Here is a 69,312-nt window from a genome sequence, read left to right as displayed (position 1 = left end):
AGGTTACTAAACAAGCCTTTTATTTGCTTTTCTCGCACTCTACTTTGTAAAACTCTCAAAATGCAGACAAGTTCTCAATCTAGTTCTTGTGATAACAATTAATAATATATGAAAATTAATCTATTCTTGCTCTATTAGTCATTGAAGTGAGATAAGATATGTTTATTCGACTTGGAAGAAATGATTTTTGACATTTTGGTATGTTTTAAATAATTCATTGAAATGGAATTTTGAATTAAAATCATCATTTAGTGAAAACTTTATAACATTTATAAATGTGGCTTATCTAGCATGTGTGCATATGGACTTGACTAGGTTAAAAGGTTAGATCAAGTCAAATCTACCTATTAATATGTTTTCACTTAAGCCTGGCCCAATCCCAAGTAGGGTTAACAATTCTCAACCCATACCAAGTCCAAGGGCAATTCAAGTTCCTATTGGTATTCACATACTATTAAGCCCAAATGGAAGCTCCTTATAAATAAAATACTTACTTCAAAACTATAAAATATAAATCATATTGCAAAATAAGAGGTCAAAAATAAACATGAATGCATGAAAACTGTAAACTCATATTTCAACATTTAAAAATACTTTAACAATTAAATAAAAATTATAAATTATTAATAAAATTCTTTCACTATCTTTTATATATATATATTTTCATATTTTAAATAAAATGATAAATAAAAAATGAGTAGATTTGGGTTCCATTCCTTGCCTACACCTTGAGTTGGTATTGATCTTAACAGCTTTGGTTGGTATTTTTCTAACCTACTCTACCTTTAACCCTTTCAAAACCTTATGCACAACAACTTGAACGCTAAGTTGGTGCATTAGATTCACCCAAGTTACAATTCTATGTGTCCATGGGACCGGTGGGCTTAAATCAGATAATATTCCCCTTTAATTAATTATGTGAAGCTTGGCTACTTATGATTCATGAACCACATAGGAGGACTCATCCGGTATGTGCAAGACAAAGTAGTATTTTAAGCATTATAACATCAAAAGATCAAGATTTTATAATGACCTACTTCTAACCATGTAGATATTCTCATCTCTAAGTTCAATTGGCTCTCATAATTTTAAAATATATTTATATATTAAGAAGAGTTTATACATATATAACGTTAGAAATTGTTTTCTTTATTTAATGTGGAATATCACAATCATTTCTATCTAGGCATAATGTTCTTGTTGTGTCTCATATAATTGTGAGGCCAAACAAATAGATATCTTTTATAAAATCAAACAAAGTCTCACATTGACATTAAGAGTCGACTCTGATACCATTTATACCAATTCATTCCTAACCATTACTACTTAATTTTTTTTAATAAGATCCCATAGAAGAGGTAATTTTTTTCTTACCTAGAAATGAACTTTGATGGTTATTGTTCGTGATGCTAGTAAGATAGGTTACATGCCCATAGCTTGAAATATCAGACTTTATATGGTAATGACAACAACAGGGTTGTGGAATTGGTAACAACTTTCCGGGAAAAATACTTTTATCTCAAGCTAATTTCCTGTTGCCAAACATGGGCCAGAAAAATAGACTCTCAGTGTGTGCCAGCTAGGAATCACCAAGGAAACTGTCACCTCAATTTTCAAGGACATAGTTTCATCGAAATCTAGTCTCATGAATTCAACGTGGAAATGAAGGGAAACAGCTCCACATAAACCCTACTTTGAACCTCTCTCCGCTGCATATGCAGTATGGCGATCATCAAAGTGATTCAGCACCTCCTCTTCCTTGGTCTTCTTGCTCTTTACATCATTCTCATCTCTAAAACCATTTGTTTCGCAGGAAAATTTTCAGGTTTAATTCCCACTTGCAACCAATATTATGGGTTTGGATCATGGTTAATTAGGAGGATGACTAAGCCTTGTTAGATATTTTTGAAAAACCAATGAGCATGGTAACATGCACCTAGAGAGGAGTGAATACGTGTTTTCATTCTTAACCCCCAAAAGTTAAATATTTTCAATTATATAACCATCTCAATTCTTATTTAGAGAAATCCAAAGAAAAACAACACAAGGGATAAGAGAATTCCTTTTATGAGAAACACCTTTACACAAAATGTGAAGATAAAAAACCATGGGGTCAAAGACCTTGAATCAACATTCTAGCTCTTATATGAAAACATAGTACACAAATTACCTCCCAGAAGCTATCTTTAGACTTACTCTTTAGAACTTACACTATGATCCTCGTTCGCGATGTAGCACCTCATATGCTCCAATGGATCCTATCTCGGCTTATGAGGTGATGTAGATCTCTTTCAATAATCCGAAAAAAGCATGAAGTATTTTCTGAAAGATTTCGGAATGGGAAGGCAAACTAGGGTTTTTTTAATGTGAGCATCAAACCCAAAAACCTGTTTAGGTCGAGCATATATAGGCTAAGACCTAGAGGTTTGGACACGGGATAAATCCCAAAAATAAAATCATAAGTTTCTAAATGGCAAACTATCAAAATCTAGCAAAAACCACTTTGAGCGTTTAAGCACTTAAGGCCTTTTGTTTGGTAATTGTTTTTTAAAATAATTCTGAAAAGTAATTCTACTTGAGAATTGTTCTCTAATGTTATACAAAACAAAAATCTGTTTGAGAATCTGAAATGTTTTTAACATATTTTTAATGTTTTTAAAAACAATTTTTATATCTAATACTTTATTTTTAATCATCTCCCTACTTGTAAACTTATTTTTTAAAACAACCTCAGAAAACAAATGAAAACAACTAAAAGATGTTATCTCAAAACATCGTATTTCTATTTTTAAAAATAGAGAACAAAAAATAATTTTTCTAGTTGTAGAATATGTTTTTCAATTTTTTTTGTTCTAGATAATAAAAAACTATTCTCCAAAATAGTTGTCAAACAAAGCCTAAATGTGCTTGAGTGTTAGCTTTAACACTCAAGTGTTTTAGCCATCACTTAAGCGTTGTTGCAAATTTTAAAGCAATTTTAGAAGGCTTTTTGTACAATTTTAACTATTTGACCCACCTTACCTTTTTAATCCTAGTATGCCTTTTTCCAAACCTTTCTAGACTTACATATGATGTCTCGGTTGATCAAATAGCAATCTTGAGTTTTCAATGAGAATGTAAGTCACTATTTAGAAAGATCCTATGTCAGAATGAATGAAACAAAATTAAAAATCTTAAACTATATGGTTTAGTGTACTAAACATTTTATATAGTAGTAATGTAATTGATAAATTGTGGGATGGTGGGAAAACATAGAAGATGTATAAAGAATAAGGGCTTCAATGAATTGAATTTTTTCAGCCATCTATATCAAGATGAATTGACGTGATGAATTTGTGAAGTTTACAAAGAACTTGAAGCATACATGGAGTTTTAGATTGTGTGTTGGGAATCACCCAAGAACGTGTGAAAAGCTCGGACTTTCCACATAAGGAATTTAAAGACACTTCTCATGGTGGGAATTGCCAAGAAAGATGTTGTCAATTATGAAATAATTAAGGGTTTTGTGGACCCGCGTTTTTCACGTGCATTCCCACTCGACGACGTGACTCGCTTTTCATTTATTTATTTGGTGAAAATTCAATTTTTTGAAAAAAAAAAACTTGGAGCCACTACTTATTTTTGTTTTTTTTTAAAGGGAAAAAACAAAATAAGAAAAAAAAAAAAAAAAAAAAACACCCTAAGTGTGACTCCTAAAGGAAAAATAGGTCTGTGAAAAACTAAATCTAAGTCCGAGGGTCAGGTTACTTATTGGGAAGGTACGGTGGTGAGTCCTAGCGCCCTTTTAAGCCCGTATACGTACGACCTCTACTAAACGAATTAAGGGAATTGTGACAATTAATTAATTAATTATGGATACCAAGAAAAATAATCATGCAAATGAGTATGTACAAATCATGGTGAAAATCAATATACACAAAAATAATGATGAAATCTAATTACAAGAATACGTAAAATAAATTATGAGAATTATGCAAAATGATTTATTGAACTAAAAAAATATTTCAAAAGAATCAGTTTTCAAGAAATTTCAAAGAATTTTTTTAAAAACAATTTTCAATTAATGATTTCAATTTATTTATTTACAAAAAAAAAAGTTAATTTATTTTCTCAATTTCATTTGTATTCAATTTTTAAAAAAGTTATTTACACTTATTGTAGCAAAAGAATTTATTACTAAATTTCAATTTGGGCACAAAAATTATTTTTACAAAAAATAAATAAATTTTTACAATTTTATTAAAAAAAAAAGAATTTCGATTTATTTTCATTTGAGAAAAGTGACTTATACAAATTATTAAAAAAAATATATAACTTTATTTGCAAAAGAATTTTTAATTAAAAAATTAATTTTTGGGACAACTTTATTTACAAAACAATTTTTGAACAATTTTTATTAAACAAAGAAATTTTTGAACAATCATTATTAAAAACAAATTTTCAAATTATATTAAAAACAATTTTTTTGGATTTTTCTAAAAATATTTTTCTAAATTTTTATTATTAATAATAAAAAAAATTCTTTTATTAAGAAGAATATTTTAAAATTATTATTTCATTAAAACATATTTACTGAATTATTTATCTTATTTAAACCAAATTTCTGATTTGTTCGATATCCAATTCTGTACACAACAAATAAACATATACAAAAAAATATTTACAAAAACTAATAAAAATAAAATCAAATAAAACGTGTAACAAAATAAGCTTACAACAAGCTCAATGTCTTCCTACAGCTTTTTCAATCACTTTCTCCCACGAAATTCTATACTCCACATGTCATAAATTCGTACTCAGCCAACATAATTATAAAAGAGGGTCATGCAAAAACAAAAATAGTACAAATGTAAATATCTAAAAATGTATAAAATTTACAATAAATATTCAAGCCCAAATTCAAATTTCAAAATAGTCCAACAAATTTCATCAATTAAAAGTGGGTCCAAATTAGCAAATATAACCCTACAAAAATATCTCACATGTCATAGGCTCTAATCTAAAATTTCCAAATTAATAGTTAAATATAAACTAAATTAATCAAACCAAAAACATGATAAATTAAAATAAATCTCATTAGACTCAAATTTAATATTCCATAATTTAAGCTCAATTTAATATACAAACCTAAATCCACAACCAAAATCAACCCAATTTAATATACAAACCCACATCCAAAATATACCACAATATTATATCATATCCAAATTAAATAATTAAAATAAGCACAACCATATAAATTATCAATTAATTGAACCCAAATTAGCCAATTCTAAATTAATTCACCAACAATAAATTATCTCAAATTTCATATTAATTTACCAACAACAAATTAACCTAAATTCCATACTAATTAACAAAGCTCAAATATAAGACCCACAAACAAACATAAATGCACAAACCTAATTTCAACAACAATTAGTAGTAGTAGTAATAATAATAATAATAATAATAATAATAATAATAACAAGTGAACCATCAGGTCACACCTACTGGCAATCCTTATCAATTGCCTAAAGGGTGATGATTGCTCTATCACCAACTGTGTTGTCACCATGACTACAAAAGTTAAGAAGTCGTCTCAACACAAATGTGATACCGTTCTAGACACTATAAAAGCCCTCATCTAGCTTTAAATCAAGGTACACGTGCGCACACACGTAAGGAAGACTCCTTTTTAGCTTCTAAAATGGGGCAACCTCTCAAGTTGACTTTAATCATCTGACTTGAGTTTCGGAGGGTGTGCCCGGACAACCTATCCGAACATCTTTTGCAGGGAAGAAGAGAAAAGCATTACTCCCAGTTGACCTAGCTTCAACATTGGCGTCGTCTGTGGGAATTACAAAACGAAGGTGTCCACACCCTCAAGGAGTCGATCATCAGCCATGGGCAATGAAGGTTACTTTGACTAGCGTGAGAGTATGGAAAGACACTAGCGAGAAAGCGAGCGATAAGTACAGGCCCTGCTCCAAGAAACAAGGAGACTCAGGGAGGAGAACAATGTGTTAAGGATTCAAACATCTTCATCAAGCCCTCCCCGCGATCGGCAACCGAGGAGCCAACAAACAAACTCCAGGCAGAACCAGGAGACAACATACCCCAGAAACACAGAGCCCTTCTCTGACGTGCACGGTGTATGGCCTGATGAAAGAACCCTGCCAGCGTATCACGCACCACAAGATGAAAGCTCGGACTCCACTCGTGTCTCTTAAAAAAAGGTTATGCGATAGGAAGTCCCAATTATTGGATGCGATGCACGCAAGGTTAGGACCACAAACACCCGGTGTGGAGAAGTCATGTGCAACTATAGCCCAAGAGGCGTATCCTGGTCCCTCAATTGCACCCATCATACCGAATTGTCCTCCGCACCCTCCACTACAAAAAATCGGAGGGGATATGGCAAATAGAGGCCCTCCCGGCTCTATCAACAGGCAGTTGGATGACATGTTCTCCATGTCTTTCAGCTCTCGTATTATCAATTACGAGCCCCCAAAAGGGTTCATCGTGCCGAAATTCTTTGCGTACGATGGATCTAGAGATCCATTTGATCATATCATGCACTACAGACAACTCATGACCCTCGACATAAGGAATGACGCGCTGTTATGCAAAGTCTTTCCAGCCAGCCTCCAAGGTCAGGCTCTCTCATGGTTCCACCACCTCCCAATGAATTCCGTCGATAATTTTCGGGATCTATCAAAGGCCTTCGTGGGACAATATCTGTGCTCAACACGACATAAGTAAAATATCAGCACCCTGCAAAAAATAAAAATACAAGAGAATGAATCGTTGAGGGAATTCGTAAAACAATTTGGGCAAGCTGTACTCCAGGTAGAATCTTATAGCATGGACGTTATCCTCCAAATCTTTAAGCGGAGTATATGCCCGGGCACGCCATTCTTCGAGTCCCTCGCTAAAAAACCTCCCATGACTATGGATCATCTGTTTAGACGGGCGAACAAATATTCTATGCTTAAAGACGATGTCTGCGCAGCCACCTAGCAGATCTTGGTCACTGGCCAACCGGCCAAGAACTACGCGCTTAGGAATCCCAAAACCATGAGCCAACAAAGGTAATCAAGCAGGGGGCAAGGCGAACAGCACTAGCCAGACTAGTCCAATCTCACCCCCCTCAACGTTTCGTACAAGAAACTTCTCCCCCTGATATGCGAGCTGTCCGACTTCAGGTGGCTAGAGCCCCTAAAAACAAACCTAGCTAAGAGAGATCGCAATAGAAAATGTGTCTACCACAAAGAGCACAGGCACACCACAGAGCAATGTAGAAGTCTCCACTACTTGGTAGAAAAGCTTATAAAAGCTGGACACTTGAAATGGTACGTTCGCTTAGAAGGCAAAAGTGGGGAGACATCCCGGGGTTCAGCCACCACAGCCCCCACAACTTTTGTTGCTCCTAGAGCCATGATCAACTATATCCATAGTGGACCCCTCGATGAGGAATACAACTCCAAACAAAAGAGACAGAAGTTGCTTCAAGTCGCCTCTGTATGGGAGAAGGTTAGCTACATCCAACCTAAATTAACCAACGGGATCACTTGCTCAATAGACAGGGTAATCACTTTTCCCCCAATAGACCCCAACCGAATATTGCAACCACACCGAGATGCCCTTATCCTAACATTAGGAATCAGTGACTTCGATGTAAGATGAATCTTGGTCGATCCGGGTAACTCAGCAAACCTCTTACAGGTATCTGTGATCAAACAAATGGGATATACACCATTGAATCTGGAAAATCCTAGGCGGATATTGTCAGGATTCAATGGAGCTTCTACAACGTCTCTGGGCGACATCGTGTTACCAATCCAAGCCAGCCCTGTTACCCTTAACGTGCAGTTCTCAGTAGTAGATGACCTATTCTCATTCAATGCCATAATGGGACGCACCTAGTTGCATGACATGGAAGTCATCCCTTCTACATATGATCAGATGGTGAGTTATCTTACTGAAGGTGGACATATTAATCTTTATGGTAACCAATTGGCAGCCCGACAGTGCTACCAAGTGGCAAAGGAAGCCGAACCTAGTAGTGATCACGAACCTTCTCCCGAACGTGCAAGCGTGGCCGATCAATAGCAATTACAGTATCTGACGGATAAGGATTCCTTGGTAGTCGATCCCTTGCAGACCATCCAGATCTCAGAGGAAGATGGTCACTTTACTTACACCAGTTCCCTCTTAGAACCAAACGAGGCACGACACCTCAAAGGGACGCTTCAGTGAAACAAAGATGTTTTCACATGGACATACTCTGACTTGCCCGGGATTCACCCATCAACTTAACATACTACCATCGTCAAGATCTACTTGCCAGAAGGTCCGACGGTTTCACCTGGATAGGCAAAGAATCATTTAGGATGAGATAGACAAGTTACTGGCAACCAAATTTATTATGGAGGTTGAATATCCAGACTAGTTGGAAAACATGGTTGTAGTCCCCAAAAAGAGGGGAAATGGCGAGTCTGCGTCGATTACACTAACCTCAACAACGCTTGCCCTAAAGGCAGTCTTCCTCTACCATGGATAGACCAAATAGTGGATTCCACTGTCAAACATAGAATGCTCTCTTTCCTGGATGCCTTTTTTGGGTACCATCAAATTTCCATGTACCCACTAGATGAAGAAAAAACTGCCTTCATAACATCACATAAACTCTATTGTTGACATCGTGGTTAAAAGCAAAACCAGGAGTGAACATGATCAGCACTTAGAAGAAGTCTTTCACCTGTTGAGAAAGTACGACATGAAGTTCAATCAGTCCAAGTGTGCCTTTAGGGTAAGTGCAGGCAAGTTCTTGGGGTTTATGGTCACTCAAATGGGGATAGAAGTCAACCCGGATAAAATTAAAGTTGTCATGAAAACATTTGCCCCTAGCAACAAGAAGGAGTTGCAGCGCCTCACCGATAGACTCGTCGCACTAGGACGCTTCATAGCCCGGTTCACAGACAAACTAAGGTCCTTCCTCCTTGTGCTAAAGAGAGCCAACACGACAGGGTGAACAGAAGACTGTCAGTCTGTATTTGAGGAAATCAAGCATTATCTCACACAACCACCCATACTGAGCAGCCCTCAGCTAAGCGAGCAATTATACATGTACTTAGTAGTTTCCAACTAGGCGGTCAGCGTTGTTTTGTTTCATTACATACCAGACAAAGAGAAAATGTTCGTCTATTATATCAACAAAGCAATGGCCGACGCAGAAACTAAATACTCGAAGATGGAGCAAACAGCCTTAGCCTTGAGAAGCGCCGCTCAGAAGCTCCGCCCCTATTTCCAAGCCCATCCAATAGTCGTGTTCACCAACCAGCCCCTCAAAAGTATTTTGCACAAACTTGATCTCTCAGGAAGGATGTTGAAGTGGGCCATAGAATTGAGTGAGTACGGAATCGAATATCAGCCCAGGTTGTCCATAAAATGACAAGTCATGGTTGATTTCATAGCGGAGGTTCTCCAGCAACCCCCTTGACTTATAGAGTCAGGCAAAGAGGGATGGTGGACTCTACACGTCGATGAAGTCTCTTGGACCTCCGGATCCAGGGTGGGCCTCCTCTTACAATCGCCGATTGGGGAATAGTTGGAGTAGGCCATCCGACTTAGGTTTCTAGCATCTAACAATGAAGCAGAATACGAAGTCATCTTGTCTGGATTGAACCTCACACTTGCACTCTCAGCTTCCAAGCTCAAAATTTGTAGCGACTCTCAACTCATTGTTGGGCATATCCTAGGAGAATACGAATAAAGACGAATGCATGTCTCAATACTTAACTAAAGTACAAGATACCCTGAATCAATTAAACGAATAGGCTATCAAGAGGATTCCCCGAACAGAAAATGTACAAGTCGATGCCTTGGCTGGAGTAGCTGCTACACCTCTCGTGAAAAAGGCAATATTGATGTCCATCCACCTCCAACCCACTTCCTCAATTGCAATCACACCTATCTATAGCGTTAGAGAAGAAGACACGAAATGGACGCGTGAAATTGAAAACTACCTCTAAACAGGACACTTGCCCGAAAATAGCAAACATGCACATAAGGTCCGGATGCAGGTTGCCCGCTTCACATTGATCGGAAACTGCCTCTATAGGCGATCCTTTGGAGGGTCGTATCTCAGGTGCTTAGATAGTACGGAAGCTCAATATGTGTTGGCAAAGCTGCATGAAGGCATATGTAGCAATCACACAGGAGGACTATCCTTAGCACATAGTGCCCACTCACAAGGATATTATTGGCCCACCATGAAGCAAGACTCGAAAGCCTATGTCAAAAAATGTGACCGATGCCAAAGACATGCACTCATTCCATGCATGCCATCCGAAGTTCTCAACCCAATAACGAACCCTTGGCCATTGGCGCAGTGGGAGATGGACATAGTAGGGCCCCTACCTGTCGCAGCTGCTCAAAAGAAATTCCTGATTGTGGCCACCAACTACTTTAGCAAATGGGTAGAGGCGAAAGCTTATGCTAACATCAAAGATAAGGACATTTCTAAGTTTGTTTGGAAAAACATCATCGATCGGTTCGGAATTCCCCAAGCGATTATAGTTGACAATGGGCCGCAGTTTGATAGCATCACATTCAGAACTTTTTGTTCGGAGCTGAAAATAAAAAATTTATACTCCACGCCACGATACCCTCAAAGTAAGGGGCAAGTAGAAGCAACGAACAAAACCTTGCTATCTGCGTTGAAGAAAATAATGGAGAAAGCCAAAGAAAAATATGTGGAAGAGTTGCCCAACGTCCTGTGGGCCTACTAGACAACACCTAGACGACCAACGAGAAACACGTCATTTGCTCTTGCATACGGGATATACGTAGTCATCCCCACAAAAATAGGCATGCCCACAACCCGAACCGCCATACAGGTTCAAAGGGACGAAGGTTAAGAACTTGGAAGACACCTAGATTAGGCAGACGAAGTGAGAGAAAGTGTGTCCATTTGGATGGCCTCCTATCTACAAATGATAGCTGCCTACTACAATCGGAAAGTCCAACCCCGTGCCTTTAAGGTTGGGACACTGGTCCTAAAAAAAGTCTTTGAAAATACAACCAAAAAGAGAGTCGAGAAGCTCCAAGCAAACTGGAAAGGACCCTACATTGTCTCAAAGGTAAGTGAAACTGGGTCTTACCATTTTCAAAAGTTAGACGAAACGCCCTTACTCCACTCATGGAATGTATCTAATCTAAAACAGTACTATCAGTAAAGGAAAAATGAGTAAAGTACGCAAGAAGAACAATGGAATGTTGCATTTGTAATCATAAGTATAAAATTTTTCTTTACAAATCGTTGGCTAGATCAATCATGGCAGAAGATAAACTATCCAGTAATAAAGAAAAATATGTGTTGTGACTCGTTCAGAGGGTCGAACACGGTAAGAATGTCGTCTCATCGGGAAAAACCTTCAGGTACTTCATTCTCATCATCGAAAGGGAGAAAGTGAATGTCTTGGGTAATGCCATTCTTCTTCATGCAGCAGCGGTAGCCGAAGAAGTACATCTCATCCACTTGCTTTTAGTACTCCATCTACAACTCATTCCTCTAAGCGGCAAACCCAATTTGAAGCTCTTTCATCTCCTTCTTCTGAGCCACGAATCCAGCCCTGAGCTCCTCCATCTCCTTCTTCAGTTAAGCATTTTCCTGCTCAGCCTTTTTGAGTTTAGCCTCCGCGGTCCTGTCTTCCTCCCTCAACTTGTTCGCCTCGATACGGATCGTTTCCTTCTCCCTTTTAGCCAACTTCAAAGCTTCGGCTCTCTCCACAGCAGCCTTCTAAGCGGCAGCAAGATCGCTCTCCACTCGCTCCAATTTTGCATGCAACTTTTTACCGCTGCTCATACGGTGGGAGATGAAAGTCCACATAGCCTCAACAACCTCCAGCCGCTCAAAAAGTAGAGCACGCTGACGCACTATGTTGCGGACTCCGATTACCACCTGAAGGCAATAACGAAAGGAAAATTAGGACTGGATACTCGAGTTCATGTTATCACGAAAGGAGGAAAGCAAAAAAAAAAATACCACTTCCACAATCTCCTACACCGTGCAATCCTGTAGTTGTTGAATACGGGAGACGACGGACTCGGGCGTACCAAATAGGAGCTAGGCTGAAACGAAATCGGGAGGCTCACCACCCAAGTTCACCGAGATCGGCTTGGTGAGAGAGAAGAAATCCGACATTTTTTTGGAAGGCGGCTTAGTATCGATGAAACACGGTACCCGTCTCAGCATTTCCATCATCTCATCCCAACTAGGATGGGAAGTGGAAGCAGAGATGTCCTTCTAATCCAAAACCTCCTTGACGGGGACCGCACAACCAAGAGCCCCGTTCTGAGCCGGGCCAATCTCCTTCTCAGCAGTCAACACGCTGCTAGGCCCCACAGCATCCGATGGAAGCGTTGGCATCGGATGAATATCTCTTATGGGCTCTTCCTGAACCCCATTTGGATAGGCTATTTTTGTTGGAAGGGTAACCACTTCGATAGCCTCATGAAGGCGTTTTCGATGCCTCTCCTTGCAGCTGGCTCTCAAATCAGTCGTCATGTCGTCCTCCACATGCGGCTCGTTTATGACTCTGAGTGTTATAGGCTTGGGCTCGAGCTCGGAATGGCGAGTACCGAAATCACTTCATTCGAAATCTGGGAGGTCCAAGTTGCCCTTTGAAGTTGGAACGGAGCTATCCGTTGAAGTAGATGCGGAAAGAGTAGAAGCAAAAGGCGATACAGGAATCAGAGCTAAAGCCTTATCTGCTTTCGCACTAGGCTTCTTTTTCTTGACTGGAGGATAGGCCGCGGAAAACGAAGCCCGACTTTTTTCACCTGGAGCCCTTCTTAGCTTCCTCTCTTGTCTCTTCTCCTCCCTTTGGTCGAGGCGCTCCTGGCAAGCTGTAGCATCTGCCTTGTGCGCTTCTTCATAGAAGGGGAGATCCTTCAAGACGAAATGCTCCCCGGATACTACAACCTTAGGGAAACCACCTAGGAATTATGGGAAGAATGTACGATTGGGGCTCCCGAATAACTGCAAGCAGGTTTCGAGCAGAAAGAAGCATCTGATGGTTCTTTTTGTTTGTGGTGATCTCGAACAACTCGTTCAAACGGACGAACAAAGCTTTTTCCACCCACTCCACTAAACGACCCTTTCTATTCTTACCTGCACCAACCAAAACAAAAATTGTTAGCATTAAAACGACATCGGTTCAACAGAAAAAACAAGAGAATGAGCACTCAGGGCCATCCATACCAGGAATTTTTAGTGAAAAGTTAGGACCAAAATCCCTTTTTGGATGCTCTCTTAAGCCAACCCATGGTCCCTGAACCAGGATATGCCTTTTGGCTCCACCCTTATTCGAGTCAGGAAGACCAATCACCAATTGGAGGGATGAGATATGGGCAAACATGCTGAAGATATCATTTTTGCCCTTCTTAATAGTGTAGATGAAGAGAATCTCTAACAAAGAGAGGTCCAAATGGAAGAGCATGTTCAAGATGCTACATCTCATCAGCACCCGGACGATGTTAGGATGGATGTAGGCTGGAGGAAATTGGGTGTAGTGCAAGAATTACTTGAAGAGATACGGGAGAGGAAAGAAGAGCCCCACGTTGAATTGTTCATTCTAAAAAAGATGGCACCCTAAGGTTCCTTCTCGGTGGACGTCGGATCTTCATCCACTAACTAAACGAAGACACCATTCAGAATGAAGAAACGTTCGCGAAATTCCCGCTCATTAAGGAGCTCGATAGGCTTCCCCGAACTAGGGCATCCGAAACTTACACCTGCCCGACCATCCTTCCTGCCTTGCCCATTCGCGCTAGATGAGGCGATGTCCTTTTTCACAGGCATCTTGGAGCAATGGGCCGAGTTGGACCTACAAGGCACAATGCCGATAATTAGAAAGTAGCTACCTGACCCTACCGCCAGAAGGCAATGCCCCAAGACATCTAACGGGCTAACACGCTAGATTTAGGGCCTATCCTGTTTAAGGTACCCAACTTCGCTCATCAATCCCCAATCCTAGTCAAGGAATTTCCCACTATGACACCCCAAACAAACAAAGGAAGAATAAACGTCAGGCAGACTCAACAGAACCTTAAAGCATGAAAGCAACAAAACCTAACCCTAATAGAGGCTAACAAGGCGCGCCACTGACGAGACCTATTGCCCTAGAAAGTTATGCACCCGCTTCTACAGACCTCAAAATAGCCACTTGGTGGCCGACCAAAACTCTTAGACACCAAAATGGTTCCCAATCGCAAACCAACAACACAACCAAGGAAAAAAGAGAAATCGGGGGTATCAGAGAAGAATGAAGAATGTACCTGACAAAGTGATTTTAGCAAAAGACGAAGACGAACCACAAGTATCGAGATAAACCAATCGAAAAACCGTCGAAGAAAAAGTGTTGCAACACGAAGGCAATAATCGTTGCCTAGATGTGGGAAATGCAAAGCAAATAGAAGACGAAAAGCAAATTCGATGAAGAAACAACAAAGAGGTGTGCCTCCTAGGGATTATTTATAGAGGCAAATTCCCTAGAAACCCCAAATGACAAGGTGCCCAAAAACACACCACTCAAGGCGACATGCCGCCTAGCAACAACTTCAATAACAATGCTCCTCCATAAATGCCCCCCCAGACGCCACATGTTATGCAGTCACTGAAGAGGTTTGAAAAATGTTTTAACCCGTTTTTTCTGTGCAGCCGAAATGATCAGGTTAAAAAGAGGCATTGTAAAGGGCTTCCCCGTGTGACCACATGGCATCCTTCTATCTCTGTTCGGACGAGCGTAACCAGATCTGAATATCTAATCCAGATTAGAAGTATCAGTAGCCGGTCACATGGTGTTCCTCTAAAACTACGCAACGCATTTTGAATAGGTTTCCTAACCCACTCCCACGAGCAATCATTCTCCTTATGCCAGAAGCATACTCGATGGGACGTCACCCTGTCTTCGTAGGCAACCTGCTACACGCTGCACCATACCGCCTGCAGACTGAGGTGACAAGTGAACCACCAGGTCACCCCCATTAGCAATCACTGTCAGTCACCTAAAGGGTGATAATTGCTCTGTCACCAACTATGCTGTCATCACGACTACGAAAATCAAGAAGTCATCTCAGCACAGATGTGACACTGTTCCAGACACTATAAAAGCCCATCTCCAACTCAAAATCAAGGTACGTGCACACACGCACGTAAGGGAGACTCCTTTTTAGCTTCTAAAAGGGGGCAACCTCTCAAGTTGACTTTAATCATCTGACTTGAGCTTCGAAGGGTATGTCTAGACAACCTGTCCAACCATCTTTTGCAGGAAAGAAGGGAGAAGCATTGCTCCCAATTGACCTGGCTTCAACAACAACCATATAAATTATCAATTAATCGAACCCAAATTAGCCAATTCTAAATTAATTCACCAACAATAAATTATCTCAAATTTCATATTAATTTACCAACAACAAATTAACCTTAATTTCATATTAATTAACAAAGCCCAAACATAAGGCCCACAACAAATATAAATGCACAAACCTAATTGCAACAACAAAAACTATTAAAATTAAATCAAGAAAAATAAAGAAAAAAAGTAATAATAATAATAATAATGGAAAATGAGTGTAATGGTAAAGTGAGGGAATGAGAGAAAATGGGAGGTGGTCGCCGGTCGGGCAAGGGTTCGCCAGCAACAACTGGCCAGTGACCCTACCAGCTACAGTGAGAGATTGATGGCTTTTTGAAAAACAAAAAATAAGAAAATGGAGTTGAGTGGAAGGGCATTGGGAATGACATCGGCGTCATGCCACCAGCAATGACGATGGAGTTGAGTGGTAGTGTGTGGGAAGGGCTATAGAGAGAAGAAAAAATGGAAATGGAGAGCCTTTGGACATAGGGGTATGGGAGTAGGTGAGGGTAGTGGAAAGAAAAGAGAGAATAGAGAGAAAAGAAAGGGAAAATAATAAATAAATAAATATATATATATATATATATATATATAATAAAAATAAAAATAAAATAATTTATAAAATAATAAAAATTAAGAATTAAAGGATGAGTGGGCCAAAAAAACAAATGTAATCGAGTTTGAAATTTATTGATAAAATTGAGATCAAAATTAATGTAAAAATAAAATTATGACAAATTTTGGGGTCTACAAGTTTGTTTAGAAATTATTTCCTATTTTTTAGAACAAAAATCGGTTTTTTACTTTTTTTATCTTAAAAAACATCTTTGACAATTTTGATTGAAAACAATTTTTTAAAGATCTATTAGCAACTCGGGTTCCCATGGTTTTTATCACAAGTTATTAAATCAAAATTGAATCTCCTAGTAAAGCAAACATGAATACATGACTACTCTAAACTCATATTTCAACATTTAAAATTACTTTAATTATTAAATAAAAATGATAAATTATCGGTATATATAATACAATTTAAAAATGATAAGGTTGAAGTTCTTCTATTATTCTTTTTTATTTTTTCATATTTAAATAAAATAATAATAATATAATTAAAAATAATAAATAAATAATGAATACATTTGGGTTTCAACTAGTGCTTCCACCTTCAATCCACACCAATCCTAATATTGTGGTTAGTATTTTTTTTAAACAAACCCTATCTTAAAGTTATGTTTGATTCTCGAAAATTTGAGGGAAAATATAAGGGAAAGAAAATAAAAAATTAAAATTAAAATTAAAATTAATAAATCATTTTTACATACCACTTCAAACATATTTAACTTTGTTTAGCTCTTTAAATCAAAATTAAATAATTTAAAAATATAAGAATCTCTTAATAATTTTAATTGTATTTCATTTTTTTGGTATTTTCTATAATAAAATCAAATATAAGAAAATCATTTTCATTAATATTTTTTAATTTTCCCAGTACTTTCTGAGAACAAACGTAGCCTAACCTTTTCAAAACCTTGGTTAGAAATGAATTTTGATGGCTATTAATAATTATGGTAAGAAGATAGATTAAATTTCATTACTTGAAATATCAGACTTCATATCGTAATGACAACAGCAGTGCTGAGGAATTGATATGAACTTTCCAGGAAAAAGGACTTCACGCCAAGGTAAGTTCCTGCTTGGCAAACGGGGGGGCAGAAAAATGTATTCTTTAATATGTGATAGCGAGGAATCGCCGAGGAAACTGTCACCTCAATTTTCAAGGACAGCTAATTTCATGGAAATTTACTCCCATCCAACATGGAAATGAAGGAAAACAGCTCCATAAAAGCCCAAATTTGAAACTTTCTCCACATCATATGTAGTATGGCGATCATCAAAGTGAATCAACACCTCCTCCTCTTTGGTCTTCTTGCTCTTTACATCGTTCTCGTCACGAAAACGGTCGGTTTCACAGGCAAGTTTTCGGGTGTAACTCCCAGCTATAACTAAATATTCCATAGATTTAGATCACTTGACAATTTTAAAGTCGGGATCAAGAACTGTTTTTTTTTTTCACCTAGCTAAGAACAAAGTTATGTTCATGGACAGGCTTATATATGCACAAGTTGCAGGCCGGATCATCTCAGCGGCGAGAAGCCAGACCACCACCACCCCCACCAACAACGCAGGCATGGCGGAGCCCCTAATGGCCATGGTTAGGAGGATGATGAGTATGGCCAAGCTTTGTTATTAGATATTTTATATAGGAGCAGTCGTGCAATTGATGAATTGTGTTGGAGAGAAAATGTATAAGATGTGTAAAGAATGAGCCGGCTGCGGAATTGGCGACAACTTTCCCGGAAGAAGACTTTTATCCCAAACTAATTTCCTGCTTCCCAAACAGGGGCAGAAAAATACTCTTAGTGTGTGCCAGCTAGGAATCCCCAAGGAAACCGTCACCTCAATTTTCAAGGACATTGTTTCAGCGAGATCTAGTCTCATGAATTCAACGTGGAAATGAAGGAAAACAGCTCCATATAAACCCTACTTTGAATCTCCACTGCATATGCAGTGTGGCGATCATCAAAGTCAATCAGCACCTCCTCGATCCTCTTTGGTTTTCTTGCTCTTTACGTCATTCTTATCGGGTCTAATTCCCAGCTATAGCCAGTATTCCATGGATTTGGATCATGGTTAGGAGAATGATGAGGATGACCAAGCCTTGTTGTTAGATATTTTATGTATGAGCAGTCATGTCTATGTAATTGATGAATTGTGTTGGTGAGAAAACATTATAAAAAAAAAAATTATAAAGAATAAGGGCTTCAATGAATTGAATTTTTTCAGCGATCGACGAATTTGTGAAGTTTTACCAAGAACTTGAACCATTCATGGAGTTTTAGATTGTGTTGAGAATCATCCAAGAGCATGTCATAAGCTCAAATTTTCATCGGGAAGAATTTAAAGACAATTCTCTTGATGGAAATTGTCAAGAAATGACTAAAGGGTCTGTTTGGCAAAATTGACGATTATTTTCAAGAATAATTTTATGTTATCTAGAACAAAAAAGCAAGAAAAACATTTGGCAATTGTTTTTGGAACAGTTTCTATTCTCCAAAACAAAAAACAAAAAATAAAGAAAACATGTTTGACAATTAAAAATTATTTTCTATTTTATGTTTTTAAATAACATCTTATAATTGTTTTAAGTTATTTTCACTTATTTTTTTATGATTGTTTTAAAAAATAAGTATACAAATATGTAAAATGATTAAAAATAAAACACTAAACATAAAATTTATTTCTAAAAAACATATTTTAAAATATTCGAAACATGTTAAGAACATTTTAGGTTTTCAAACAAATTTTTGTTCTATAAAATATAAAAGAATAGTCTTTAAAAACTCAAAAATTGTTTTTAAGACCTATTTTAAAAAAAATTTCAAAACAAGACCTAGAAAACTATTTTCTATTTTCTTTTTTAAAGAATAGAAAACATCTTTTAGGTATTTTCATTTGTTTTCTAAATATTATTTTAAAAAATAATTACACAAATACGGAGGATAATTAAAAATAAAGCACTAAATATAAAAACCATTTTTAAAATATATTTAAAATATTAAAAATAGGTTAAAAACATTTCAAGTCCTCAACAGACTTCTATTCTATAAAACATCACATAACAGCTTTCAAAAATTATTTTCAAAAACAATTACTAAACAGTGTTTAAGCCTTTTTTTAGAAATTATTCTTAAAAATAATTTTCTATTTTTTGGAACAAAAATAATCAGGTATCTAACTCAAAAAGACATCTTTAACAATGTTCATTGATAACAATTTTTTAAGGATTTGTTTTGTCTAGAATAAATTTGAAGTATTTTAATTCTAGTGTTTTTTGTATAAAATAATTAAAAGTATAGAGAATGCTTTGAAAATATTTTGCATTATATATGAATGTACAATACCATTATAGAGAATAAATTAAGAAAATTATTTTTCATATTTAAGTTCTCAAACAAAATTTAATTTTTTTAGAATGAATGAAAACTATTTTAAGAATATTTTGAGTTAGGTTCTCCTCATCGTTTGGTGAGAAGTTTCTGACATTTAGAACCGTGGCTCATGTTTGTGTACATATGGACTTTAAATGGGTTAAAAGGTAAATTCATGCCAAACCCAATTATTAATATTTTTCTATAAATACTTACTTAAAAACTATAAATATAAATCATATTATAGTAAAGCAAACATGAATACATGAGAACTCTAAACTCATATTTCTACATTTAAAAATATTTTAATTATTAAATAAAAATGATAAATTATGAGCATATATATTACAATTTAAAAATGACATGGTTAAGGATCTTTCATTGTTCTTTTTTTCATATTTAAATAAAATAATAAATAATATAATTAGAAATAATAAATAAATAATGTATAAATTTTGGTTTCAACCAATTCTCCTACCTTCAATCCATATTGATACTAATATATGTGGTTGGTATTTTTTTAACCAAACTCTGCCTTAAGATTATGTTTGGTTTCAGAAAATATAAGAGAAAAAAATAAAAGAAAAAAGTAAAGGAAAAAAATATATTTAAATTTATAAATTATTTTTATATACTATTGTGGACCCGCTTTTTTAATGTGTGTTCCCACTCAATGGCGAGACTCGTTTTTTTTGTTTATTTGTGAAAAATCTGATTTTTAGAAAAAGACTTGAATTCGATACTTATTTTTGTTTTATTTTTTAAGGGAAATAAAATAAGAAAGAAAAATCCTAAGTGTGACTCCTGAAGGAAAAATAGGTTTGTGAAAAACCGAATCTGGGTTTGGGGTCAGGTTACCTATTGGGAAGGTATGGTGGTGAGCCGTAGCACTCCTCTAAGCCCGTATACATACGATCTCTACTAAACAAATTAAGGGAATTGTGATAATTAATTAATTAATTATAAAATACCAAGATTAAAGGAATGAAACAATATACACAAAGATGATGACAAAATAAAATTACAAGAATGTACAAAATAAATGACAATGGAATTATGTAAATTGATTTATTAAAAAAAATTGAAAAAAAATAGTTTTCTTAAAATTTCAAATTTATTAAAAACAATTTTGAATTAGTGATTTCAATTTATTTATTTACAAAAAAAAAGTTTTAATTTTTTTCAATTAATGATTTGATTAAATTTCATTTGTATTTAATTTTTAAAAAAAAGTCATTTACACTTATTATATCAAAAGAATTTATAACAAAATTTCAATTTGATAGCAAAAATTATTTTTACTTGCTTTTATCAGAAAATAATGAATTTTTATAATTTTATTTACAAAAGTATTTCAATTTGTTTTCATTTAAGAAAAGTGACTTATACAAATTATTAAAAAATTTAACTTTATTTTCAAAAGAATTTTTAATTAAAAATTAATTTTTGGGACAACTTTATTTACAAAACAATTTTTGGACAATTTTTATTAAACAAAGAAATTTTTGGACAATTATTTTTAAAAACAATTTTTCAAATTCTATTAAAAACAATTTTATTTTATTTTTATAAAAGCATTTTTCTAAATTTTTATTAAAAAAAACCTTCTTTTATTAAAAAGAATATTTTAAAATTATTATTTTATTAAAACATATTTACTGAATTATTCCTCTTATTTAAACAAAATTTCTTATTTGTTCGATATTCAATTCTGTACATAACAAATAAATATATACAAATAAATATTTATAAAAACCAAATAGTACTGAAAAATAAAATGTGTACTCAAACAAGTTTACAATAAGTTCAATATTTTCCTATGGCTTTTCGAGTCTCACTTTCTTCCATGAAATTTCACACTTCACGTGTTATAAATTCATACTCAGTTAACGAAATTGTGGAATAGGTCAATGCAAAAACAAAAATGACTCAAATATAAATATTCAAAAATATGTAGAGTCCAAAATAATTATTCAAACCCAAATTCAAGCTTCAAATTAGTCCAATAAATTTCATCAATTAAAAATGAGCCCAAATTAACAAAAATATCTCACATATCATAGATCACAGTATAAAGTTTCCAAATTAATAACCAAAATATAAACTCAATTAATCAAACCCAAAACATGATAAATTAAAATAAATCTCATTAAACCTAAATTTAATATCTCATAATCCAAACCCAATTTAATATGCAAACTTAAATCCACAATCAAAATCAACTCAATTTAATATGAAAACCCACATCCAAAATATACCATAATATTATATCATATCCAAATCAAATAATTCAAATGAGTACAACCATATAAATTATCAACTAATTTAGCCTAAATTAACTCAAATTTCATAAATTAAATCAAGAAAAATAAAGAAAATAATAATAATAATAATGGAAAATAATTGTGATGGGAAAGTGAGGGAATGAGAGAAAATGGGTCGGCAGTGGCTCACTGATGGTGACTAACTGGTGGTTTTGCAAGCGACGATGAAGGGAGATAGATGACTTTTTGAAAAACAAAACAAAAAAAAAAAGAATAAATAATAATAATAATAATAAAATAAAAAAAATAAAAAAATGAAGATAATAAGAAAATAAGGATGGAAGGGGCCAGAAGTGGCACCGGGGTAATGCAATTGGCAATGACAATGGAGTCGGGTGGGGATGTGGATGTTAGGATGTCCCTAGAAGTGGAGTGTAGAGGGAAGGGTTCTGGGGAGGAAAGGAAGACATAAATTTGGGGGGGGTGGGGGGGGGGGGGGGGGAGCATAAAAAAGGAAGACATTAATTGGGGGAGATTTTTCTCAATAGTACGGTAATTTAAGAAAATTATGCTTAAATTATTGTAGTAAAGAGGAGAGAGAGTGAACGGATAAATTTTTTTTAAAACCAAAATCATCTTTTCAAATTTCAAAAGACGAAATCGTCTCTTCAAGAGACGAGTTACATGAAAAAAAAAATATTTTTAAAAAAAAATTCCCCTTGAGAACTCGTCTCTTCAAGAGACGAGTTCCATGAAAATATATATATATATATATTTTTTTTTAAAAATCACAAATTATTAAAAAAAAATAAAAATTGAAGAGACGAGTTCCCATGAAAAAAAATTTCCCAAATAAAAAAAAAATCCTCAAGGAACTTTGTTATTAGGAGTGGTTAGATGGCAAAGAAAAGAAAATCACCTGGGACCACCATATATTTAAGAGATTTGAGAGCAAAACATGTGGTCCCCACATATTAAATAGGTTTGGGAGCAAAACATGTGGCTGCATGCACAAGAGAGAGGATGGAAGGATATTTGAGTGGGGGAAAAGTCAAGGAAAAATATGGGTATTACGCATGAGAGAGAATAAGAAGACGTTTGAGTGGTAAAAAAAAATTCCTCAAGGAACTTGTCTCTTCAAGAGACGAGTTCCCATGAAAAAAAAATATATTTTTTTAAATTCCCAAATTATAAATAATAAAAAAAAAATCCTCAAGGAACTTGTCTCTTGACAAAAAAAAAATTCCTCAAAAAAATATATATTTTTTTAAAAAAAAATTCCCAAATTATTATAAAAAAATTTAAAAAAAAAAAAACAATTCCTCAAGAGACGAGTTCCCATGAAAAAAAATATATATTTTTTAAAAAAAATTTCAAATTAAAAAAAAAAAAAAAAACAATTACTCAAGGGAACTCGTCTCTTCACGAGACGAGACGAGTTCCCTTGAGGAATTGTTGTTTTTTTTTTTTTATATAATTGGAGAATTTTTAAAATATATATATATATATATATATATATATATATATATATATATATATATATATATATATATATATATATATATATATTTCATGGGAACTCGTCTTTTCAAGAGACGAGTTCCCTTGAGGAATTTTTTTTTCTTTTTTAATAATTTGGGAATTTTTTAAAAAATATATATATTTTTTTCCTGGGAACTCGTCTCTTAAAGAGACGAGTTCCTCGATGAATTTTTTTTTTTAATTTGGGAATTTTTTTTAAAATATATATATATTTTTTTTCATGGGAACTCGTCTCTTGAAGAGACGATTTCCCTTTTGAAATTTTTTTTAAATCGTTCGTCTTTTGAAATTTGAAAAGATGATTTTGGTTTTAAAAAAAATTTATCCATTCACCCTCTCTCCTCTCTCCTATCTCCTCTCTCCTAAGTGGCAAAAACTACCATATATTTGTAATAACTTCTTTTACTATAATAATTTAAGCATAACTTTTTTAAATTACCGTATTATTGAGAAAAGTCCTTAATTGGGGGTGTGGGGGGGCGGGGCCGCATAAAAAAAGAAAAAAAACAAGAAAAAAGGAAGACATGAATTGTGGGGGCGGGGGGCGGGGGGCGGGGGGCGGGGGGCGGGAGAAGAGGAGGGGAGGTGGCAAGGAAAAAAATAAAATATAATAATAGTAATAATAATAAAAATAAAATAATATGTAAAATAATAAAAATTAAGAATTAAAAGTTAAGTTAGCAAAAAAATTCAAATATAATTGGGTTTGCAATTTATTGATAAAATTGAGCTTAAAATTAATATAAAAATAAAATTAAGATAAATTTAGAGGTCTAACTAATTCAAACTTTTTTTTATTTATTCAACTTTTTTTATAAAGATTAAATAATTTAAAAATATACGAATTTTTTAATAATTTTAATTATATTTAATTTTTCTTTGTATTTTATATAGTAAAATCAAATATAAAAAAAAATTATTATTTTTTTCTTTCCTAGTAGTTTATAGGAATCAAACATAGCCTTGGTTAGAAAATGAACTTTGATGGCTATTGATAATTATGCTAAGAAGATAGATTACATTTCATTACTTTTGAAATATAAGGTTTTATATTGTAATGACAACAGCAGTGCTGTGGAATTGATAACTTTTTTCCGGGAAAAAGGTCTTCATCTCAATGTAATTTCCTGCTTGGCAAACAGGGGGTACTCTGTAGTGTGTGCTAGCGAGAAGTCGGCAAGGAAACTGTCACCTCAATCTTCAGGGGCATAGTTAATTAATTTCATGGAAATTTACTCCACGCGACATGGAAATGAAGGAAAACTGCTCCATAAAAGCCCACGAAAATTTCTCCACATCATATGCAGTATGGCAATCATCAAAGTGAATCAACACCTCCTCCTCTATGGTCTTCTTGCTCTTTACATCGTTCTCGTCTTGAAAACGGTCGGTTTCACAGGCAAGTTTTCGGGTGTAACTCCCAGCTATAACAAGTATTCCATAGATTTAGATCATTATATTATACTAAATATTCCTTGTCAAGTTTAAAGTCGGGATCAAGAACTGTCTGTTTGTTTTTGCCTAGCTAAGAACAAAGTTATGTTCATGGACAGGTTTACATACCCACAAGTTGCAGACCGGATCATTTCAGCTGCGACAAGCCAGACCATCGCCGCCCCCACCAAAATCCCAGGTATCGCCGAGCCCCTAGTGGCCATGGTTAGGAGGAGGATGAGTGTGGCCAAGCCATGTTGTTAGATATTTTATGTAGGACCAGTTATGTAATTGATGAATTGTGTCGGTGAGAAAATATACAAGATGTACAAAGAATGAGGGCTTCAATTAATTAATTGAATTTTTTTATTCAAATTTATATGGGAATGAGTTTGTGAAGTTTCCAAGAAGTTGAAGCATGCATGGACTTTTTTAGGTTGTGTAAGCTTGGAATCATCCAAGAAGATGTCGTTATATAAGCTTTAAATTTTCCACACGGCAATGGAAGGATTTAAAGACAATTTTCTTGGTGGAAATTATTGGCAAAAAACAATAAAGGAAACCTTGCATAAATTACGAAATAATTAAGGATTTCACAATGTACACATATTTTTTAGAATTCTTTATAAAAACATGTTTTTTAAATAAAAAAATTCAAGCATTTTTAGGTGTTTTTGTTGGGTTATAACTCAAATGGGTGAGGATCTCATTCAACCAGATTTAATGTGAACGCAACTTTTCCTTAAACCCAAGATGTTCCACTCATCCTCATTTTTAATACCCGGGTTAAGTCCAAGTTACACTCGAATTGATCATGTTATATTTGGATTAGAAGGATTGTAAGGACCAAATTTGGGTTATGTTGGATCGAATCCATTGGAATGACTTTTAAATTTCACCTTCTGTATATTTATTCCAAAATTTACCAAAGAGATAAAATATTTTGTAATAATTAAATTTGACTTTTTTATTTAAAAATAATTGAAATGACATCAACGGAATATCATTATATATGGTAATATAAATTATAAATATTATAAATATTAAACTGAGTTCGAGTTATGCTTAGGTTGCCTAAACTTTTGACTCAAGTTCAACTTGAATTGAGATTGGGTTGAGTTAAATCCAAAATGAGTATTAAAAATATTTATCCAAATATATCCTTCCAAACATTTGGTTGAATTCAAGTTGAGTGAAGTCAATCCATATAAGTTGCACCCTTATCTTTTGTGGATTAAATTATAAAAAATAATCAAAATATAGAGAATACTTTAGAAATTTTTGCATTTTACATTAATGCACAATATAATATCTCATAGAGAATAAATTGATGAACTTGCTTATTTTAAGAAGTGTTCTAAAAAAATTGTTATTTTTTTAATTGTTTTAAAGAAAGTTGTCTAAAAAATAATAATATTCAAAAAAAATTATTCTTAATCTATTAATTATTGAACTAAGATGGTGTTTGTTTTTTGGCTGAATAGAAAAAGGTAAAATATTTTGCTTTTTCTATTAAGTTAAAAGCACCTTATTGATATTAACCAACATAATTAAATTAACTTATTATCAATAAGTTTAATTTAGTTATGTTGGTTGATGTCAATGAATTACTTTTAACTGAATGAAAAAAAGTCAAATATTTTGGTTTTTTCTATTTAGCCAAGAAACAAACACCACCTAAGACAATTTATCATCTTGTGTGAATACTATCTACTTCAAACCCACATTGCTCTTTATAGTCCTATACAACTTTTTTTTCTATCCAATATAGGATATCATTATCACCTTCCTTACTCTATGCAAACACAACATCTTTGTTGTTCCACAAGATTGTAGGGTCAATCAGATAAACACTCCTTATAAGTCCAAACAAATTCTCACATAAGGGACATATATATATTACCATAAATGTTTTCTTTTATTTGATGTGGAATATCATAGTCATCAGCCTATGCAAATAAAACATTTTTGTCTTGTCTTGTAGAATTGTAGGACCAAATAAATAGATAAAGCTTATAAAGCCAAACAAATGCCCATTCAAGGTGAGGGTTCAACTTTGATACCATTTATATCAACTTGTTCCCAACTATATAGCTATTGTCAGTTTTGGGTAGGGATGGCAACGGGGCGTGTTTGGGACAGGTCACCCTCATCCCAACCCCACCCTGTTTATTCAAAATAATTCTCATCCCCATCTCATTTAAAAAATTAAACGGGGCGGGGCGGGTATGATAAATTCTCATACCCGCCCCGCCCCGCCCCGCCTCGCCTCGTTTAACCTTTTTTTTTTAATTTAAACTTTAGAAAAAAATTACTTTTAAAATTTTTAATTATATTAAAATAAATATATTTTATAAATAATTAAATTATTATATATTTTTATTACTTATTTTATTAAAAAAAAATTTATTATCTATATATTAAAAATAGTAAAATAAAAATTAATTTTAAATTAAATTACTTTTAAAAATTAATTTTATATATAATCGGAACGGGGAGGGACAGGGCAATACCCAAACCCACCCCTGGTTTTAAAAAATATTCTCAAACCCTTTTATTAAAATTGAACCTCATCTCATTAGGGGCAGGATGGGTACCCGAAAAAACCCACTTCATTGTCATCCCTAGTTTTGGGTTTAATAAATATTTCACAACTTTAAAATATATTTATATGATTAAAAAGAACTCATACATACATAATTCTCAAAAACTTTTTTTTTTATTCGATGTGAGATATCACCATCACTCCGTTATGCATGTTGATAAGTTGTCATCATCGTGTCTCACAAGATTGCAAGACCAATATCCATATGGTTGAGAGTCGATTATTACAAATGATATCTAAGTTGAACCATGACCTCAATGTGGAAGTTTGTTTAGCCTCGTTAGGGTATTTGTCTATTTTGCCTCATAATCATATGAGACGTAATGAGACATTGTTGTTTGTATTAGGAAGGATGTCCACATTGGATATGAAAAAAAGTTTATAATATCATATATATGTATTATCTCCTCTTAATAATATAGACATGTTTTAAAAACTTGAAAGTTCTTTTATATTAGAGCAGACAATATTTATATAGCGGTATAGATTGTTATGGCAACCCTACTTGATGTGAAATGTCACGGTAACCCGTTCATGGACTTCGGGTGATGATTGTAATATTCCAAGTAGCCTCTAGCATTTTTTTTTTTCTATTTGTGAAGAGTAAATGTGTTTGTGCTCATAGTAACTCTATCACGTGCAGGTTTATACATGGGGAGGGAGATGCAAACACCACGAAGTCACCGCATATATCACCGAATCATTACTAGCCATGGATAGAATATGATGTCACCAATCCTGCCTACGTGTTAGATACCTATTGTCAACAACGTCTATATATATTATTAAGAGGACCAGATCGAAAAAAATGTTACATGGAATCATCCGAGAAACTCAGGTGATTGCATCATCTAGTTGATTTAATCAAACCTAACCTCATTTGGGCCAGTAATAGAGGAACTGAAAACTATTGTTGGGTTGAAAATAGCTAGACGAAAATCCTTATATTGAGAACAGGTTATGAACCTGTGCATACGGATACATAAGAAATATGGCCATCAAAGTGAAGCAACACCTCCTCCTGTTTGGCCTTGCTGCACTCTCCATCATCCTCCTATCAATAACCATGGGGTTGTCAGGCAAGTTCTTAGTTCTAGACTTCTAGTTCAACTGATAATCTCATGTAAAATCTCTTTTTGCGCGCATGCTTATAGAACCATTAATTTTTGTGGATTGAGATGACTTGAGAAGTAAATTCTTCTCGTTTTCTTTTGCAGTTTCATTTATGGAGGAACCAACCTCTCCAGAGGCGGATCCCTTCAAAGAGCCGTCACCACCACCGCCTCCGCCATATCTTCCACCAGTACCCATGCCTTAGCGGCCATGCATGGGTTGATTGTGCATCATCAAGGCTCCCTTATATTATTGTTAGTCCTGCATTTTGTTGTATGTGTTCATGAGCAAATAATACATGACATGTATGTTGGTTCATGCTTGTGATTAATTTACAATTGAGTTTTAAGGGCCTTAAGCCAGTTATAATGACCCAAATTTACATCATCTTTTTGCTGTCCTCCTTCTAAGCCAACATTAAATATCGAATAAATCTCAGTTAGTTTTCTCATCAGTTAGTTCTTTTAATAATAGTATAAGTACTGACATCACAACTAAAGGTAGATGAGATTATCTAATTGACAGTTGACACCAAGAAAATTTTCCACCAAATTAAACTTTATTTTCGCAAGTCTTTGGGCCAGGTTGTAGAAGACTTGAGCGGCAAGTAATTAGGACCATTGCCATACAATATTGACAAGAATAATATGACTTGTGGCTCAACAAAAGATGATGATCATGATCATGATCATGATCATGATAACAATGATGATAAATTTTGATGGGTTTGTTTCTAAATCAATTGCAAATGAATAATGAATTGCAATGGCTAGCTATTGTTCATGATAACAAGATTTTCTATTCTTAAAGAAAGAAAATTATTTTCCTAACTCGAAAATATGTTTCACAATTTTTTGGCAAATAATTTTTTAAAAACTTGTTATGAAATTAAGATATTTTTAGAAAACATGTTTTTTAATAAATATATTATATAAATATGAAAAATGATAGAAATAAGCACTATGAATTAGATTTATTTTTAACAAATATTTGGAAATGTAAAAAATAGTTTGACATCATTAATTTCATATTTTCAAATAAATTTTTGTTTTACAAAATATTATAGAATTGTTTATTAAAATTATTCTTATAATTAATTTTAAAGAATTGTTTTCGAAAATATTTCCAAACATATCATGAATTTCACAAATGTTAAAAATATATATATATATGCTTTTTTAGCTTTATACAATATTATGGGTTTTATAGGAAGTTATGAAAACGATAGACATCAATGGAGATGTAAATATTTCCCATTTTAAAAAATTCAATGACCTTCATAGGTTTTTGCACCTATGAAATGGATTTTTACCAAATCCTTAGTGATATTACAATATTATATATCTTGATCTTTAACTAAGAAGTCTTCCACCAAATGTTTTATTTTATCAAGTGTTTAGGTTAAGGTGTAGACTTTAGCAACAAGTTAGAGCCATTGCCACAATATTAACAAAAATAATTTAGATAATCCGATCATGATGATTATGATTATGATTATTATTATTATTATTGATTTTGATTACGATTATTAATTTTGGATATGAGAGAACATGAATTTTATTATTATTATTTATATAATTGCATAAGGTTTAATTAATTTAGAGTATGGTATGAACATATGAATTCAAGGCTGCATGATACAAATTTTTTTAATGGCTAGACATGAATATATAGTCTAATTAAAACAATAGTGTGAACAAAAATATCAAAGATGAATATATTCAAAAAGAGCCACTGCATGATGGGGAAATGGGAGTTTTGGATTGTGTTGGGAATCATCCTAGAAATTTGATCGAACCTAACTCCATTTGACGCGCTAATGAAGGAATTTAAACACAATTATCATGCGGAAATTGTCCAAGAAAAAGTACAAGAAAAACCCCTATAAGAACATCCTTGCTGCTGGATCCTCTATATTTTCTCCATATATCTGCAGTATGGCATTCAGAGTCAACCTGCACAAGCTCATCCTGTTTGCTCTTCTTGCACTCTACATCATTCTCCTCTCAAAAACCTCGCATTTTTCAGGTAAGTTTCTTACTTCAATCTTCGTAGTTTTAAAACGTGTCCATAATAGGATTAATATTAACTATAGAGCATTTGCAGGTCTGTATATGCAGAAGTTGCAGTCCCGACGACCTGCCAGTCCTCCGCCGCCTTCTCCAAGCGTGCCAAGCTCTCCCAATCCTTAGTAGCCCTGGCTAGGATTGTGTATGATCATCAATCCCTATATTGTATTATCTAATAATGAATTCTCATTTTCAGTCATGTAACGAGATTATGAACATAAAATAAAGAAATTCTATGAAAATGAATTTGCGCAAAAAAAAACCAGGATGAAGCTGAAAAATGTATATAGCACTTCCCCTGCCATGGAGAATCCATTGAAGGGGTATAGCATGCAGTAGAACAAAATTTTCTCATGCCTACCTTGTCGAGTACTTTCAAATTTTAATTATATTAAAATATAATTAATTAATTAATTTTTATATTTTTATGTTTTATTTGTATTTGAAAATTAAAAAAACCTTAATTATTTTAAATATGTTAAAAATAGGAAATGAAAAATAAATTAAAATAAATTTTTGTTATTACTAATAGTAACCAATGCTTTATCTAATAATGAAGTTTAGGCATTTGTTTTCTTGGATGAAGACAACACGACCTTGATTGATGTAAACATGACTTCCACCTCCATAAGTCGAAAGGTTCTGCCCAAAGTTGAGTCCAAAAGTTTTACCTAAAGTTGATTGACTGAAGGCTCAGAGAGTTTGAATGATGAAACTAAGGTCTTAATGTTTTTTAAAATAGGTTTTTTTGTTTACAATAAGAAAAAAAAAATAGAAAAACACTTATAATAATTAAAAAATATATATTTTTTATTCTTAAAAATAAAATACAAGATATTTTTAAAAAATATTTTTTAAATCATTTGAAATATTTTCACTTATTTTCTTAAAATCAATTTTAAAAAACCACTATATAAATATATCAAATAATTAAAAATAAAATATTAAATACAAAAATCATTTTTAAAGTATATTTAAAATCATTAAAAATATGTTAAAAATATTTAAATTTTCAAACAAATCTTTATTATACAAATATTATAAATTAGTTTTTAAATAGTAATTATTTTCAAAATTATGTTTTAAAACTATTTTCAAAAGCGGTTATCAAATAGATCTAAATCACTTAGAGTATGTTTGGAAATGATTTTAGAAAATATTTTTAACATTTCTAACATTTGAATGATAAAAATTTTCAAGTATTAAAAATATTAAAAACACTTCTTAAAATCACTGTCAAACGGTTCTTAAATAATTTTTCTAAAACAATTTTCAAAAAATAAAAACACCTTCAATAATTAATGGAAAAAAATTAAATATAATGACTAATCTTCTCGACATAGATTCTTTATAAAGATCTTATATTTATAGATAATGCAAAAATTCACAACTTATTCTCCTTTTTTTATTTATTGTCGTTTCTCAAAAGACTAAAAAATACCTAAAAAGATTTCAAATCCCTTCTAAAAAATCATTCTATTTTTAAAATAAATTCTCAAAAAACTAATTTCCACCAGAATTTTGTCAAAGACGTTTCTTAAAGTTAAAAAAATTATTAGAAAACAATTTTTTTAAATAATTCAAATGGACCCTTAATATTTCAAATTAAGAAAATGTTCTCATACTGAAATAATATACCTCTTGAACTATCAAAGTGAGCTGCTAACGCGCACAATTTGATATGAACTAGAAATAAAAATTAAAAAAATGAGATATAAATACAAATAAATGAATAAGATTTCTACCAACAAATAAAATCATTTCTGTAATTTTGACCTTTCATGATTGGCCGCCACTTTTTTGTATAACACCGAGAAACATCGGTGCCATAGAATGACCCTTCAAATTAACCACAAACTTCTTCAAATTACCCACATACAAAAGCTGCTATGGTCTTTTAAAAACCACCTTTTCGGCTTCCAAAAAGCCAAATTCAAAGAGCATTTTTCGCGAAATAAAGGGAGAAAAAAGAACCATTTCATCATTTGAATGAGCTGTTCATCAAATTGAACAAAACTTTATTGTAAGACAAACAAATCAACAGTAGCAAGGTGGGGTGGGGGGCCTTTCCAGAAGACCCGAAAGAGGAAGTTGAGATATGCAGCTGCCCAAAGAGGATTCATGTTGGTTGCTGTATTAACAAAAACCAAAACAAGAGTCCTAAAATTCCCGCCTCTGTCCAGTGTTTCTCGAGTTATTTAACAACCATTTCCTTCCTACCTGATGAGAAAGGGAAAAAATTTATATAGCCCCATTGTTTCCCTGAAAACATTTGATTGTTGAAGATCTCAAAATCGAAAACTATTTGGTAGGCACATATTAAACAGGTGATTCGATGAAACTAACCTAGAGTTGGATATGTATCTGAACTAATCTTGGAAGATGTCAAGCAGTTGCAGCCATTGCAGTGGATCTGTAGCATGCTCTCTTTGCAGCTCGGACGATATCTTCAATCTGCATGAACCCAAATCCGGTAAGGTAAGGTAACAAACAAGAGAGTGAGGAAGCCACTCAATGTGTAGATCCCTGGTTTATGCAAATTTAATGTTTCATGGCTAAGTACTCTATTGCTAGAAGTGAAGGCCATGTTTGGTTCCCGAAAAATTTGAAGGCAAATGTGAGAAAAACAATAATAAAAAGGATAATTAGAAGGATAAAATAAAATAAAAAATAGATTTAAAGTCAATAAATTAGTATTTTATGTTTATTTCAAATTCAATTCACTTATTTTAACTCTTCTATATAAAATTAAATAACTTAAAAATGCATAAGTTTCTAATTAATTTTAATGAAATTATTTTTCATAGCAAAATCAAATATGAGAAGATCATTTTTCTTAAAAAAATTTCTTTCCATACTTTCCTGAAACCAAATATTGTGGAAGTAATCTAAAAACATGGATACCCAAATTTATTGGATGCAAGGTGGAAGAACAAGAGCTTATGATAATAAAATCAAGCTAGAAGAATCAAAAAAGAATCTACCTGTGGGACAGCCATTCTCTCGAGATTAGCAGCATAAGGCATGGGAACATCAGCCCCGGCAATCCTTTCCACTGGTGCATCAAGATAACCAAAGCTCTCCTCAACAACAGCCATGCTGTTTAAAAGAAGCAGATAGTGTAAGTACATATAATGCCTTATCAAACAACCTGCATCAAACGAACATCAGTGGAGAGAGAATAAACCAGATCTCAGCCCCAACACCATGCTGAGGGAACCCTTCTTCAACGGTTACAAGTCTGTTAGTTTTCCTGACTGAGGCATTGATCGTGGGTGTGTCCAGGGGCCTAATTGAACGCAGATTTATAATCTGTGTAGACAAGAACAGTCATTACTGATTTCAAACTAGAAGGATTATAACTGTTTGCTTTCAAATCTAACCCCCAAAAGAAAATGCACAAGAAAACATGGGAATTCTGAGTTCTTTAAGTATTAATTTACCTCAGCACTGATTCCATCCTTTGCAAGAATATCAGCAGCCTGAACATCAAGAAAAGGAGTTACTTCCACATGAAAATAAAGATTGGTTGCAATCCAAAAACAATATACATTAGAATTGAAACTTAAGCAAACATTTTGCAGAAGCAAGAAGTACAGTATAATCTTTGTGTTCCAGTGTTCGAACAAAAGAAAGGAAAAATATTTTATCACGAATAAATGCAAAAGAGCATTAGCTACTGCAGAATCACCAAGGATAAATAGCTGAACAATTTGCATTGATATGAGCACAAAGCCCAATTTTGCAGACAATTTATCATACAAATAATAATAAGATGCTCTTGCAACCATATTCAGTTCCATCCATACGAGGGACTGGAACAATGCAATAAGAGAAGCATCCAAGATAGAGTGTAAGGGACTTCATCAATGACGCTAGCGTGTATTAGACTGAATTAATTAGAAATCAAATCCGAGTTTCTATGTCATGCAGCTGATGCAGTCAAATCAACACAGTGAACAAACTGCATGCAGTATTACTTCACTGTTTCCCTACGGATGTCTTATATGGATATGCCTAGGCACGTCCAAGTTCAAATTTAATTTTCTTAGCTTAAGGTGACTCATACTTCACTAGGATTGCTGATCCAATTCTCTAAACATAGCAACAAATGCCTGATAGTATGCCTAAATCAAATCAAATTCATCCAGAGCTGCAAAAGTATGATTGACAAACCTTGAGTGCAAAGCCCACCATTTTTGAGAAAGCTGTGATAGTCACATCCCTTCCTTCTCTCTCAATCTGTTAATGGCAGACAGAAGATAAGAAAACATATAACAATAACAGTATAACAGGATAGGATTAACAGCTCAGGCATTGGCTGTTGCTTCAACCACAACATCATTTCAGGGAACTTCAATAAACATCTGAAAAATTACCTTGGCTTTCCCTATTGGGAGGCAAAAACTGGAATCAAGAACTTCTGCTGAGATAGGGAAAGATTCACCATACCTGAAGCACAAAGTTCAGGTTGGATAACAATGTTAAATATGAAATGAAGAAACATAACATAGTACAACCACTTTGCAATTGACGACTTACAGCAACTCATTTTCAAGGAAAATAACAGGATCAGGGTCTCTTATAGCAGCTTTTAGCAATCCACGGGCATCCTCAGATGAATATGGGGACAGCACTTTCAACCCAGGGCAGGAGCCATACCAGGCTGCATAACACTGCATAGTATTCCAAATAGAACACCAAAAGCATATTTAACTTCAGTCACAAAGAACCTTTGTTATATTCAACTGACTAAACTCAGAGACTAGGTAAATCAAGAATGAGAGGTAATGTCAACCATTAAACCAAGCAAAAATATGGAATGCAAAAAATATCTTAATTCTTAGCCCAACTGGGCCAACTCTTAAATGAATTCTGAATCAAGAATTATGCCATCAAGAAGCACTCGTATTTGATTTTTTTTCATGGGTCCAAATAAAACACAGATGGGTATCTCAATACTGCAAAAATACATAGCAAAATTACTGAGGGCTAATCAGCATGCCACAAAGTTGCTTTAAGTCCACAGAAAATTTTAAACAAATTTAAACACTCAGTCAAAATCCCATCTTTATATGCTCACTTATACAATGTGAGAACAAGAAGAAGTCTATTATTTGTTTTTTCTGCTTAAATTTTACAGCTATCAATTACCTCCATCCATCTCTAACTGAGAATAACACATTAATCCTCAAAACATTCAGAAGTGGAAAAATAAGTTCAGTGTATACATCAAAATTTATTTTAATCAGCTTTTGACATAAATTTACTTGTATTTACATTTTTTAATTGTACATATTATAATCTGAAATCACTGTATTCCATTGCATCTCTTTTTGTCCCTTTGAATTTCAAAATCCTAAAGTACTATACTCCATAAATGTACCTCAAATAAGAACATAAGAAAGAGGCAGAGGAATCAATATTGTCAAATAAAGCTCTGTCATTATGTTATGATCCAGATCAGCACCACGGGCATCATATAGAGAAAAGCTGGTGACAAACAAGTCACCAGGTGCAAGAGAAAACCTCAGGGAGTGTACCTGGGAGTGCTGGGCACCAACTCCAGCGGCAGCACCATTTGGTCCTCTAAAAACAATAGGTACGGATATCTGACCAGCGGACATGTAGTTTGATTTTGCAGCAGAATTAATGATGTGGTCAATTGCCTGCAAAAAAATCCAAAAATGAGATCATATTCACCAAAAAGAGATCCTACAATGAAGAAGTAATACAAAAACACATTTTCATCATATACCAAATTAGGTCAATATTATGATAAAATATTGGACAACTTAATGGCAATCTAAAACAACATATCATATTCATGCAAACCACAGGTTGAGAGGTCATATTCAGGATTTATTAGGATCCTCAAAATTATCCAGGAAAGCAGCACCCAATAGTTTCTGTTGGTGCATGTGTGCATGAGAGAGTCCCTATATATAAAATTCAACACATCCACAATGGGTAACTTAAAATTTTTATTTCATACTTGAAATAACTACAGGCAAAACACTATAGTTTCTAACACAACCAATATGATACAATCAAAACCAGTGTGCTACTCTAAAATACAAAGTGCAAAAAGCTCAAGACCCAAAGGAAGACTTTTAGAGGATTGAGTTTCAATGTGTTAAAATATTATTTAGGAATTTTGGAAAGTCTAGAATTTGACCTAATGCCATCATCAGTATCAGTTTTATTTCTTCCACAATATGGCCAGATCTAGATTGTTTATGGGCTACTTACAAGTGAAGGGGAGGTTGAACCTGGGAAACATTAGAAAAGTAAGCAAAAGGGGGAACAGTGAATTAGTGACTGTGCAGAGGCAGCACTCCCACCAGAGTTGCTCAGAAGGGTATTGCTTCAACACTTGTCACAACATACCTTATAACCAAGAAAGTGGGGTTGAGGCTTCCTTGCTGAACTGGTTATACATGTAATCAGACACTTGCTGTGTCGATTTATGATAACTATGCATTCAAATACCAATATCACACCAACCCTGGTACCCCTACTGTTCTCACTATGAGATACAGCCTAATCCCAGATCAAGAGGACAATCAAGGCTTCTGCACCTACATACTTTCTCTAAGGGCTTAACTAGGGATTCCTAAAGTTAGTCTCATTTTCATATTATAGATATACTTGCATACACATGCCTAGAAAGGAAGTTTTCAGAAGAGGTAAAATTTCATATTTTATAATTTTCTTATTTTCCGCTCCTTTGTTAGGGCAGTTACTTAGGGGGATGCACGGTGCTTGGATGAAGATTTTGCTGTGAACCATTTTTCCTAACAAGAGACCCAAGAAATAGAAAATTGGTGGACATGATGAAGCTTCCAGGGTTTGTTGGTTTTCATATGTTTTGAATGGTTTGCCTATGCAGGATGGTTCACATGGGAAGCAGAAAGGGAGAGCAGTATATTTGTACAACTGACTGTTTCTTGATTTTTCCAACCTGGGGAAACACTATTCAAACCTCCATCAAAGTCTACTTTTGTTTTTCTTTTTCTTTTTTTCTTTGGATAGGGGACATTGCTCCAACCTCTATCAATGTCTATTATCAAGACCAGTTTCTGATTATGTTCCAATGGATGGTGGGGGTTGAGGAGAGAAAAGCACTCATTAAAGTTCAAAAACATACGACCAAGGAAATTGGGTTTAGGGATATGGTAAGGAGCTATGATGTCAGAATGATGTCGGAATTTCTAAGGTATTAAAGTACTTCAATTAACTAATATACAAAAGTTCAAATAGAAATGCACCATCATACTCAGTTTTGACCAATCCCAGCTAAAGGTTCAATTTGAGAACATCAAATAAAATCAGAACTAGAAATTTTCATAATTTGAGTATATAGTGATAAGACTCTAACCTGCATAGAGAAATTAAATGTCATGAACTCTACAACAGGCTTAAGACCATAGTAAGCAGCACCAACTCCAATCCCAGTAAAACCAGCCTGCAAAATATGTAACAAACATGTTGTAGAAAGTAACGACTAATAATAAGAAAATTTTTGGATTAATCACAAAATTTACAAAAAGGAGCAAAAACTTATCCACTTATATGGGCAAGTCATGTAACAGAACTTACCTCTGTGATTGGGGTATCCAGAACCCTCTCAGGGCCATATTTCTCCAAAAGCCCTTTAGAAATCTATATGAAAATGAAGGCAAATTATGATCACTAGATGAACTAAAAAAATATATGAATGGTTTCCAAGCAAAAAGAAAATTATGGATTCATAAAGCATGCCACTAACCTTGTATGCACCTTGGTATTCCCCGACCTGTAAACAAAAATCAGAACATAAGAACAAGGACAAATGAAAAAGGAGAAACAAGTGAGAACAAAGCCAAGGGAGGCATTCCTATCCACTTTTCCTCACCTCTTCACCCATCAAAAAGACTTTAGGATCTGCGGACATTTCCTCATCAAGTGCAGAGTTTAGAGCATCCCTCACTGTCATCTGTGCAAAATAATAATTATTGTTAAATTTAGAGTTCTTAAAGAGTTAGGCATAAGCCTCAAGCATGGACATATCCACAAAGCATGGTGTTTAGTCAAAAGCAAAGAAGAAATAATTTATATATTATTCTTGCAATCTTAATAGTACTAAGCACTATTACATTTACAGGGGAAAAGGGAACGGAGACACAATGATGAATAGTATACAGAAGTTTGATAAAAATCTAATAGAATAAGTTTCTTGCTACCATATGCAGGAAGAAAAAACATTCATCGACTTCCTTATGGCCCTGTTTGGTTGACCAGAATGCAAGATTGAGAATGAATATTCCTTTACACTTCCTCTTGGAGAATGAGAATGGTTTTTTCAAATTTCGTTCCTATGTTTGGACAGGCTAGGAATCAAAAAATTGGAAAAACCTCTCATTTCCATTTAAGTGTTTGCCAACAGTAGAAATGAAATTAAAATTTTAATATATTTTCACCAATACAACTTTTCAAGATTTACTCAAGTTTCCAGGTAATCATCTAGAAAATTTTCATTTTCTTATCAATGAAAAGATCCAAACAATACCAAAAAAAGTATTAAAAAAATATTTTTCTCTTCCTTACCATCATTTTTAAGCAACCAAACAAAAAAAAAATCATTTTTTCATTAACCAAAATAATGCAAAACATGAAATAAAACAAATCATTTTTCTGACTATTCTCCATTTTCTTGGCAACTAAACAAAAAACACAAAAAATAAAAATCTTCACTTTCTCATCATCCAAATAGGTGTAAAACATGAAATTGAAGAAAGAATTCAATTATCAGTTCCTTTTCCTTTATTTTCTCAACAATTAAATAGAGACTACTCACTTTCTCGTCATTTTCTCTTTGTTTCCTCCTTTTCTCAGTAACCAAACAAAACATCCCACTTACTCATCAACCAAAATATATAAAATATGAAATTTAATATAAATGGATATTTTTATTTGTGATCTAAACTGCTTCTTGATAGCTTGTTGTATATTTTTTTTATTTCCTCCCTTGGAGGAGAAATGATAATAACTAAGGGACATGAAGAAATGAAAATCATAAGGTTGACATGAAATGTGAATGAAGGCCACATGCAGCCAAATGTTTGAATGAGCCACCAATGAGTGAAATTCCCATTTCACCATTCCACATTTCCTGCTAAACAAGATTGGCCCTTTATGTATAACTAGAAGGGTTGAATTGAAAATTTTGGAGTTCAAGGAAACATTCACAGCCAGTGGAGTTAGGCCCTGAATTAGATAATTTTGGATAAGTTTAATAAGAGCTTCTATATCTGATGGGATAATTTTGTTAAATATTATGGCTTGAAAATTATGGTGTTTGTTTGAAGACTATGGTTTTTGCTTTAGCAGAAGCTGAAGCCAGAAACAAAAGGTTATTGCAAACAAGGACTTAAATACAAAAAGAACCAAACCCAGAACCTCCACCTTTTTACGAAACAGCCATCTTTTTCATGTTCATTTCCTTTTCTTGTTCTGTTTTTCAGAACATTGAAAACTCGTCTTAATTAAGCCCAACAGCTGCAATGGGAGGCCTCAGTTTTCTGTGTCAATAATATACTTTCCTTGCAGCCAATTCTCACCAACCAAACAGAGCAACAAGTGTAACACAATCAACACAACCCACACTTCTCACCTGTTTTTCCGCAGACGAGTAGTTCCTCAATGCCCACACCGCAGGCCTAATCCTCCCCAACGACTGCCCCAAAACCTGATACAAACAGCCATCAATTCACCACAACCACACTCCCTAACCAATCATTCACAAAAAATCCACTCCACAAACCAAACCATCAACATTCTCAGCTCTACCAAAACAGCTACTCACCTTCCGACTCACAATCCCCAACATCTTCGCTTCCTCCGATCGAACCTGCGCTAACCAAACATAAACACACACAAAACTCAGAAAAATCAATTCACCGCACAAAGATCCAACCAAACACTCAAAATTCCACAAACCGATGATTCGCGGCCACGAAAATCGAAAGAAAATGAGGGTGCGAAACGCCGATATAGATCGATTGATCCGAAATTGATACAGATCGTAGAGTCAGAGACTCGGAAAAGGACGCACCTGAGCTTCGCCGGAGAGTTTGGTCCGCTAGGTATAGGGCGAACGGTGCAGTGATGGTCCAAACGACACCGTTTTGGAGGGTGGCTTGATCCCTTTTGCTTTGTCCTCTGCGCCGTCCGTTGAGTGGTTTATTAGTCTACGCTATGACAATTCCTCTATGTACTGCTCTCGAGGGAGGGTTCAGGTGCGGCCACGTTGAGCGTGGTCCGGTGGGGTCGCGTCTCCAGCCGTTGATGTCAAATATAACCAGTGAATTTAGGAGATTGAATAAAAAAGAAGAGATTTTTTCGGAAAATGCTTTCCAAAAATAAATAAATGGTAAAATAAGAGGAAAGATATTTTAGGAAGCAATGATTTTCAGATAGTTTAGGAAAATTTATCCATTTTTTATAAATTTCGTTTTTTTTTGTGTGTTTGATAATAATTTTACATTTATTATAATTTTTCTTCACAACTTAAAAATAAATTAAGTTTACTATTTATTTTATATCTTTTTTTTTAAATCTATTTAAATTTTATTTTTAAAATAAGAAAAATCATAATTTATAAAATAAGAAAAAACCCAAATTTAAAATATTTTCCTTTTATGTTAAAGTCATAAAAGTTATTCCAACTTTTTGTATTCTTGTAGCTTCCTTCTTTGTCAAGCCAAATAATAAACTTCCTACATTTTTTCAATTATAAGAACAATTAATTTTCATATTAGTTTTATTTAACTTAATTCATGAATTTATGCTAAATTATAAATCAAATAGCCGTTAAATTATTATAAAATAATTAAAAAAATCTCAATTAATAAGTAAAATCCCATATATTTTTTTTTAATTCACCATCTGTTTAGATATGTTTCCCATTTTATATTTTTTAAATAGAATATAGTAATAACTTTTATACAAAATACAAAATGTAATGGTTTTAAAAAAAAAGGTAATTAAGAAATTTGAGGTATTAAAAAAATTACTCTTTTAAAATGATTTTTAAGGATATAATTATATACTTTTTGTATACAAATTCTTAATTTTTAAAAACAAAAAATAGAAAATAGGTTTACTTAACACTTATTTATTTATTTATCCACTTATATCATGTATTAATCCATGAATAAAAATACAAAAATGATTCCAAGAAGTGAATAATTGATTTCTCAAATAATAAAATGAATTTAGATGGTAACTCAATTGATCCGACCTTGAGTTTACTGTATCATTAATTTCAGGGTCCGAACATCCATCGTTATCAAAAGAAAGAAAAGAAAAAAAGAACAAGAACGTTCCTTTGTCCTCTTCAAAACATACGTACATGTGATATCTTCACAAAATAACAAGGTCGTGAGCTTATTCCACCTAACTTAAGGGATATTTGTGGTAGACAAATATGGGTAGGTGGGAGTCGTCAATTGGGGAACGTGAGATGAGACTTCAATACCTGAAGGGCCATCTCCAATGGTATGGAATCTATGCTTTCACATATATAAATATAAAGGAAATCCACCAAATAGATTAAAAAATAATAAGATTCCATGAGGGGGGAAAGCAAATTGAAAGTTGGGGGGACTAGTGAATATGGTGTGGGAAAGGGCACAAGTGCCCAACCCAAGGGCTATTTTGTTGGATTTGGGCTCCCTCGTGGCATGGTTGGGTGAGAAGCAAGGGTTGTGAAATTATTGACCTCCACCAACTATTCGGTGGCTTGTGTTGGGTAGGTGCCACCATGCCACATTCTTCACCTAACTATTTTTAGCATGTGAATTTTCAAATGTTTTTCAACTTTAGAAATAAATTTATTATTTTTTATTTTAATTTTAGAACAAATTTCAAATATCTTTTATGAGTTTTTGTAAAATATTAAAATTATTCTCCCAAGATTTTTACTTGTTTTTGTACTACCTTACTTATATATATATATATATATATATATATATATATATATGTATTCCGACAAACATAACATAAAAAAAAAATTCTATTTATAAAGTTTAAATGTTTTAATTATGAATATTGTTAATGGTAAAATAGATTTTATTTATTTTTAAACAAAAAATCATAATACAATATAGTTTATATTTTAAATATTAAAAAATAATATATATTTCATATTTTTTATTCATTTTACAAATTAAATATAATTATAAAATATCTTGTAAAATAATATTAATATATGTCATATTTAATATATATATATATATATATATATATATATATATATATATATATATATATATATATATTATTTTATATATTGAATAAAATAATATAAAATTTTCTATTTGTACCATTTAAATATTTTAACCACAAATATTATTAAATATAAGAAAATTTTTATATTTTCTTAACTAAAAATATTAGAATGTAATATAATTTTTATTTTAAATATTAAAAAGTAATATAAATTTCACTTATTGTTTTATTTATTTTACAATATAAATATAACATGAAATATTTTATTGAATATTATATCTTAGTATACTATGCATATGAGATTTAATATTCAAATATATCATATTTCATTAGAAATTATATCCTATGATGCATGTTTTTTATAAATAGAATATGATATTTTAGAATATTGTGGACCCCGTATTTTGGCTCATGCGCTTCCACTCGATAGCAAGCTCGATTTTTGGTTTAAAAATGATTTTATTTATTATAAAATGACTTGGAATAGCCACTTATTTTTGTTTTATTTTTAAGAGGGTAAACAAAATAAGAAAGAAAACTCCATGTGCGACTCCTTATTTTGGAAAAGGTGATCTGTGAAAAAATCGAATCAGGCTCGGGGATCAAGTTACTTATCAGGAAGGTACGAAAAAGACTGTAGCACCCCTCTAAGTCCCTAAAGTCGGGTCTCTACTAATAAAATGAAGCTGACGTGACAATCAATAGGAAAATCAAGGGATACTCAAATCAATCATGCACATATAAAAACCAAAACATGCATAGAGAATGACCAGAAAGAGAGTGAATGTGTACCTGGGCCACGAACGAGCAACGCACTATCATAAAAATGAGGTCAGTATACAATAAAGAGCTCAAAACATATCACATACATCACCAAACAGAAATTAAAACTGTTAGAGGGAAAACTGGATTTTTGAAGTTTATTTGAAAATAAGAGTCTTAGAAATTATTTAAAATTTAGATTTTTAGAAATTAAATGTAAGAATGAGAATTTTAGAAATTAAATTTGAAAGAGATAGGAATCTTGAAAATTATTTGAGAGTTTGATATTTTAAATATATGAATAAGTGAATAAGTAAATAAATGAAATAATAATAATAATGAAAATAACCATTAAACCAATGAATATGAATAGTAGAACTTTTGAGATTGAAAATTAGATTTGGAATTCAGATTTTTTAAGAATGAAAATTTTAATGATTGTAGTTTTTAAATGAGATAAATAAATATATATGGAATAAAAATAATAATTAACAAACATAATATCTAAACGAATGAAATTGAATAGTGGAAATTTTAAGATTGAAAATTAAATTTGGACATCGGATTTTTTTGAAGAATTGGACTTTAATCATTGAAATAAATAAATAAATATGGAATAATAATACTAATTAACGAAAATAATATTTAAACAAATAAAAGTAAATAGTGAAATTTTTGGGATTGAAAATTAAATTAGGACATCGGATTTTTGAAGAATTGGACTTTAATGAACGAGATTTTTAAAAGAAAATAAATAAATAAATATGAAATAATAAGAATAATAACAAGAATAATATTTAAACAGATGAAAGTGAATAGTCGAATATTTGAGATTGAAAATTAAATTAGGAAGTCAGATTTTTGAATAATCGAATTTTAATGATTGGAATTTTTAAAAGAATTACATAAATAAATACGGAATAATAATAATAATAATAACAACAATAATATCTAAACGAATGAAAGTGAATAGTCGAATATTTGAGATTGAAGTCAGATTTTTGAAGAATTAAATTTTAATGATTGGAATTTTTTTTAAAGAATTAAATACATAAATACGGAATAATAATAATAATAACAAGAATAATATTTAAACGGATGAAAGTGAATAGTCGAATATTTGAGATTGAAAATTAATTTAGGAAGTCAGATTTTTGAAGAATTGAATTTTGATTATTGGAATTTTTAAAGAATTAAATAAATAAATATGGAATAATAATAATAATAACAAGAGTAATATTTAAACGGATGAAAATGAGTAGTTGAATATTTGAGATTGAAAATTAATTTAGGAAGTTAGATTTTTGAAGAATTGAATTTTAATGATTGGAATTTTTAAAATAAATAAATAAATAAATACGGAATAATAATAATAATAATAACAGGAATAATATCTAAACGGATGAAAGTGAATAATCGAATATTTGAGATTGAAAATTAAATTTAGAAGTCGGATTTTTGAAGAATTGAACTTTAATGAATGAAATTTTTAAAAGAAAATAAATAAATAAATATGGAATAATAATAATAATAATTAACAAACATAATATTTAAATGATTGAAAGTGAATAGTGGAAATTTTCGAAATTAAAAATTAAATTAGGAAGTCAGATTTTTGAAAAATTGAACTTTAATGATTAGAATTTTTAAAAGAAATGAATAAATAAGTAAATGGAATTATAATAATGATAACAAAAATAATGTTTAAATGAATGAATGTGAATAGTGGAATTTTTGAGATTGAAAATTTGAAGAGTTATTTAGAGATGAGATTTTAAATAAATGGATGAGTGAATAAATAAATAAATGAAACAATAAAAATAACAATGGTTGGATAGATAATCATGAAGATAGGAATTTTGTAATTTGGAAATTAAATTTGGAGATAGGAATTTTGAAAATTGGTTTAAGGATGAAATTTTTAAAAGTAAATAAATAAAATAATCAACAATAATAAGGATTAAATAAATAAATATAAAAATTAGAATTCCGAAAATTATAAATTGAATTTGGAGATCGGAATTTTGAAAATTTATTTAGGGATGGAACTTCAAATAATTGAATGAGTGAATAAATAGATGAATGTAATAATAATAATAATAATAAAGAAAACAATAATTAAATAAATGAGCGTAAGTATTAGAATTTTTGAAGTTGGAAATTGAATTTGGAAGAAATTGGAGCTTCGGGAATTAGATTAAAAGTCTTGAATCCGGAATCTTGAAAATTAACTCTGGAAATTGAGAATTTAAAAATAAATAAATAATAAAATAAAATAATTCCAAAATAGAAACTTTAAAAATTAGATTTAAGAAAAGAATTTTGGGAAATTAAACTTTGAAAATGAAGATTTTGAAAGTTAAATTTGAAAGTAAAAAAAAAAGGTGGATTAAACCTTGTTATTGAGAATGAAGAATTTGTATAAATAAATAAATAAATATATAAATAATTAATACATTCTGATGTGTGCATGCATGGAGATGAATAAACAAAAGGAGTAAGTGGGCTTTGGAAATGGGCTTAGTGGGTGGCTATGCAAAACAATCTCCATTAACGAGTCTGACTTCTTCGCCGCTTAGCTGCCATGTGTTGCATATAGAAGACGATGTCGAACCGCCACCGCTGCCAATGCCATCGCCACCAAGAACGACATCACCAACATCTGGGTAAGACCCAACCCTTTCCTTCATTATCAAGGCCACCTAAAACGTTAAAAGAATAATAAGGGAAGAAACGTTTATAGTAGAGGGTGTTGGAGAGCAGTTGAGCCATTGCAGGGCAACTCATCTGCTTGTTGTGCTGATGCTGATAGATCAACTGTCTAGCTGCCAAGTGCTTCTGTAAAGCTCTTACATCAGCTTGAAATCCAGATGAGGCCATTACACATTTGTCTGCTAATTTGCAGATTTTAGAGTAATCACAAGTGAGGATATTGTAGCCGATCGACATCCGAGTACCGGATGTGATGACGCAGTAATCGGCACCTGCAATTGCAACACAAGATCCTCCATTGTTGTTGTAAAGAGACCAGTTAGCTTGCTGCTTCGTCATTGTGAAATGAAAAGAGACAGCGAGAGAGATTAGGGCACTCGAGGACTTGGTCTGGAGGCCTGTGGGCACCCGTTTTCCAGCTGCCGAAGCCTTGGCTTTCATCTTTGCTGGCCAGCTTTACCGGAATAATATCCGGCGACATCATAAGAGATTTTACGCACGGACTTGAAGAGAAAACCCGAAAGAGAAAAAAACGGTAGGGATGGGAAAGAGAAAGGTGGGTAAAGAATTAGTCGTGGGTGTTTTTCTGGATTGCTTAGTTTCCTTTTGCAGAGGTAAAGACACTCAATTCAATGGGTTCATGCATGGGGCTGAGAGATTGAGAGATGTTGATGGGCTCTTGTGACTTTCATCAAAAAGAGATTGAGGTAATCGGAAATATATATCAACTTGTTGTTAGTTTTTTTTCCTATAATGTGTGGTCATATATAATTATATTTATATGAATATTATTTAAGGGTATCAATTGATAGGTAGGTGAATCGATTGATTGGGCATCTAAGAGTCTTATGTATGGAAGACTGGAGTTAGAAAATTTAATTCATATGAATGTGGTGTTACAATTTTTGTAACCCCATCTTTATGAAATTTATTTGTACATTATGTTTATGAGTAATGAAGGAAAATGGAAAGGTATAACATATGCAATTATATGGATGCATTCAAGTTCATAACCTACCATTACCCATTAATTTGTACATAATGGGTGTAAATAATGAGTATAACTCCCATATAGTCTTTGATGGGAAGACTAAGAGATGTACAACTTATTATAAATTGAGGTCTCAAGCCACACTCTCATTCTTATGTTTTTTTCTTTCTTGTTGTTTATTTTTTAACAACATACACTACACAAGTGACCCATCCACTATATGAGAGTAGCGAGTTGAAGACCTTGACAATACAATTCACAAGGTGAGTCAATCTCTCTTCATGGATCAAGGTAAGAATATGATAATTATTTTAGTACTTACATTTATTTGTTTTATGTATCCAAAATTGTTTTCAAAAATAATTATTTCCGCATAAAGTTTATGAAAGTTTGGTTAACACTCGCTACATTCATATGTTAGATCTGATAGAATAAAGAAAGCTACATGAGAAAGAGAGAGAGAGAGAGAGAGAGAGAGAGAGAAAGGTTTAGTGAGCAGATTGTATCAGAGGCAGCAAATGCTACAATTGATCTACATAAGGCAAAAACTACAGCTTCAACAAATTCATCAATTTAAACTATCGGAGCAATCCCATCTGTTTCCTTTGCCCATATATCTCCCAAAGACTTTGAGGCTAAGCCTCCTCATAAACATCCCAAACCAGATTTCCCCTATTAGCGTCTTACTCTTTCAGGTAGAGATGGGAAATCCAGCTCGGTAGAGCACCAAGAACAAGGGAGGACAACGAACAAGGCACACAAAAAAAAAAGGGGACCAAATGAACCCCCATGAACCTCATTCCATACATCAATCCATGAGTTTAGACACAGGAAGAGGACAAAGCAGATTCCAAATGATTTTCAAAACGAAATCAATACGTAAATGCCATATCCCTCTTAAAATCTCAAAACAGAGGATATAAAACAGGTTAGGAATCAAAGCATAAGGCAAATGCAAGCAAGCTTGAAACTCCATGAAAACAAATGAGGGTCCCCAACAAACACATTTGAACACCAAAACAGAAACTCAAGATGTCCAGAAAACACAATAAGACGACATGAACATGGAGGAATCAACCTATAGAAATAATACCTGAGTCTCTTTCCTTCGAGGTGCTTCCCCAACGTATTTCTTCCTTCATTCTCAAGATCTCCACCCCCCCCCCCCCTCCCCCCTCAAGCCAGACTTCTCTCTAGCCCCCCTCTTTTTTTCTCTTATTTCTATCTTTCTGAGCAAACTACTACCCACTCTCCTGTTCACCGGCCAGCAGGCATGTCGTCTTCAACCACCACCCGTCCACGCCCCTTGCCGTGTCCATGTAGCTGGTCTCCTTCCAAAAAGGGGTCCCCTCTCCTACTTAAAAAAATGAAAAAGAATTCCACCCTTTTTGTCGTCCGTAAAAGGGAGTCTACAAATGTATATATTCTATTATATCTTATCTCATTTATCAAACCAAGGATAATGAAAAAAAAATTTAGTTGAGTTGATATTTCAAAAGATTTTTATTAATAAATTAAATGATAGTAAAAACATAAATTACTTGAAATAGTAAAGATTTAAGAATTATTTTATTATTTTTAATCAATTAATTATTATTATTATTATTATTTTAAAAAGGAAATTATAATTTAAAAGAGAGTAAGCATTTGTAGCCATTTTCACCGTACACTCCTTCTCAGTTCTTAGTCGCGGCCCCGAATGCCAACTACCAACGCCATGCGCCGCCATCACCGCTCACAATCATTGCCCTATCCATAGTTCCCCTTTCATCTCGCCTTCTTGGGCTCCTGGAACAGTTGTAAGACTTGGGCTGAATTATGGGCTTTAGGACTTAATTGCATTTTTCATTTGATTTTGGGCCAAAATTGGGTTGATATGATTTGGTCTTTGGGTTTTGATTTATTGCGATTGGTTTTTGTTTTTATATTGGTTTCAGATATTGCTTTGGGCTCTTTCATTTAATTGTTAATACGGACCATCGGTTTGATTTACAATTGGTTGTAGGCTTTGGGCCATTTGAATAACCATTTTTTTTAGAATTAAATCATTTTTATCATATAAAATGAATTCATTTTTGCGAAATTCAAAACCATTTTCTTACAACTTTCTTAAACAAAACTAAAATATTAAAAAAAAAAATTATTGCAATTAAAAAAAACAAAAATAAAAATTAATTGTGAAACCTTTTTTATAAATAAAATTGAAGTTTTTTAAATAAAATTGTAAAAATAATATTTCTAACAAATAAATAAAATTTATAATTTAAATAATTATTTTTTAAAATCATAATTATAAATAAATTATTTAAACAATATTTTTTACACCAATTTCAAAATCTAAAAATGGAAAAAAATCATCAAAAATTTTTAGTTAAAAGTATTAATAATACAACGTTAATAAATAATATGATTTTGGTAGAGGGTTGGTATTTAAAAAAAATATTAACATAGGATTAAAAACTTAAACAGGGCGGGGCGGGTACAATAAATTCCTATACCCGCCTCGCCCGCCCCGTTTAACTTTTTTTTTTTGAATTCACCATTGAAACCAGTGAGACAGGGCTTACTGTCGTAGTGCCGCCGCAATAAGATCTCCGTGGGCAAAGCCAACCACCACCCCTCCTTCGCGTACTGCCGTAGTACCGCCGCGATCAGATTTCTGTGGGTAACGTTGCCGCCCCTCCTTCGCGTACTATCGCAGTGCCGCCGCGATCAGATCTCCGTGGGTAACGCCAGTCGCCGCCCCTCCTTCGCATACTATCGTAGTGCCGCCGCAATTAGATCTTCGTGGGTAACGCCAGCCGCCACCCCTCCTTCGCGTACTGCCGTAGTGCCGCCGCGATCAAATCTCCGATTGTTGAATCTGACGACATCATAACCTGGACAGCCAGCTTCCCCTTCCGGTTCTTCTCTTCGTGTCCTCTCCGGTGAGTCTTGGAAGTGGAGAAGAAGTTCTTTGGTTTCCGATGACAGGAAGCTGCCATACCCAGAACGGTGGAAGAGTTTAAGGGCAAAAGTGTGATGGAGGATCGGGGCGGGGTGGGGCAATACCCGCCCCTACCCCAAACCCGCTCTGGGTTTTTTAAACCATTCCCAAACCCATCTCAAACCCATTTAATAAAATTTAACCCCGTCCTATTAGGGGCGGGTACCCAAAAAAACCCGTCTCATTACCATCCCTATTCGTGGCATCCGTATCCTCAAAGTAGAGAAAAATTAAGGATGACGAAAGAAACAATAATAGATGTCACTTCATGAGTTATTGGAATCTAAAAGATGTTTTTATTAAGGAACATGATATGTATATAAAGTTCAAATGCAACAAGCCTAAATTTTTAGGAAAATTTATAATTCAATATGATATTAAAGCTTGATTTGGTGGAAAGTCTTGGATTTAACCCTATAATTTGCATTTCCAAAATTCTCTCATTATGAAAAAAGGTTTAAGATTTTAAGAAAACTATTATATCTCTTCACATACGAACATGAGGCCATACATGAGGAAAAGTATTAAAGAGCATAATTATACATATAATCAAAAGTTAATTTTAGATTAAGACAATATTTGTCAATTCCCTCGTGGCTTATGATAAAAGGTATGAATTCTTTTCACCTTCCTATTCTTTTAGCCAAATTATAGTAGTTTTTCAAAGACAAAAGCAATTACTCAATTGCTGAATTATCAAACCCTTCATTTTTCTCAATATTCTTGATTTCCATCAAATTCAACCATCAATGTTCCCGTGAAAATTGATACTATCGATCCTGGGTACCACATGATCAAAGAACCCAAAAAAACAATAGAAAGCGACATAAACAGCAAATCCATCACTTCATGCATCAAAAACTAACTTATCCAGCAAGTAAATAACTTGTAAGAAACGCTGATGGTATTGTCAATCCGATCTCTCCGACCAGCAAGCACTCAAATGATAACGAGAATGAAAGAAAAAAAATATAAGCAGAGATTTCTTACTCTTTTAAACCATATAATGAAGGGAGAAGGTCGACCCAGCATTACAGTAGAGAGCGAGCAGCATTTCGGACGCCCACAGCGTGGCACCAACATCCCTTTCCTTCTACTGGTTACACGCTATGCGCGTCTGAAACTTCCCACTCAGATTTTAATCACAAGCCCCAACCGTGGGTAGAAGTAGAGCTACTGAAACTAAGAACTATAGATCAATCATCAATCTATGTGGAGTATGCAATATATGTAGAGTCATAAAGAGAAAGCAATCAGGTGTATTTTTTGGCAATATAGAAAATAGTGATTATTGGGATGCGGAAAAAGTGAGGTTGAAGTGATAACAGAGTGAGTAACAAAAGAGTTAACAAGTGTGCGCCTATTGGAGTGTCGGAGTGCGGTGCACCGACGAAGCAGATTGGGCAGCGCCAAATGCTTAGCGTTTGGGCGGTGCGGTTTGTTATGGCTGCTATTTATTTATTTATTTTTGTGTATAAATACGTGCCAGGTGGCTATTCTGCTGAAGCTGCTGCGTGGGGAAGAAACTCAACACATATCTTCGCATGACATCTGTAAGCGTTACCATCGTTACTCGCTTGTGTGTCAGTGAGAGCCACTCAAGCGGTAAAAAGGACTCCTCTGCAAAAACTGGTAAAAATAAACCTTTCTTTCTCGCTCTTAGTATATTGCCTTTCATTACCAGCATGAAGTTACCTGATGTTAGCCGTTCGTTAGTAAGTACTCCCCTAATTTTGACCTAATGAGCTTTTTCTTATGTTGAGTTAGCTCAATGGGTTCGCTAGATGCCTAGTGGAGAACGAGCTGATGAGAAAGAGTTGAAGATCATGTAAAGCATTTCAACACAAGGAGGTAGGATTCATGTTTCAATAATTTTCCCATGTGAAACACAATTTTTAAAAACATTTACACTCATTTTTTTACTCACTTTCCCCATTTTGTAAGTAAATTTTTATTTTTTTAGAAATAGGGTTGCATTATTACAAATGCTTAAATATTAACTTATTATTTTTGGTTTATATTCCCTTGAAGATAGTATTTGTAAAAGGTATAAGTTTAGAAAAATAGTTTTTTTTTTATTATTACATGGAATAGTTAAAAATAATAATAACAATACCTTAAGGGGGTGTTTGGTACGTCGGAATAGTGAATTGAAATGAATATTTTGTTTTCATTTTTATTTCTTAGTAGATAGAAATGAATTTGATGATTTTATTTCTAACATTTGGATGGACTTAGGAATGCAAGATTAAAATGATTATTTGTTTCTATTCCAATGTTTGATAATAATAGGAATTGAAATGAAAAAGAAATAAATTTATAATAATATCATTCCATATAATTTAAAATAAATTTTTTTATTTTAAAAAATAAATTTTGAGAGTTTTTTTGTTATTAAATAATAAGACTAAAATATATATATATACTCAATAAATAAAAAATTAACCATAAAAAATCATATAACCCTAATGTACAAATATTCAATTATCATTTTTATTAAAAATTTGAATAATTTGTCATGCTTAAATAGTTATAAAATTATATTTTACTAAAAAAAGAAAAATATATATATTTATTATAATATTTATATTCTCAAAGTTAGCAAATGTTTTTCCTATTTCCAAAAGATGAAATAAAAGAATTCAAATTTCATTCAAAACCTTAGAAATTAGAAATTGGATTTTTTTTTTTCTAAATGTTGTGGAATGTTTGATTAATTTAGTTTGAAAGAATCACTTGTTGCATAGAAGTAGATGATGAATGAGTTTCTAATTTTGCAAAGAAAATAAACATCGAGCTTGAAGAATGAGATAAGAAGGTAAAATAGTAAATTTAGGTTATTTTATATTATCAAATGAATTTAATGAATAAGAATACCACATACTTTGATGAATTCAAATCCGATTTATAAATTGGATTTGATTTATGCCAGAATAATTTTTTATTTCATTTCTATCTTCTTAACATTTATCCAAATATAAGAACAAGGGAGAAAAGGAATGAGATATCTATTCTCACTTCTTATTCCTGTGTACCAAATACCCCCTAAATTTATTTCTTAAAAATTCATCTGTTTTTTGAATAAATTTGAAAAATATATATTTTTTTCAAAAGTTTGTTGAAGGTATTCTTAAAAATTATTTTAAAAGATAGTTATCATGCCCAAAATTTTTTCTTTTTATTTTCTAAAATTTTGTTAATAAGGTAATAAAATAGTCACCTTACTTTTTGTTAAATACAATAAAATACACTTTTAAATGTATTAAAAAAAAAATCCATGTTTTCGGTTGGAATTCTTGTACAATATAGCAATTCATCTAATGTTCTTAAAAGTCATTTTCAAGATTTTACTATTTTAGGGCCTATTCGTTAGTTAAAAAACAAAAAAATAGTTTTTTAGTATCTTTAGAAAATAAGACAAATTATTTTAAAAAATATTAATTTAAAAAATTTTGTGTGGACAAATTGTTTTAAGAGATAAATTTTTTATTCAGATTTTGTAAAAATATTATAAAATTCATTTTATATAATATTAATTAAATTTAATCAAGTCTTATTAAAAATAAAAATGATTTTTGTGATATTTCAAATCGAATATAGGAGAAAATTACTATGTTATATATTTATAAACTCTTTTTAATCTTACAAACATATTTCAAAATCTTAAAAGACTTTTTGGATTCAAAGTAAACAATATTTATATGGTTGTAAGCAAATTGTTATAAATAGTATTAGAGTTGAAGGGTTTGTTTGTCTCTTTATGGGTTTGGTGTCTTGACATGGGTGTTTGATGTTTTTTATATGTTGTAATATGTATATTAATATCTTCAAAAAGTATAATTATTTTTTTATGTTAAAAAATTAATAATAATAATTAAAAAAAAAAATAACATTTAACTTTTTTAATAAGTAAATGAGCCCAAATTTTCACTACATGCACACATTTAATACTAACAAAGTATTTTGTAATATTTTGATTTAACATTCAATTAATTGGATAAGGTTTTGAGTTTCAAATTATTTTTAAAATTATTGTACTCATAAATAAGTTTAATAGAAATTGTCATACGATTTGAAGTTCACTTCTCTCATAATTTTTTTTAAAGTATAATTATGTGTAAAAATAATAATAAAATTATTACTGATTAATTTTAATTCATAATTTTTTTGGTATTAAGTGACTTATTATTTGAGTTTCAAATTATTTTTAAAATTATGAGACTTCTTAATGAATTCAATACACTAAATTTTACTTAATTTGAAGTTTATTTTTCTAATAAAAAGATTAAAAAAAAAATGGTTCGATGTAGAAAAGAGAGAATAAAGTCATTCTAGATCAGTTTGTGTCCATACATTTTCGATATTCATTGAATTATTATTTGAGTTTCAAGTTATTTTTAAAGATTATTAAATTCGTTAATGAATCTAATGCATAAGTCTTACTTAATTTAGAGTTTATTTAACTAGTAGAAATTTTTACAAATATATAATTTTATGAATTTATGATATTAATTAAATCAGTTTTTAAGTTTCAAATTATTTCTAAAAATAAATAAAATTTATATACTTTTGATTTAGAATTTATTCATTTAATGAAAATTTGAAAAGAGTTAAAGGAAATTTAGTTTGGAGTTTATTTGACTAATGAAATTTTTTACAGATATACAATTATATGATTTTCTAATATTAATTAAATTAGTTTTTGAGTTTCAAATTATTTTTAAAAATTAATAAATTTTATATATCATAGCTTAATTTATTTGTTTAATGAAAATTTCAAAGAAGTTAAAGGAAATTAAGAAAAAACACTGATAATTTAAACAAATATCATATTTAAAAATTTTCAATATCAGTGAGGAAAAGAAAGATATTATGTTTAATTTTATTTTATTTAAAAATTTTCTTTCTCTTGCTTTATTTTTTTTAAATCAAAAACAAAAAACAACTAAAGAGTGTTACCAAAGTTTAAAAACAATTTTCCATTTTTTAAAAAACATAAATTTTAAAAATCCATTTTTAAAATAACTCATTTATGCATTTGTATGTACACATTTCGTATTCTACAAAATTAATTAAAAAACAAGAAATAGTGAACTAAAAGAAGTTTATATTAGTAAAGATGAAAATACAATATTTTGTAATATTCTTTAAATTGAGGAATATGTAGTTCTTTTATTTTATCTCTTGAGTTGATCAAGATTTGATATTGCAACCACCTATTTTTAAATCAAGTGTTGTAAAATATCAAATTGATCACAACCTTGTTGTAAGTTTTGTCTTGATTTTGTGAAATGAAGGAAGGATACTTGCTTACTCGATGATTTGATCTTTTTCCATATATTTGTAAAGACAATTAGAACTCGCGAGGAATAATTAGATTATGTTTGGTGGTTTTCTCATATTTGATATTATCATAAAAATTAATAAAGAAAATGATATATAATTAAAATTTATTAGAAATTTATATATTTTTAAATTATCTATTCTTTACGTGAAAGAAAAAAAGTGAAACGAATTTAAATAGTGTATAAAAATAATTTATTAATTTTAAATCTATTTTTTATTTTTTTTATATTTTTCTCACTTATTCCAAGGGTAATCTCATATATTATCAATATCATTAAATAATCGGGAAGGCTTACCCCTAAAATCTTTGTTAAGCTTCAAACACCAGATGTAGTCTTTTTGGGCTTTAGCCCATTGGTCCGGTCCAATGCCTATCGCAAAGACCCAAAACAACCTCGAAGAGTCTAATCACTCGTTCTAGCCGACGACAGAAGCAGGGGAAGAGAGAGATGGCAGGTGCGTTTTGGGGGACGAGGGTGATGGAGATAGTGAAGAAGCACGACTCTGGAGGCCTAGTTTGGAAGAGAATAAAGCTCACCACCACCCGCAAAGCCAACGCCAAGAAGCGGCTCCTCAGGGTTTGGCAGGTTGGGATTTATGCTTCATTAGTATTTGTTCTCGGTTATTTCGTTTTCTTGCTTGATTTGTAGCTATTGGTTCGGTTTATATCATCAATGCATCTTTTTTAGAATGCCCATTTCTTGTTTTCCAAGATTTTGTGGAATTGGGCTTTGAGGGTTTATGATTTTTATGGGTGTGTGTTGCACTAGGGTTTATATATCATTATTTGTTCGCTTTTCTTTTGTTTTCTTACTTGATTTGTCTGTATTGTTCTTGCTTATTGGATAGATGCTTCTTTTCTAGAATGCCCATTTCTTTTTTTTCAAGATTCTGCACAAATGGGGTTTCAGGCTTTATCATTATGATGTGCATGTTGCTCAAGGGTTTATGTGTTGTCCCTGAAAGTTGTATTACGGTTTTAGTATATGTGTGTCGTCCACTTCTTTTCTGCTTTCTGGTTGATTTATGTTTATGACTTTTGCTTGTATGATTAGTTCATTTGTTTGGGATGCCTGTTTGTTGCTCTCAAAGATTCTGGGGGGGAATGGGCTTTGCGGATTTATGACTATGATATGCATAGGACGGCTTATGTATTGCCCAGAAATTTTGTTGGGGTTTTGGCATATTGGGGGGTTTATGATGGCGAGAGTACGACAATGGTGTGCCCTTGGGAGATAACACAAATTCGATTTTCTTTCTTTAAAGAAAATTCATGCCACCCAGTTATACGCAGATAGATTTAAGATAGTGGTGAAACTGCATGCATTGTGCAGTCTAACCCAGTGAACTCTCTCTGTATCAGCTAAATTGATTATAGGTATTTTCTTTGGTTTACAGTCATGTTTACTTGATGTCATGATGCGTGTTCAGAGGAAGATTTAGGAGGAATTCTAAAAGCATAGAAAAGAACGAACGAAGAAAAAAGAATATTCGCACTTGATTTTAATGGGTAATTGGTAACTAATACTTGATTTACAGGAAATGAATCAGTGAGGAATAAATCACTATTGGCTCTTGATTAACTGGTTTCCAGATTAAGTAGGTTTTCATCTTGTGGATGCATGTTTTCATAGGTCTTGACATATATATATATATATATATATATATATATATATATATATATATATATATTGGTCATTCTGAACTTGAGAATTGTCTATCTTTTATTGTTGAAGAAATAATGACATTGTTGCCAATTTCTTATTCATCGAATTCTTATTGCATAAGTCTGATGGGTAATTGAGATAAAATATACAAGAATAGTGAAATTTTTTTGCCACCTTTTCCAATGAAAATTTCATCTCCTTTGGCACGAAACTCTTCTTCCTCAGCTTCTCCCTCACCCCTCATAGAGTCACGTTTCTTTTCCACTTAATTTGAATTTATATCTTACAACATTCTAATAACATTCCTTTTCCCTTGTAATTTGCTGTTAAAAATTAATGAACAAACTTGTGTCTTGGTTTATTTGTTCAATTTAGTGTTGTCTGTGTTGATATTCTCAAATTTTTGACATGGATTCTTGATTGTTCCATAATGTTACTGGCTTTAGTGCTTCACATGTCAAAATATTTGAAGTAACCTACAGAAGGCTAGACTAAATATTGTTCATGGCAGGATGGATTGTGTTGCATATCATATCATTTAGTCAGTATTTAGTAATATCTAGTGTGGTGACTTCAGCTTTTGAAATGGTAATGATCTATTCTGATAAAAAAACTAGTAACAATCTGAGGTGGATAACCTTGCTAAGATTACGTCAACAATGATGCAGAAACGGTTTTTGAGGTTTACGTTTATTAAACGGATGCTTTGGGTCTAATTGATATGATGAAGTGCTCTAAAGGAGATGAAACTAGAAAAATATGTATTTAAAAAGTTTAAAAAGGAGAATAGAAAAATCAGGGTGCAGAGAATGGTGTAATACCAAAGAATCAAATTGTTGTTCCTCTCAGAAAATTGGAATCATATTATAGGGCATAGTAGGACTCAGTATTTAGTAGAATTTGACGGAATTGTAACATATTTTAGAAAAATAATGTTAATAAATGCCAAATTAACTCAATGATTTAAGGGTTGAGAATTGTTCAGTCTCTAAAATGAATGAGTAGAATGGATAAATGTACTGAAAGAGAGAGCTTGTTCTTTTGAAAATAGGAACCCACTAGGCCTTTTAATCGTTATGAATTTCAAAACTTTTTTTTTTTTTGATAGACAAAGAGAAAAATAAATTAAAACATGCCAAAACAGGGGGTGCTCTCTACGTACACAAGCAGTATACAAAGAAAGCCAAAACATGGCAACAAAAGAAAGAAAAAACCTAGAGAGGAAAAAGCTAACTAACAAGCCAATCACCCAAAAAATTCAGAAAAGAGAGATAGTCCAAGTCCAAAAACTATTGAGACCACTCAAGAAGAGACCCAAAAAAAAGGTTCCTCAAGCAAGTATCTGACATCTCTTCCTCTTGGAACGTTCTTTGGTTTCGCTCTCCCCAAATACACAAAAAAGACAAATAGACGCCAATCTCCAAACTGCTCTCCTTTTCTTCCCTAGCCCCTTAACTTTTCATTTTAGAAGCAGATTTCTCACTGAAGCCGGAAACACCCACACCACCCCAAAAGAAGAAAGCAACAAAGTCCAAAGCTCCCTGGTCTTACCACAATGAATTAGGATGTGGTCCGCCGATTCCTCATTCTCTTTACAAAGACTACACTTATTAACCATAGACCAACCCCTCCTCATTAACATATCTATGGTAGAAATTTTACCCTAAATTGCTTCCCATGCAAAAAAAACGAGTTCTAAAAGGGGCATACAAACCCCAAACCTCTTTGGCTGGAAATAAGGGGCTATTCTCATCCTTTAAAGACCTATAATAAGATTTAACATTAAACTTTCCTCTCCTCTCTATCTTCCAAAGTAAAGAATCCTCCCCTTCTTGAACCTTTACTGCAGAAACATGATCCAAAAAACGAGTCACCTCCTCTAATTCCCAATCTTGGAAGGATCTTCTAAAGTGCACCTCCCAACCCCCGCCTCCACCTCCTTGTCTCCCCCAAAGATCAGCCACTACAGCAGAATTATGGGTTGCAATTCTGAACAGCAAAGGAAAAGATCCTTCAGCTTAGAATCTCCTACCCAAATGTCCCACCAAAATCTTGTGTGTCTACCATTTCCAATACGAATACTAGTTCTAAGAAGGAACTCCTCCTAACCCTTTCTAATGTCTTTCCAAAAGCCCATCCCATAAGACTCCCTCACCTCTCTAGTGGTCCAATCCCCTTTCTCCTCTCCAAATTTACCAACAATGACTTTCCTCCAAAAACTCTCCCTCTCTAGATGAAATCTCCAAAGCCATTTTCCTAGCAAAGTATGATTGAAAACCTTCAAATGCCTTAACCCCAGCCCTCCATGCCTCTTATCTTTGCAAATAACCGTCCATCTTACCAAGTGGATCTTCCTTCTCTCCTCCAAATCTCCCCACAAAAACTCCCTTGGAATTTTCTCCAATCTAAGTCTCACTTTCCTTGGGATTACAAAAAGCGACATAAAATAGATGGGGAGATTTGAGAGAGTGCTCTTAATGAGGGTAAGTCGACCTCCCTTAGAAAGATATTTTTTTTTCCACGTAGCCAATTTCCTCTTAAATCTTTCCTTTAGAACATCCCAAACTCCACACAAATTATGAGGGGCTCCAAGAGGTAACCCTAGATAAGTAGTAGGGAGATTCCTTACTTTACACCCAAAAACCGCAACTACTCTATCCACATCCTCCACTCCCTCAACTGGAATAATTTCACTTTTCTGCATGTTTATTTTTAGGTCTGATACCACTTCAAAACAAATAACAACCCACTTCCAAAATTCCAACTGGTCCTTGTTATCCTCGCAAAAAAGAAGAGTGTCATCTACAAACAACAGATGGGAAATTGAAACCCCTTCTCCACGTCTCCCCATTACCTTGAAACCCCTAATGAAACCTTTCTCCTCAGCTCTTGATATTAAACTGCTAAAAGTTTCCATAATTAGCACAAACAGATAAGGTGAGAGTGGGTCTCCCTACCTTAGGCCTCTAAACGTTGAGAAGAACTCTGTGGGAGTGTCATTCACTAAAACTGTCATTCTCACAGTTGAAATGCAGAATAAAATCCAGTTTCGCCACTTGGGTCCAAAACCCATTTTCTCCAAAACGGAAAAAAGGAACCTCCAGTTTACGTGATCGTAAGCCTTTTCAATGTCCAATTTACACACTAAACCTGCACCGGCGCTTCGTTTCCTTGAGTCATGTTGAATATAATGTATATATAGTGTACAATCTTTCCTTTTTTAATATAGGTTACATGTATGGTAGTTAGTTCTCCTAGGCTTGTATATATATATATATACTTCTCAATTGTAAGTAGTTAATCTCATGAATGAGAATTAAGGTTTTTCTTCTTTCTCTCTCTCTCAACAAGTCAATCGCCCTCATTAGCTACCAAAATTGCATCCAAAATCTGCCTACCCCACAAATGAATTTCAAAACTTATAGTTGGACTAGAAAGGAAGAAATCAATATATTCTCTCTCCTGAAAGTAGAACTTAAGGAAGTTTCAATATTTATATGTTGCTAAACCTTAAGTAGAACTAGAAATGTAAGACATCAATATATCCTATGTTAGAAAAAAAAAAAAAAACAACATATCTTGTAGATAGATGTTCCTAATGACTTAATTTTTATACCGAATCGAATTTGGAGATATCAAAAGAATATCTAGTTAAGAATCTTTATATATGATATTTACTTTGTTTCACATAACTATATATGTATATATATTTTGCGTAGACAGACATGTAGACTACAAAATGGTGCACAGAGATTTTGATTTGCATCTTAGCCTAATGATTTCTCAGTCCTACTTATAATCATTTTTCGAAATTTCAATATCTGAATTTTTGGAAATTGCTTCTGTGTTTCTTGCAGAATGAAGCTGTACTGAAGGTTTGTTCAGAGCCGCCTCCTTCAAAAACTTCAGCGCCTGGTACCAATGTAACTGGGGAGGCTGCCAACTAGAGCAGCCAACAACCAAGAAACGAAATGAATGTGAACAGAGTACTATGGTGATTTCTGGCTTTATAATGCCAAAATATTTTTGCCTCTATGTTTTCCTGATTAAGTGTAGTCATATCATGACTGACCGCATTGTTAGTTCTTCGGCTAGGAGAATTTAAGGAATTTATCAGTTCCTTGATTGTTTAGAATGGAACAATATGGCAGTTCTTCAGTCATTGGACAATATGCTATTGTAATCTTGCATCATCTTGGCACCTCTGAATGAGATTCAGTTTTACACAATTAAATATTGTATTCTTTACTTGCTAATTGTGTATGCCAAGCGCCGAGCCCCTTACTGTTTCTGAGCATGCAATATTTCCTGAAACGTGCTGTTACTGAAACGGACAATTCTCCTCCGGAGTATACATTTCAACTGGACTATATATTTGTTAATATATTAGAATGTATTGTCTAAAAGGAATGTAGGTATTGAAAGCCCTTGTTTGGGACGATGGGAACAATAAGATATATCCTAAATTTTACTTTTATCGTCTGGAAGTATAAGAGGTGTCCTGTACCTCCCGTTCTGACACTGAAACTACTGATAGCGTTGCTAGGTGTCATGTACTGGGATGACATAAGGGTGTTGAGTTCTTGCCTTCCTGGTTAACTCACCTCTGAGATCAGGTCCACTATTTCTTTGGATGGCTCTGTGTTTCCTAAGAAGTAATTGTTTTCTTTTCTTGTCGCCTTCTTATTCTTAAGAGGAAGCAAAATATAGGATTTGTGTTCACAAGTTTGGTAGCAGTAGGGACTAGGGAGTTTATGTGAAGTTGGAGGTTACTTATTCTGTGGATATTTGTTGATGGCATTGCATCACCTTGTGAAGGATAAAGTCCCTTCGTGGTTGGAACGGGTTAGGAAGTTGTGGTGTATTTTTGGGGGAATCTTTACTCTTGCAAATAGAGTCATGGGGAAGGATAATATAGAATCTTGTGGTACAGTGATGTGGTCCATTTGGGGATTGAAGAAAAATGAGGTTGGATGGAAACATTGACACGAAATCCACCGAAAGAAAGGCTGAAAAGTCCCTCCAAGTCCCCTTCTAAAATCAGAGGACTGATTTTGACATTGAAGAAATTAGCATAAAACTTTGAATTCCCTTTTCTGTGTGTCACTGTAATGCTTAGAATTTAGGGAGATACTTCTGCTCATCTGTATTAGACCTTGTTTTTTCAGACGCAACCTCCACATGATGTTCTCATATCCGTGCCCTTACCTGAAATACTGAACTTTTGGTTATCTGATTGTTTACCTTTCTCTCTTTACAAATTGTCTGATACATGCAACTTAGAAGATTCAAGATTGTGATAGGGAATAGGAGAAAGTTGATGTTGAAATGTATTGCTTGCGACTGCCATATATTGCATTTCATTAGAAAGTAAGCATCCTAGACTATCTTGAGTTGCAGACACAAGACATCACACAACACTGCACCCCATCCTGCAGGCCGTTACCATCCCATGCGCTAACCTCCCAATGATCTCAGCATCTTGATCTTTCGTTCAACGTGCGGCACCCTCTTCCTTAGGCAACAACCCTGAACCCCATTGACCATTTATTCCCAACTCTCAACTGTCCAACCAATTCATTTCCTCTACACAGTTGGCATAAGTACCCAAAAGGGTTCATCCCTGCTGCAGGCCAACCTACCACAATCGTCTCAAATCTTTTACCTAGTTTTTTACTCTCCTTGTGAATGCTCTGTTCTGATTATTGATTTATAGATGACTTGATTTGGGTAAACTTTGTCTGCATAATTTCTGTGATATATGATATATCTTGATGGTGGGATCTAGGTTGATTGTTGACTGCAAAATTTGTATGATCTGGGTTGAGAAATACATCTTTATGTTTACAGATGACATGATTAGGGTAAAGTTTAAGCTGATTGAGGGATCGTTTGCTGCATAATTCGTATGATTTAGGTTGACAAACACATCTCATTAGAGACCCCTTCAATCAGGATGAGGAGCCCACTACATTTATAACTCATCTGGGTAGATATATGCTTGTTATTTGAATGTTGTTAAAAAAATGGAGATGTCATTGTTGCAGAGATACCAAGCAACCCCCTCTTTAAACTTAAATTGTCCAAACAAACAGCATTTAAAAGTGGTTGGTTTTGGAACCGGTCAACTTACATAATTTGATATTACATTCCCTGTCTGCTAGGCAATCCTTCCGAAAAATCCCGAAACTACCCGTATGCAAAATGACCCTTTTGTCCCCTCCTCTTGACCTAATCAGGTGAGGCTACAAAAATAGAAAAAGGGGGAAAAGTTTTGTGTGGTCCACCATGAGGGGCTGCCCACGTGATTGACAAAACCAGAAGGCCCAAGTCAGCAATCCACAACCCTAAGCCAACCATGAAGATGATGAAGAAAAGGAAAGGGGGAAAAAAATTTAATAGAATGGGTGACGTGAAGAACTCCAACAGCCTCATTACATGATTCTAAACCTACTGTCACAAGAAACTCTGGTCGGCAATTTTAATTTTGTTTCTCTCTTCCTCTTATAGCATGGCAACAAACCCCTCAATTATTATACCATTAGCCTCTTAATCAAGCTTCATTATTTGCCGTCCCCCCTGTCACACTTGGTCATTCCTCATAGGCTTGAGCTCAATGAGATCATAGAATAGTAAATCCAGCTTCCATATAGTAATACCATTAATAGTTACTATCATTAAGTCCTAAATTATATCGACACAAAAGGGGTGAGTCAACCATAACCCGGTCGCGGTTGTTGCATGTTTGACATGTGTGCGCGACATGCAGAAGAAACAGCTTGTTTAACAAGTATTAGAAGTATAATACATTGAATTATAAGTACAATTTTTCAGGTCAAAGTTGTAGAGCAGTTGGAAGATTGTGTGGGATGATCTCTATTCTTATCTATCTCCGCTATCAGCTGACCCCCATTTTCAAATTAGAGAAGTGGGTCTTGTTGGTGTGCGGTGGAAGAAATTTAGAATCGTACTAGCTGGGTTGTAATTTTTTGTCCGGTGTGTGAGCTAAAGCTAAGAACATTGCTTGAAAATGCAGTAAGATGAGAAAAAAAAATCGTAGGAGAAGCTAAGGTCATTGGCCTAGTTTCTTGCGTTGGGACCCATCTTAGTTTGAAATGCTACAAATTCTTGGCCAAGAAATCACTACCTTAAGTCTCTCTACTTCCACCAACTAGTCCTGCAATTTCAAACTTTAGTTAACCATGTTTTTCTGCAGAAATATACCTACTTTGCCTGCATATTGTTTTGTTTTCTTGTTGTATGTTTGAAAATATTTTTTGGAATGTCTGTTAATTATCTTTGACAGAATCAACCCATTGTTGGAGGATCAGAACTGGGTTCTTTCTGGGTAGTTTCTCGTTTCTCTCTCTCTCTCTCTCTTTTTTTTTTTTTTTTCTTTTTTATCTTTGGGGATCAAAAAAGAAGGGAGAATCTGAAAACGGAACCCCATGCCCTCTCGGGTGATTTTGTTAAGATCATGGTTCTTATTCTTGTGCTCCCCAAAAGGGTTCTCTTTTGACAAAGTGTATATTGGACTATTGTAAATGCATATGCCTCATCTTTCTCCCCCTTTCCCATCTCTCTTTCAAATTTTCTTGCCTTGGAAAATCATTTGCCTTTTGGAAAAGGGAAAAAAGCTCTCAACAATGTTGAATTATGAGTGGTTTTAGGGGGCAAGTTTCATAGCAAAAAACCAAAAAAACAAAAAAAGAAAACAAAAAAGAGAGAGAAAAAGGAGAGATGATCATCACTAATTTTGAAACTTTGGGGATGATTGATTACATAGCATAAACTATACCGTCTGCCAACACCCCTGCTCTCAAAATTACTAGTAATTGACAGTTGATGATGCCGAAATTTTTTTATTTTTTTTTCCTTTTTTAAACCTCTCTATGAAGTGATGATCATTGATTACAGACGAGACTCCGGAAAAGAAGTGGCTGAACATGAGAATTCTTAGATGGTTATTTTAATCTTGGGTGTTTTTTTCTTCTTTTTTCTTTCCAGAAACCCAGTTACTGATACAGCAGGCATTACTGAAAGGGGAGAGTGAGTATATATATGGTTATGGTTTTCTTCTGAAAGGCGAGAAACTATTGCAACTACTGCTTTCTTCGTGTTCTTCTGATTCGGTATTCGACACCTCTGTGATCCCACTTGAACCCGAAGAATTGGAAGAAGCAAGATTAGTATCATCCCTGCCCCTTGTCAAGAAATCATAGAAAACAGGCCTGCTGCTCCTCAACTTCTGAACCACCCGGTTCTCATTGTTGGTTTGCATCATCTCCTCATCATTTTTCGTGCCCCGTTTCTTCAGGAATATGCGGCACAACACCCAGTTCTCCGCTTGCGCCATTGAGCTCTGTAGAAATGGTACAAAAAAACCATCGATTCTTCAGTACTAATACCATACAAATTGGCTATATTTCTTGAAACTGCAGGTCGGAAACTCACCTGAGTTGTCGAGCTCTTTCTCTGTGGGGTGGTTTCAGCACCAACAAGCCGGTATTCGTGCATGATCCAATCGGTTCTCGACCCATGTGGAGGCTTTCCTCTATAAAAAACCAAAGTTTTCTTCATCCCCACAACCTGGTTCCCCTTGGAAGCTACAATTTGCTTGTCAATTCCAGTTGCCTTCCAGTAACCCGAAACCGTGGCTCTATTCGACCGGTTTCCATTCGGGTACTTGGCCTCCCTGGTGCTGAAGAAGTACCTCTCCTGCTCCAAATCACCTGAACAAACAGACCCGAAAACAAATTCATTCATTCAGTACTCTGCATACGCATTGCTATGCTTAGAATTATTCCAAGTTGCCAACTAACCTGGCAAATCCCAAGGATCAGCCTTGCAGACATCGACCTCAGGGATGATGGAGGCGGGCAGGGGGCAAGAATAGGCCTTGCGCTTCAAGTACTGCACCACCAGCTCTTCATCAGTAGGATGGAAGCGGAAGCCAGGAGGCAATCTGAGGACGCCATTCTTCACAAAATTGAGCTTCTCCATCGCTAAAAAAATCCTATCAACTCTAGAGCTGAAGCTGAAGGAGAAGAAGAAGAGACTAGTTGAGAAATGATAACTGATTGAGGTCCAATTCGAAGGAAGACATATGTGGTAGTACTTATAATCCAGCAAAGTAAGAGAATAAGAAAAGAGAGGGAGGAAAAAGGAAGGGAGGGGACTGGTGTAAAGAAAGAAAGAAAGAAAAGAAAAGGCGAAGGTGGGGTGTGGGTTGAGAGATAAAGTGCGGGTTCTTTATATAAATGGTGCGGCGAGACAAGGTCTCGCAGAGGAGGAGAATAGAATACGACGACCCCTTTGGCGTAAACAAGACTCAAACTCTTTCTTTTTTTTCTTTTCCTTCTTTTCCAAATTTTCTCCTCGGATCATGATTTTAACAAAAGGTTTAGAGAGATTAATTAATTACGGCCGCTTTCCAAATAGTTAACGTTTCTTAGTTGTGTTCGACCTTTGTGTGTGGGAATAACCGAAGCTGCTAAAAGGACCTTCGAATCCCCTGTCGGGTTTGTAAAATGACCAAAACACCCTTTCTTCCCTCACCGTGCGTACCCAATAAAATCGCGATGTGGTCTAATTTGTGGACGGTGGGATGGGCGATTCTGTCATCAAGGATCCTAATGAAGGGTGTTTTAGTCATTTCGAAGAAAATTGCCACCCTCGCAGTCTCGTAAGGGTGAAGTCACCTTATGTCATGCTCACAGCTGGAGGGCACAAAGTGCCTTAATTGAGATGTGAAAGTACATGATTACCCCTAGGGTTTTTCTTTTTTTTTTTTTTTTTGGTTTTCCTTTTTTCCTTTTTTGTGGATGCTGAGCATGAGGGAACAGAAATATTTTTGCCTCTATGCTGCGCTGCCAGAAAACGGTCACGAGGGTCCTTCAGATTACTTGCTGTTCCCACTCAACAGTTGGTTTCCTCCCTTATACTCATTCTAATTCAACCATCTTTTTTTTTTTTTTTTTTCAAATGGTTTTTATAATTTAATTTAAATTTTCTGTCTTATTTTCTTTTTTATATATAAGTTTGCTTTCTACGAGACGATAAATCGATAATATAAAAGCTTTTAATTTTATTAAAATTATATCACATACCACTATTGTAATCAGATAATGATTTTGTAAAATATTTATTTCGATAATAATTTTAAAAAGTGTTTTTATTTATTTATTTTTTTTAACACTCTTGAAAGCTTTATAAGAACTCATTTGATATTGATTTTAAACATATTTTAATGAGTTTGACAGTAATTCTTATAAGCGTTTCTAGTATTTTTAATACTTAAAAATGTTTTCCTTTTAAGTATTAAAAATGTTAATAACATTTCCTAAAATTACTATTAAACGTATGTGTCCAATTGATAGTGATTCTATAAAACACTTATATAGTGTATTTTGTAGTAATTCTATAAAAAGTTTATAATATTTCTAATATTTGAATAATAAAAATTTTAAAGTGTTAGAAATATTAGAAGCGTTTTTTAAAATCGCTACCAAACAAGCTCTTAATATTTTTAATACTTTAAATTTTTTATTATTCAAATGTTAGAAATACTATAAATGTTTTCTAGAATTACTCTTAAACATACTTTTAGAGTTTGTTTAACTGTGATTATAGAAAGCGTTTCTAGCATTTTTAACATTTGAAAGATAAAAAATTTCAAGCATTAAAAAAACTAAAAATGCTTTCTATAATTACTATCAAATGTACTTTTAAATGTTACAAATACTAAAAACATTTTTTAAAAAATTATCATCAAATACACTCTAAAAATGATTTTGGATGTTATGAATATTAACTTATTTTTTTGCTTTTAGAATAAAAAAATAAATATTTTTAGAAAATAATGTAATGGAAATATTTTTATTGATACCAAGATGTATAGAAAGTAATATGAGTGGGAATATTTTGGTGGGTACCATGATAATGATAGAAAAATACATCAAATAATACCATATGAAATACATCATAAATCATAATGTTATGATTAATTTTTTTACATTAATTAATTATTTTTTAATTTTAATTTTAGGAAATTGAGACATGGAAATAGAAGTGGAGGCAGGTCAAATCAGAAATGAGATGCCTTCAGATATGTTGGTGAAATGTACCAAACCACTGAAAAGGAGGTTCAAGGTACATAACCGTAGAGGTCAGTTAGCCATTTAAGTGCCCTAAGCTACCCCTTTTTTAGGGCTCTGTAGGATAGGACAGGGTCACTATTCCACTGCCCTTCTGCGGTTCTACCTCATACCCTAATCATCCGGAATTTTTTTTTTAATAAAATATTAAAAAAAATGGTATTTATACATCTGAAAGATTATTTTTAAATTTATGTCACCAAATATTAAAAGAAAATTATCTTTATCTACGAATTATGTCAAAGTCTAAATATTTTACTACTGTACAAGTCAACCAAAACTCAACATCAATAATAATATATTAAAAATATAAACTCCAGTACTAATCAATTATTAGATATATAATAACTCATTTAACAATCGAATTATTTTGATTAGTTTTCGGATGAGCTTATATAAATTTATATAATTAATATCTTAACTAAATATGCTTACGATTCATTTCATTTATTTATTTATAAATAAATTTAAAATAAGTCAAATACTAATTAAATAATTTAAAATTATAATTAATTTAAATTTGTGATGTACCGAACGATAAAAAAACTATTTACTTATTAAATAAACTATATCAAATTTTGTCATTATTTTTGTTATTAAATGTAAAAAGGTAAAAGCTAACAATCAAATTATTAAACAAACTATATCAAATTTTTGCTATTTAGAATAATTATCTCTTTTTAGCTTTAAGGAGAAGCTAAATTTGAAGGTGAAGTTATAATTTAAAAAAAATAATATTTATATCATATAAATAACTTATCTTATAAGTTAAAATCGAGCTTCTAAACTTCTCCAAGAAGTAGCATTTTTCTCAATTTTTTTTAAGTTCTAAGCTTCTTTAACAAAAAGGCTTTAGTTAAATCTAATAGAGAGTTTCAATCAGTCTTAAAAATTGATCTAAATGGACTTCAAACCTAATTTAAAATTAATGTTTAGATAAATTATAAGGTCCATATAGACGGAAGAAAGATGAATGAGAAGGAAAGGGCGATGGGGCCT

At 33.1% G+C, this 69,312-nt stretch overlaps 4 protein-coding genes across 12 annotated transcripts; 1 reads left to right on the top strand and 3 right to left on the bottom strand.

The window, feature by feature from the left end:
- Positions 1-32,375: 32,375 nt before the first annotated feature.
- LOC100264409 (pyruvate dehydrogenase E1 component subunit beta-1, mitochondrial) lies at positions 32,376-40,755 on the bottom strand. 9 transcript variants are annotated; one of them, XM_002264174.5, is made up of 16 exons: positions 40,517-40,755; positions 40,268-40,317; positions 40,076-40,150; positions 38,318-38,398; positions 38,192-38,218; positions 38,023-38,085; positions 37,802-37,888; positions 35,964-36,089; positions 34,963-35,096; positions 34,800-34,872; positions 34,597-34,662; positions 33,864-33,902; positions 33,608-33,732; positions 33,405-33,519; positions 32,767-32,874; positions 32,376-32,682 (listed from the first exon to the last, which is right to left on the bottom strand). In XM_002264174.5, exons 2-15 carry the CDS (start codon positions 40,289-40,291, stop codon positions 32,806-32,808), a joined length of 1,104 nt encoding a protein of 367 aa, XP_002264210.1. In that variant the 5' UTR covers positions 40,292-40,317; positions 40,517-40,755; the 3' UTR covers positions 32,376-32,682; positions 32,767-32,805. The 9 variants fall into 9 exon arrangements, with proteins under 9 accessions (XP_002264210.1, XP_003631360.1, XP_010657038.1 ...); XM_003631312.4 differs by having other exon boundaries at positions 32,376-32,640; XM_010658736.3 differs by having other exon boundaries at positions 32,376-32,636.
- A 5,328-nt stretch (positions 40,756-46,083) lies between these two features.
- Positions 46,084-46,564, bottom strand: LOC100247145 (proteasome subunit beta type-1). The gene has a single exon (XM_010658915.3). It carries the CDS (start codon positions 46,504-46,506, stop codon positions 46,108-46,110), a length of 399 nt encoding a protein of 132 aa, XP_010657217.1. The 5' UTR covers positions 46,507-46,564; the 3' UTR covers positions 46,084-46,107.
- Positions 46,565-55,779: 9,215 nt separating this feature from the next.
- Positions 55,780-61,391, top strand: LOC100264285 (uncharacterized). Its single transcript, XM_002264422.3, has 2 exons — positions 55,780-56,077; positions 61,015-61,391. Exons 1-2 carry the CDS (start codon positions 55,940-55,942, stop codon positions 61,102-61,104), a joined length of 228 nt encoding a protein of 75 aa, XP_002264458.1. The 5' UTR covers positions 55,780-55,939; the 3' UTR covers positions 61,105-61,391.
- Positions 61,392-64,881: 3,490 nt separating this feature from the next.
- Positions 64,882-67,126, bottom strand: LOC100259233 (NAC domain-containing protein 83). Its single transcript, XM_002264552.5, has 3 exons — positions 65,980-67,126; positions 65,612-65,889; positions 64,882-65,519 (listed from the first exon to the last, which is right to left on the bottom strand). The coding sequence occupies exons 1-3, from the start codon at positions 66,158-66,160 to the stop codon at positions 65,223-65,225; spliced, it is 756 nt and encodes a 251-aa protein (XP_002264588.1). The 5' UTR covers positions 66,161-67,126; the 3' UTR covers positions 64,882-65,222.
- Positions 67,127-69,312: the final 2,186 nt, after the last annotated feature.

The sequence above is a fragment of the Vitis vinifera genome, chromosome 1 (assembly GCF_030704535.1).
Source record: "Vitis vinifera cultivar Pinot Noir 40024 chromosome 1, ASM3070453v1".
NCBI classification, from domain to species: domain Eukaryota; kingdom Viridiplantae; phylum Streptophyta; class Magnoliopsida; order Vitales; family Vitaceae; genus Vitis; species Vitis vinifera.
This window is presented reverse-complemented; position numbering and strand designations above follow the sequence as displayed.

Coding starts and splice junctions, on each gene's coding strand:
- LOC100264285 (XM_002264422.3), top strand. CDS start 55,940: ATGGCAGGTGCGTTTTGGGGGACGAGGGTGATGGAGATAGTGAAGAAG. Junction 56,078..61,014: donor GGCTCCTCAGGGTTTGGCAG/GTTGGGATTTAT, acceptor TGTTTCTTGCAG/AATGAAGCTGTACTGAAGGT.
- LOC100247145 (XM_010658915.3), bottom strand. CDS start 46,506: ATGACGAAGCAGCAAGCTAACTGGTCTCTTTACAACAACAATGGAGGA.
- LOC100259233 (XM_002264552.5), bottom strand. CDS start 66,160: ATGGAGAAGCTCAATTTTGTGAAGAATGGCGTCCTCAGATTGCCTCCT. Junction 65,890..65,979: donor TGATCCTTGGGATTTGCCAG/GTTAGTTGGCAA, acceptor CTGTTTGTTCAG/GTGATTTGGAGCAGGAGAGG. Junction 65,520..65,611: donor GAAAGAGCTCGACAACTCAG/GTGAGTTTCCGA, acceptor CCATTTCTACAG/AGCTCAATGGCGCAAGCGGA.
- LOC100264409 (XM_002264174.5), bottom strand. CDS start 40,291: ATGTTGGGGATTGTGAGTCGGAAG. Junction 34,873..34,962: donor TTCCTTGAAAATGAGTTGCT/GTAAGTCGTCAA, acceptor TTTGTGCTTCAG/GTATGGTGAATCTTTCCCTA. Junction 33,903..34,596: donor TGGTGGGCTTTGCACTCAAG/GTTTGTCAATCA, acceptor CTTGATGTTCAG/GCTGCTGATATTCTTGCAAA.